Source organism: Trachurus trachurus (assembly GCF_905171665.1).
Source record: "Trachurus trachurus genome assembly, chromosome: 18".
Classification (NCBI taxonomy): Eukaryota; Metazoa; Chordata; class Actinopteri; order Carangiformes; family Carangidae; genus Trachurus; species Trachurus trachurus.
The window spans coordinates 10644341-10708498 of record NC_139909.1 but is presented as its reverse complement, the minus strand read 5'-3'; the positions used below and the strand labels follow the sequence as shown (position 1 = coordinate 10708498).

The following is a 64158-nucleotide window of genomic DNA, read 5'->3' as shown; positions in this document are numbered from 1 at the left end:
CACAACACGCAGTCAACACATACACTGGAGGTATCACGGCGCGCACACACACCCTCTTTACGCACAAACACACAGCAGTGACATGGAGGTAAACAATAAAAAAAAAAAAAAGAGGGGGTAAGCGCAGAATCAGTGCACATCACTTACCAACCGGCTCACATCATGAATTCAGCAGATAACAAAGCAACACAATCCATCCACTCATCATTAAAAAGTGACTTTCACCTCCTCCTCCTCCTCCTCCTCCTCCTCCTCCTCCCTACAGGACCAGCCCAGCAGACAGCAGGGCCTGCCGGCTGCTCCCTGTAGGACGGAGCCGCTACCCACGGATCATTCACATAAACAGGCCCCGTACCCGCTGATGTTTGCCAATGGAGGTCCGGGACCGGCTCGGGTCTGCGTGTAATTCCTCCCCTCTTTCTTTCTCTCTTTCTGTCTTTCTCTGTCTCTGTCTCTCCCCCCGTCGCCCCCCGATGTGGATGTGAGCGTGTCAGTCCCCGTAAGGCCTAGGAAGCGCAAAGACGGAGCTCAGGAGAGTGGAAGAAGAAGATGATGAAGGAGAGGAGGATGATGGAGGAGAGGAAGAGGGAGCGCAGGACATCTGGAGCAGGAGCATCGCCTCTCCTCCGTTCACGTTTCACCGGAGACTGAGACACGTTCATTCCTCCCGACTTTAAGAGCAGACAGCGCGATGTCACGCCTCTCTCTCTCTCTCTCTCTCTCTCTCTCTCTCTCTCTCTCTCTCTCTCTCTCTCTCTCTCTCTCTCTCTCTCTCTCTCTCTCTCCCCCACACCTCCCCTCCCAGATTCAAATCTTCACTATGTTTATTGTCTGGTGAACCACAGTGAATCCAGTATGATACAATCCGATAAGAATAGAAAAATATAATTCATTAATTCAAATGACAAATTAAAATAGGAAAAATAGGGTGACACCACAGGAAGAGTGCCATATAAAAGACAAGGGGGAAAAAAGCCTTTAGTTCGTATGTGCAGCAGGTTATTATGACCCATAGCTGAGCTTTGTTGACAGGCGCCATCTAGTGGTCGTAAGTAATTATGACAGGACTAAAGGGAGAACACAGAAATGACAGTGGTATCTGACTCCCATATGAAACCCACAGGCCCAACATTAATTAGTGGGTGTTAAGGGGTTAAATTAAGTGACATCACTCTATTGGTATGTTTTCACTTTGACATGAAAGACTTTTATTTTGAAAGTGTGTTGCAAAAAGCAAAATTACATTGACCATGAATAAAATGAAGAAACATCCACCTGTGATGAGCACTGCAACACAAACAAGCTCCATAACTCTCTACTATTCTCTTCTTTATGACTGATAACAAGACACAAATATACACATTGTAACATTATGGTAAATAACATTATCCACCGCTCCATGCATTGATTTCTCACCGGCTTCGTTGAAAACACATGCACATGGTCAGGAGGAGGGTTAGCAAAGCAGTGGAAAAGCGACTGCACTGACATAGTCAGGGGTGCACATAACTTTTTAGTGAGCTACTCAGATGAATACCATACCAATAGTTTTTCGTACTCACACCATATGGAGTGTGACCCCCCGTAAAGTAAGCAACCACATAACGACGGTAGCCTGTGATTTTTAGAATTGATTTTAAGATTTTACTGCTTGTTTTTAAGGCCTGAGGCTCCTGCTTACATCTGTGACATGCTAAAATCTTGTAAATGACCTTTAATATGAGCATAGTATTTTTTATAAATGTGTTTTTATGTTTACTTAGTAACATTCTTTAAAGCCATGCTTTTATTTTTTATACATTAAGCAGACGGATATTCAGTGCTTTTATTTTGAAAGCGTCTCGCCGAGACCTCGTACACATCCGGTGCTTCGGAGTTTACCGGCAGAAGGAAAAGTGTGTCTGCAAGGCTAAAAGAGTGTCTTCAATGCTAAAAGCAAGCAAAGTGTGTCTAACCCACATGAAACGCCCTAGCACCTGGCTAATAAGGGGCACAAGGTTTGTTTTGTTACCATTTCATGCTATATTTATGTCCGGCTCGAGTTTGGTTGCCGTTGATATTTTCATGCATAAAACGTATTGTGGTTAGCGGTAGCTACTATTAGCATCGGCCAAGCTGCCGTGTCGGTCTGTATTGAAGTGAGATGAAGCTATAAGCTAACTTGTTGGTTGTTTTATTAATGCAACGAGACGTATTTTGTCTGTTTTATATAAGGTCTGCTAAGGTTAAAAACTGTTTATTGGGTTAAAAACGAACGGTTAAAAATGCTAATTTCATGTTAAATACTGTTTTATATTGCACTCTATGGGAGGTTGTCTTTCAGTTAAAATGTGAATTTTCCCTCATGACTGTAACATCAATCGTAGCAGTTAAAATATATATTTAAATTCATGGAGTAAAACATGTGAGTCTACAATAAGTTTATTAGATAAAAAGAGAGTCAACTTACATGATTGATTGTGATAAAGGCAGTTAAAGGTAATTTCAAGTAAGAGTAAAGGTAACTGTATTTTGTTTTCTTCTTTTCATAGCTCTTACGGTGTGTTTGCATTGAATACGGTCCAAGGAATAAACCATTGTGAACCATCAGTTTGAGAGTCCGACCATCATTTAGCCGGGGATGCTACAGTAAGAGCTTCACCTCATCCGTCACATCACGCCGCTGACCAAGGACAACTGTAGAGGGACCTGATGTGATGGTCAAGGATTGTGGTACCTGCTCACAACATGGAATCATCAGTAAAGACGCCTCCAGACGACAGAGACTCCGAACAGATGAAGGATAAGGATACTGAAGAGGAGGATCTCCGTCGCTCTGGTCGCCTACGGAATCCCACGGAAAAGATGCTTGCATTTCATGAGGAGGAGGCCCACAAAAAGGAGAAAAGGTTGACTCATATTTATGAACAATGGAAGATCCAGGCACGTAAGGCTAGAGAACAGTTAAAGTTAAACATTCCTGAAAGTGACATTGCAACTCTTATAGACACACTAGAAGAAGGAAAAAACTGTGTTATAAACCTGTACATAGACATCAGAGCTCACCTCACTCCGTCTAATGAGACAAGACGTCGTATTGATGCCTGTGAGGCAGTTACAAGGGACATTGTTAAAATTGCTCTTGAAAGGATATCAGGCATAGATGGAGAATTTGATAGTGAAGCTGTAAGACAACGTCTTCATGAGCTTCTTAACAGAGACTACGCTCGCTCCATCTACGGATCCACAGCTTCACCTCCAAGTCAACACTCAAGTAAAGGTTCCAGTCAACACTCTGTCATAGCAGCAAAAAGAGCAGACGCTGCAGCAGAATTAGCAGCAAAGGAAGCAGAGTATGAAGTGTTATTGAAGGAGGAGAAACAAAAAGAAAAGATTCAACTCCTAGAGGAACAACAAAGGAAAGAACTTGAAGCTCAAAAACGTGAGTTGGAAAGATTAAAGGCAGAGAAGGACATTAAAGCTGCACGAGCTAGGTTCACAACTTATGATCAGGAAGTAATGCAGGAAGCAAGTGTTCATTCTGTAGATCAGATGAGAACGAGAGAACATCAGTTTGTGTATCCTCCTCCTTCAGCTCTCATACAGCAGCCCACTGATATCACAATGACAGCATCACCTGCAAGGACAGATGTGAGTTATCTGGCTCAGGCAGTCCAAGATAGCATAGCTCTGAACAGGCTCCCAATGCCAGAACCGTCTGTATTTACTGGTGACCCTATCCAGTTCATTGAGTGGAAGGCTTCCTTCACATCCCTCATAGACAAAAGGAACATTGCTTCAGCTGACAAATTACATTATTTGAAAAAATATGTAGGAGGTCCAGCTCGAAAGACACTTGATGGCATATTTTATAGAAATGATGATGAAGCCTACAAGGATGGATGGAACCGTCTCAACCACAGGTATGGTCAGCCGTTTGTTATACAAAAAGCATTCAGGGAAAAACTAACAAACTGGCCAAAGGTCCATCCAAGAGATGCTGAGGGACTTAGAGCATTCGCTGATTTCTTACACTCATGTCTGGAAGCCATGCCTTATGTTAAAGGTCTGAACATTTTGAACGATTGTGAAGAAAACCAGAAATTGGTCCAAAAGCTACCTGATTGGGCAGCATCACAGTGGAACCGCAAGGTCACTCAAGTCATGAGAGTTGACCAGGAGTTTCCCAGCTTCCAGGAGTTTGTCTTCTTCATTGTAACGGAGGCAGAAATTGCATGTAATCCTATTACTTCATTCCACGCTCTCCACTCATCAGAGGCTAACTCATCACGTCATCTGAAAGAAAAGAAATGTAAATCCAGTGTTTATCACACACAGACAGTTACAGAGAATGAAACACAAGGACAGTTAAGAACAGGTTTAAAGCCACCATGTGTGTTTTGTCAAGACAGTAAACATCAACTTCATCGCTGTCCTGAGTTTAAAGGGAAAGCTCTGGAGGAACGACGGAAATATGTGAAAGAAAAGAAGCTTTGCTATGGCTGCTTGAGGACGGGCCATAACGCCAAGGACTGCCGCAATAGACATTCATGCGACAAATGTAAAGCAAGACATCCTACGCTTCTCCATGATGACACCTACACCAAGGCCAAGCCCACGTCAGTCTCAAATCAAAGTAACACAGAGGAAACAGCAACCACATTGGCTCTCAGTGTGGCAACTAAGGAGCCATCTACCAACACTTCAATGATAGTGCCAGTGTGGGTTTCTTCTGTCAGCAATCCAGGTACGGAAAGACTTGTTTATGCGCTGCTTGATACCCAAAGCGATACAGTCTTCATTGACCAAGAAGTCAGCAATAGTTTACAGACTGAAACTCATCCTGTAAGACTGAAACTAACAACCATGACAGGAAAGGATGCATTAATGCATAGTCAAAGAGTGTCGGGTTTGAGAGTGAGAGGTTACTGCTCTGCTATCCACATTGATCTCCCCCCTGCTTACACCAAGGACTGTATACCAGTGAATCGAACACACATTCCTACCTGTGACACGGCACGGAACTGGAATCATCTCATCAAAATAGCAGATGAAATCCCACCACAGCTGGAATGTGAAGTCGGTCTGCTGATCGGCTACAATTGCTCAAGGGCACTGGCACCACGGCAGGTAATCCTTGGAGGAGATAGCGAACCATATGCAGTTCAGACGGATTTGGGGTGGAGTATCGTAGGCTGTTCACCTCACCACAACTCACCAAGCATCACCAACATGTGTCACAGAGTTTCAGTCAGAGAGCTTCCTCCAGTGACCCCAGCTGAGGCACTCAGGGTTCTCGAGTCTGACTTTAAAGATGCCAATAAGGACGGAAAGACTGTGTCTCAGGATGACATCCGCTTCCTGGATGTGTTAAAGGAAGGGATCAAGAGGAACATTCATGGACATTACGAGATGCCACTCCCCTTTAAAGAGAGACACTATCTCCCTGACAACAAACAACTGGCGATGGTACGGCTCAGTCACCTTAAAAGAAAGCTGGCGAAGGATGATAAGTACAAAGAACATTATGTGAAGTTTATGGATGAAATCATCATAAGAGACTTACAGAGACACGCGTATCCAGAGGAGTTAAAGTTGCTCAGTAAGGTAATTCAACTTCCCTCTCAGAGTAAACTGTTTCAGATGGATGCTTTTCTTGATCAGGATGGACTCCTCAAGGTGGGAGGAAGACTGAAAAATGCATCACTCCCTACCTCACTGAAGCATCCAGTGATCATACCAAAGACTCATCCCATCACCGAGGCAATAATTGCTCACTGTCACGAGAAAGTCCAACATCAAGGAAAAGGCTTGACTATTAATGAGATCAGATCAAATGGATTCTGGATTCCAGGAATCAACAGAGCTGTGGCAACGCATCTGCATCAATGTGTTACATGTCGAAAACTCAGAAGATTCACAGAGGAGCAGCGAATGGCAGATTTGCCGTCTGAGCGTGTGGATCCATCACCACCTTTCAACTATTGTGGAATGGACTGTTTCGGTCCGTTTTTCACCAAACAAGGACGCAAGGTACAAAAGAGATACGGACTGCTTTTCACCTGCCTTTGCTGTCGAGCTATCCACATTGAAATGTTAGACGACATGTCGACAGATGCCTTCATAAATGGACTTCGTTGTTTCATTGCAATAAGAGGAGCAGTACGTGACATAAAATGTGACCAAGGAACGAACTTCGTTGGAGCTAAAAACGAACTGAATAAAGCTCTCAAGCAATTGGATGCTGATCGTCTGACTACGTTTTTGGCTGAGAAACAGTGTGACTTCAGCATGAACGCTCCGCATGCAAGCCATGCTGGAGGCGTATGGGAGAGACAGATCCGAACGGTGAGGAATGTTCTTCGTTTAACTCTTTCACCCTCATCAGGCAGGCTGGTCGATGCCTCTCTACGGACATTCTTTTATGAGGCAGCAGCTATTGTGAACAGTCGTCCACTCACCGTTGACAACTTAAATGATCCAGATAGTCCAGAGCCGCTAACGCCCAATCACCTACTCACCATGAAACCCACTGCAGCCTTACCACCTCCTGGCAGATTCATCAGAGAGGATATGTATGCTCGTAAGAGGTGGCGCCGTGTTCAGTACCTTGCAGAGCAGTTCTGGGGCCGGTGGAGAAGAGAGTATGTGTACAACATCGCCACCAGACAACGCTGGCATACCCCAAGGAGAAACCTCAAAGTCGGTGACATTGTGATGGAAAAGACAAAAGATCAGCCTCGCAACGAGTGGAAATTGGCTAAAGTTGTAGAGACAGTGACTGATAAAGATGGACTAGTGAGGAGAGTGAAGATTCGTGTTGGAGACCAGAAGATGGGAAAGGAGGGACAGCGTTCTGGCAAGCCATCCATCGTTGAACGTCCAGTGCAGAAGCTGATCCTGCTCCTAGAGACTGTTTAATCACCCCCTTCACTCCACAACCTATCCTTTACAGTATGAAGAGTTTATGGACATTTTTGACTCAAGCACTAAAGGTTAAAGGTCACATGGTTTAGAAATCATTCATGCTTTACATCTAATAAGGGGATGAAAAACCAGTAATGATTTGGTGGGAGTGTAAATGACCTTTAATATGAGCATAGTATTTTTTATAAATGTGTTTTTATGTTTACTTAGTAACATTCTTTAAAGCCATGCTTTTATTTTTTATACATTAAGCAGACGGATATTCAGTGCTTTTATTTTGAAAGCGTCTCGCCGAGACCTCGTACACATCCGGTGCTTCGGAGTTTACCGGCAGAAGGAAAAGTGTGTCTGCAAGGCTAAAAGAGTGTCTTCAATGCTAAAAGCAAGCAAAGCGTGTCTAACCCACATGAAACGCCCTAGCACCTGGCTAATAAGGGGCACAAGGTTTGTTTTGTTACCATTTCATGCTATTTATGTCCGGCTCGAGTTTGGTTGCCGTTGATATTCTCATGCATAAAACGTATTGTGGTAAGCGGTAGCTACTATTAGCATCGGCGAGCTGCCGTGTCGGTCTGTATTGAAGTGAGATGAAGCTATAAGCTAACTTGTTGGTTGTTTTATTAATGCAACGAGACGTATTTTGTCTGTTTTATATAAGGTCTGCTAAGGTTAAAAACTGTTTATTGGGTTAAAAACGAACGGTTAAAAATGCTAATTTCATGTTAAATACTGTTTTATATTGCACTCTATGGGAGGTTGTCTTTCAGTTAAAATGTGAATTTTCCCTCATGACTGTAACATCAATCGTAGCAGTTAAAATATATATTTAAATTCATGGAGTAAAACATGTGAGTCTACAATAAGTTTATTAGATAAAAAGAGAGTCAACTTACATGATTGATTGTGATAAAGGCAGTTAAAGGTAATTTCAAGTAAGAATAAAGGTAACTGTATTTTGTTTTCTTCTTTTCATAGCTCTTACGGTGTGTTTGCATTGAATACGGTCCAAGGAATAAACCATTGTGAACCATCAGTTTGAGAGTCCGACCATCATTTAGCCGGGGATGCTACAATCTTATGAGCCTGATGTCTTCCAGCTTTTAGACCTAAAACCCTCCTGGTCACTGAAGGGGACGGGGCCTCTGCTGCCCGGGCCCCTCAGCTGTGAAATGCTCTGCCTGGAGATCTCAGGCAGGCAAACTAAGTATCCTCTTTTAAATCACTTCTTAAAACTCATTTTTATCATCTGGCCTTTAAAAAAAGAAAAAAGAAACTTTTTCTTATTATGTGACTCTTGTTTTTTATTCATGAATGAATGAATGAATGAAAAAAAAAGGTCTGTGACTAGGCTTGTTTTTTTACATTATAAAACACACGCGAGCTGCTACAGCTGTGCAGCGTCACATCCTCTGAGCTCTGGATCGGCTGAATGGCGCTCAGATTGAAGTTAGATCTTTGCATCTTTAACTCTTTTTACAAAGTGCAGCCAGACACCAGGCTGAAGAGACAGAAACAGCAGAGCTCCTCTGACTGCTCGGCTCAGCTTCAGGTGAGACGGCTGGAGAGTGCAGTTTTTATTTTTCATGTTTTTAGCGGCTGCAGGTGACACGTGTTGGTACGCATCATTCCCTCATTTTTGTAGCACATGCGTATCTGCGTAACATTTATGTGCTGCACCCCTGGACATAGTTCCCTTTAACATGATCAGGTCTGATCAATTCTCATCAATACTGAGTCAACAGACTGTGAGTCAGTAGGACTCAGTAGCGTCCTCTTGTCTTCGTCCATCGTCCATCAGCTCCTTCACCTTCATCTTCTCTCTGGTCCAAAGTCGGATTCTTTCAATAATCACAAATTGATCAACAGACCAATCAGACTGATTGATCAGCCATCAGAGGAGTTGGATCAGTGGAGCTGCTTCTGTTCTTCATGTCGACTGTTTCAGCTCTGACCTGAGTTCTCTCTGTAGACGAGACAGAAGACAGTGAGACAGAGACAAACAACCAGAGACAAACAAACAACCAGAGACAAACAAACAACTCTGACCTTTGACCTCGAGTTTCACTACTGTCCTTCTCATTGAGTCTCCGTCCTTGTTGTAGACTGTGCAGTAATAGTATCTATCATCTCTCCTTGTGAGGTGTTTCAGGGTCAGACTGAGGTCTCCAGTCCTCAGCAGGTCTTCATTCATCTCTGTTCGTCCTCTGTAAACCTGGTCCTGTCCTTTAAGACCGTTCTCATACACATGGACCTTCCTGTCGTCTTCATCCGTCCACTCCACTCTGACGTCTTCAGACAGACCAGCTGTGGTCTTGAAGGGCAGCTGGACAGACTCCGCCCCCTCCTCCACCTCCACCTGTTGGACTGAGAGACAACAAACCACATGATGATGTCATCAGACAGCAGCAGCAGCAGGTTTTAATCTCTCTTAAGTTATTTCCAAAATGTAATATAGTTACTTGCATTTGAAAGTAATATGTTTCTCATAGATCCATGATATTACTTTATGATTTTAGTGATAAGTTACTGATTCATTTTTTTGTTACTTCCACCAAAATAATCACTGAGGACAAGGGATCACAAAATGGACTTGTGCTATATCTGTCATAGTGAATTAATCCTCAGTCAAACTGTTGAAGACGTTTAGTCTTGACCTTTGAGCACGAGTCCCTCTGAGAAGTCTCTCGACTGCAGGATACACTGGATGCTGTTGCAGCGTTAACCTGGAGTGTTACTTTTATTTTTAACTCTCTGAAAGCGGTGCAGGCTTTCCATCACAGAGAGGCAGATTTAAGATAATCTATTATCTCTGTTTCCATGGACACAGGTGCATTTATTTTCATTGAGCTGTGCACAAAAATACAAAAGTCATGCTCATTGGAGGCAGCAGCTGGATGAGGATCTGGCATCTGGGCTGCAGGCTCCTCTGACAAGGAGCTGTACTCTGTAGTGAGCAGGAACTTGATGTCGTCTTCTAGTTTTCTTACTCATCCAGTGAAGCTTAAACTTGGGCGGAGAGACAGCAGCCAGCAATGCATCCTGGGAGTCAAGAGTTGCTGCAAACTGGCTTCTCTAATAATCTCTAGTAATTTAACCTGTTTCTGATTGTAATGCATTACTGGACGGAGTAACTGTAATAATATATATATATATATATATATATATTTTTTTTTAAATTAAGTATCGCCTTGTATTACTCCATTACTGCCCAAGTTATATATTACTATAACTACTTAATTTTGTAACGAGTTACCTCAACACTGGACATGAATTCTCTGCAGAGGAGACAAAACCAGAGACAAACAAACAACTCTGACCTTCGACCTTGAGTTTCACTTTTGTCCCTCTCAGCAAGTCTCCGTCCTTGTTGTAGACTCTGCATCTGTATCTTCCTTTGTCTCTCCTTGTGGGGTGTTTCAGGGTCAGACTGAGGTCTCCAGTCCTCAGCAGGTCTTCATTCATCTCTGTTCGTCCTCTGTAAACCAGGTCCTGTCCTTTAGGACCGTTCTCATACACATGGACCTTCCTGTTGTATCCGTACATCCACTCCACTCTGACGTCTTCAGACAGACCAGCTGTGGTCTGGAAGGGCAGCTGGACAGACTCCGCCCCCTCCTCCACATCCACCTCCACCTCCACCTCCTCCACCTTCACCTGTTGGTCTGAGAGACAACAAACCACATGATGATGTCATCAGACAGCAGCAGCAGGTTTTAATCTCTTTACTGAAGCATCACAGAGCCGTAGAGGAACCTGAAGGACAGAACCAGACCAGAGAGACAGTGGACACATGGAGGAAGTCAAACCAGGAGTTAAAAGTGTTGGAAATGATCTGAAAAAATAGATCCATGGAGTGGCAGTGTTCATTACTGCCACCCCATGGATCTATTTAGTGTAATGAACACTGCCACTGGTTGATTGTTTACTGTAACACCAAAGAAGAAGAGAATGAATGATAGGGGCCAGTAAATATTCAATTAGACTTTAGCAGTGGCAACAAGCAATCACGTTACAGTAGAAATATATAATAATATAATAACTTATTTGTCAAAAATGATGTTTCATATTCATATCTACTCAGTCAAATACAGTATAGCTCCACCCCTGATATGATTTGTGATCGATCCATGATTGTCTGGACCGTTAGTTAATGAGGGAAAATGTGTTCAATTTATCTCTTTTACTCGTCCCAGACGACTTCCCTCTGCTCTCCAAGTGGCCTCCGTGTGATGCATTGAAGGGCTGAGGGTGAATGAACGGGGGAAACTCAACCTGCTGTTGGAATACAGCAACACTGTTGGACACCATTTTACCCAGAATTCAACTCCACAATAAATAGGAAGTTAAAATAAACAGATGTATAAATGTGTTGGCAGCTGTTCTCTCATCGTGGCTGTGACATCTCAGATAAATGCATTATAAGCAACAACACAACAACAAAAACCACACAATGGAAATTAATGACAATAGATGTTGACATTAAAATTAATAAGTGAAATTTGTGCCAGCTAATGTTAAAGCTGTAGTGCCATAACTAGATGAGAAAACACAGCGCTAACTTAACCAATCTAGGGTGTTTTTCACTATTGTTTTGAATTTTGTGTGGACCTGTGACATTCCCGTGCTGCCCAAAGGAAATGTGGCCTCTGCTTTCATCAAGAGCAGCCGCTGACAGGTGGTAATTATATAGACAATTAACAATATTTCTCATTCGTGTCAGTAATCACAGTTAATGTAAATTCTACAAATTCCTTCAAATTAATTTCCTTATACTTGATTTCCTTCAAACATTTCTGAGTAACGTTGCCTCCAGTGGTTTGTCAACATCTGTTTTTGATTTCCTTTGTGTTGTTTTTGCATTTGTCTGAGACGTCTCGGTCACCGTAGTTCCTGGTCTCTGTCCTCTCAACAAAAAATGGGAGATTTTTACAATAAACACACACACACACACACACACACACACACACACACACACACACACACACACACACACACACACACACACACACACACACACACACACACACACACACACACACACACACAAAACATCCTACCTTTTTTGATCAGCCTTTCATCAAGGTTAAGGCACCAGGCGACACCAAGAGGAACAACCACTAGAACCAGGAGACCACACATAACGAGGACGTCAGCATTGGTAGAGAACTTTTCTGTGGATGAGATGAAGCAGATCTGACCTCAGACCCGTATCTACAGCTGACCTTTGACCTCTGACCTCTGACCTGTATCCTGTACAGGGTTTCTGCAGGTTTCACCAACTCAAATTTAAGAGTTTTTAAGATTATTATGAATGAAATTTAAGACCTTAGCACGACATCGAAAAAATTTACAAAAGAAATGCAGTCACAAAACTTGCAAAGTGGGGGCGGTGCGTGGCGCAGTGGTTAAAGCGGCCGCCCCATGTAGAGGCTACAGTCCTCAACGCAGGTGTCCCCGGTTCGAGTCCCGCGCCGGGCAGACCTTTCCTGCATGTCATTCCCCCTCTCTCTGCCTCCCCCTTTCCTGTCTATCTCTCTGTGCCAAAAAATATACTTTAAACCTACTTGCAAAGTGAATGTGTTACATCCATGTCTGTCTCTCTCTCCTTCCTAGGGGCGGGCTGCTGCTGCTGCAGCTGCAGGGCACACACCTGAGGCTCATCTGCTCATCAACCCACTGCTCAAAGACACCGTCTTCATCTTTACAGTTCACCACTTGGTAACTTTGTAACGCTCCTTACCTGTGATCTCTAGTATCCAGTGTTTTCTAGTCTCCCGTGTTTTTGTTCCCAGCCTTTTTCACTCCTTCGTGTTTTTTGCTCCTGTGTCTCCTGCCTCGTTTTGACCCTGTCTCCCTGTGCTCCCAGATGCCCTGCCCTGCCAGCAAGCAGCCGCTCTGGACCCGCTGCCCTTCCCCCGGACCCTCTCCTCCACCACGTCTCACCATCCTTGCCTGCCTGCCCTCCTGTGTCCTCCAGCTCCCTCACTCCCTCTAGCTCTCCAGCCCCTGTAACTCCCCAGTGGATTCAATAAAGTCCGTATTTTGGGTTTACTCAGTGTCTGCCTTCTTGGTCCACCAGCCACCTGTTGTCACAGAATGGGCTGCAATAAGTTGCGTGTCGGGCTCATTTGTTGTTGTAAAAACATCCAATACAGCACGATGAAGGAGGGACATTTTATTGAGCATTTGAGGTAGGAAAACTAAGACCTATTTAAAGTTATGTAAAACTTGAACACAATACTTCAATGAATTTAAGACTTTTTAAGGCCTAAAATTTGATTTTCAAATTTTCGACCTTTTTAGACCCTGCCTGTAAATACTGTAGATGTTGGTGTGTGGTGCTGACCTTTGACCTTCAGCTGTATGTTTCTCAGTGTTCGTTTATTTCCAAATGCTGTGATGATGCAGGTGTAGTTTCCGCTGTCAGAGAGGTGGAGGTTCCTCAGAGTGAGACTGAGGTCTCCAGTGATCAGAGCGTCAGTCTTCATGGACGTTCTGCTTCTGTAAACCTCGTTCTGGTCTCTGAAGACGTCACCCAGTCGGTTTCTCTGGTGGACGGTTGGAGGACGGAGGTCGTGGCGGCTCCACGTCATTGTGGGGTTTCTGGGTAAAGGAGAGTCCTCACAGGGGAGCAGGATATAATACCTACTGTAGAGCTCCACAGTGTCTCCATGCCAGGACACTGAGGACAGAGACAGGAACACGGATCAGTGACGTCCTCATGTCCACAGTGAAGAGAGAGACAGACACATACACACTACACACCCTCTGTGTTCTTAATCCCTTTATGAACAATGACACTGGAAATAACAACAGCAGCAGCAGACAGGAGAACCAGGAGAACCAGGAGAACCAGCAGAACCTTGACCCGGACTCGATGGCGTCCTGTAGTCGACACAAACAACAACATGAGATTGAAACATTAATAAACAATAAAACATTAAAACAACATTTTTGATCAATTCACTACAGATTCCAATTCTACTCTGACACACACACACACACACACACACACACACACACACACACACACACACACACACACACACACACACACACACACACACACACACACACACACACACACACACACACACACACACACACACAAACCACCTGTGTCGTCCATTTCATCGTCTATTTCGCTAAAGACATAAAGCCCATAAACCAGGAGAATCAGGAGAATGGGGATAAACAGCAGACCCATTAGACCAGTGAACCACTCTGGAGGAGGATCTGTAATCGATACAAACAACATGAGATTAGATGTTAGTGTTGTTGTCAGTCAACGGTGAAATGACTTCATCCATCAGAATGAATGATCCAGACCACACACACACACAAACACACAAAACATACCCAATGGGTCCTTAATCATTTTGATAAGGATGAAACTGCTAACACCAGCAGCAGGACCAGTAGGTAACAGAACCAGGAAAACCAGTAAAGACAGGAAAGCCACTTTATCCATTCCATCCAGATCATCTGTAGTCGACACAAACAACAAAATGAGATTCAAACATGAATAAACGATAAAATGTTAATACAACATTTATTGTAGAGAATGACGCTGGAAATGTAAAAGTGGAAAGTGAACTTTCTTCCATTGTATTGAAAGAAAGTTCACTGTCACTGTCCAGAGCTCTGCTTATTGGAGGATGAAACTTGTCTGTGAAATGTCTGTAAATGTGATTTGTCTGTAATCTCTGTGGGCACAATAACAACCTGACTGAATTATTCTGAGACTCTGGACGACACCAAATGTCCCACAAGTGAAAGAATGTGCTTTGGTCGCATCTTATGAAAGTGTGTGTGTGTGTGTGTGTGTGTGTGTGTGTGTGTGTGTGTGTGTGTGTGTGTGTGTGTGTGTGTGTGTCACTGGGATCCTGTAACATCATAATATTATTACTTTTATATGTTTTATATGTTATATGTTGTGTCTGTCTCTCACTCCTGTGATCTGAATCCATGTAACATTGTGTTCTAGATGTGTCATGTACCAAGACTGTCGATAACAATACAAATTGAATAAAACAAAAACATTTCTGATCAATTCACAACAGAGTTCACTTCTAATTGACCTGTGACCTCAGTCTACAGCTCTGACATCACACTAACTGGAATTAATTTTTTGCATAATGTCCAAACAACATGACACACACACACACACACACACACACACACACACACACACACACACACACACACACACACACACACACACACACACACACACACACACACACACAACCTACCATCCTCACTATTGTCTTTATATATTTTGTAAATCAGCAGAACAGCAGCGGCCAGTGAGAGCAGGAGACCAGTGACACCACCGACAATGAAGATCCAGTCTACAAGACGTTCTGTAGTCGACACAAACAACAACATGAGATTAAAACACCACTTTAAACAATAATGTGAAACATTAAAACACATTTCTGATGAGTCCATGTCCTCTGACCTTTGACCTCCAGTGTAACTTGACTCTGCCTCTCCTCTCCCCCCCTCCCTCTGAGGATGCAGCTGTAGCTGCCACTGTCTCTGGTGGTGGGTCTCCTCAGAGTGAGGCTGAGGTCTCCGGTCCTCAGAGCGTCAGTCCTCATGGACGTCCGTCCTCCGTAGTCCTGGTTCTGGTCTCTGAGTTCGTCTCCGTCCGGCTGACGCTGGTGGACGGTTGAAGGACGGAGGTCGGAGCGGCTCCACACCACTGACGGCTCGAACAGGTCAAACGGAGGAAGGTCACAGGGCAGCAGGACAGACTCCTCCCCCTCATATGTCTCCACAGCTGAGGCATGCTGGGAAACTGAGGACACAGACAGAGGTGAGACAGAAACCAGAAGATAATCAGACTCTGATGAAGATCCAGTGTTTGACCTGGAGCTGCAGTGAACCACCGACAGTCTCATCAACACAGACTCACACACCACAGACCTGAGGAACCAAACGTTTGTTTCTTATAAACGCACAAGTTGGAAAAGTGGAAAATTAATATATTGAAACAAAAATATAATGATTTCATAGTTGTAAATGTTTGATGTCAATGTAAACAATTTATAAGATATTTTTAGAAGCCGTGCAAACCTACAACAAAAACATGTCATCTATTTAAAGCAGAAGTAAGCGATACGGTCGTTTTTGCTAATGCTGCGTTCCAGGCAGGCTTTTGAAATCGTAAATTACAGCTGCAAGTCACAACTTACGACTTTGTAGCGTTCCAGGCAACCCACTCGTGTTTTTCCGACCTGTTTTACCGGTGAAAGTCACTATAACGGCCACTCGTAACTTCCGACCCGTGAACTCGTACCAGAACAAACTGGTACAACTTCACAGGTCGGAAAAACACGAGTTACGAGTTTCCTTGAACGCACCATAACAGTCCTCGTCCCTACGTCGCCACATTCACGGCGTTCCTTGGCTGCACACACAGCCCTGCATGCCGTTCTCTCTCCTCATTGGATAAAAACTGTAGGATACGATAAATGTTTTCTCCTCGGCTCAGAGCAGAGCAGAGTGACTGACAGACCCGTGTTTCAGACCAAACACTCTATGTAAGTGATTGCTGTCGGAAGATATAACTATTTAAGACTTATATTAACACAAATATATCACTTACTTCTGCTTTAAATAACAACACTCTGGGCAGTTTTTACAGGAAAATGTCAAGGGCAAAAATTGAACAGTACTGTGTGTGTGGCTGAGTTTAATGTTAAATAGTTTTGAGGAAAAATAAAGTAAACAGTCAAATTGCAGTGTTGATTCATTACTGTTGACGTGAGTAGCAGCCATCTTGAATTCTTATGTCGGGGCTGCTGAGATCCGTCCATCTTTTGGAGTTGGGGATCTGACTTCAGGGGGCGTTAAAAAAAAATTGCAACTCAGAGCTCAGAAATTCATATTTCTGAGTAAAACTGGAAGGCAACGTGACTCAGGGACTGAATTATCTCCACAATACAGCGCAACATGTGGTTCAGAAACAGCAGAGACATAACTGAGCTTTAGTTTACACCTGGATCACAGTATCAGGAAACCTTTTCTCAGATGGTTCACACAGCCAGAGTCTGTGTGTAGTTTATTACAATTGAGTTAGAGGAAGTTTTTCTCACCGTACAGCAGCGTCACAATCACCACAAACATCTTCATCTTCTCTAAAAACACACAGCCCCGTTAACGCCGCTCCTTCCTGTATATAAACAGTTATAACCAGACTGAACCAGATCTCTGCAGCGACAAAGTTTTACTTTTGATTTCAACAGGAAGTGAAGACAGACGGTCTCCATCAGCTGACAGAAAAGACTGTGGCTGCCTTGTTCCTACTTTAAAGTTTACAGTCTGCTGGCTCAAAGAAATAATGTTGTCAGGTCCCTGTCATAAAGTCTAAGCACTCTCCACCTCTAACTATAAAATCACTCACACACACAAAATAATGAATTTGTTAAACAAATGGAATAAAATCAACATTAAACTCGAATGACTAAAAAAAACCCACAAAGCTGCTGATACACGTACTTGTTGTATATTTTTGTATAAAGTTAAACACAAACCACACGATTCTGCAACAGAACTAAGAACTAAATATACTAATATAATTTTACTCAAAGCGAAAATATAGCGATTTTGATGTAAAAAAATACTTAAACTATTTTTTTTTAAACATGAATTTGGTTTCTATCGAGAGATAAATTAACAATGAACATGTAGATCAGGATTAAAGCATTTTGTGGGGTCTGGCTGTTCTGTTGTTAACTGTTACAAAATATAAATTAGTTCCTTATCTCTGAAATGTCTAAATAAGATCAAAATGAAAGAAAAACAGAGACAGAGAAAGTTTATCTAAAATGAAGGAAGATAATCAGACTTCTCCACCACAGGCCTGGGACCAGTTTCAGATTCACAGTCAAATGTTTACTAGGCTATGTTTACTTTGTGATGAACAACAGTGACTCAAGAACGATACAATCCAATGACAATAAGAAAAATGTAACTCATTGTGATAAAAATAAAAAAAGATAGTTGTATATAAACTGATACACCATGGTTGATACATCATGTAAAATGAAAGCCGTGCAGCAGGTTATTATGACCCATAGCTGAGCTTTGCTGACAGGCGCCATCTAGTGGTCGTTGTAATTATGACAGGACTAAAGTTGTGACTTGGTGAAGGAGGCTGAGGTGGAAGCAGGTCAACACAACACAGGAAGAGAGTAGTATGTGACTCCTTTATGAAAGCAGCAGTCAGAACCTGGAAATCATTTATTTTACATTATAAAGGTCATTTTACTGTAACACCCACCTGTCCAGGACCCGACAGACCCAGCATTCATTAGTGGAAGTGACATCACTTTGTAGGACTGTTTTCATCTTGACATTAAAGACTTTTATTTTGAAAATTCGTCATAAAAAAAGCAAAATTTTATTGACCATAATGCAATTTATGTAAACAATAAAAGGAGGAATCATCCACTTCTCTCTCTCTCTCTCAGCTTCACCTGTGCAGACAGGTGTGATCCATGAGCAGGAGCTGGAGACGGAGAACGGATGAAGATGTATTTTTTCTACGATATTTCACCATGTCCCTGTAGACGAGACAGAAGACAGTGAGACAAAGACAAATAACCAGAAACAAACAAACAACCAGAGACAAACAAACAACTCTGACCTTTGACCGAGAGAAACACTGCTGTCTCTCCATTAAGTCTCCGTCCTTGTTGTAGACTCTGCATCTGTATCCTCCTGTGTCTTTCACTTTGGGATGTTCCAGGGTCAGACTGAGGTCTCCAGTCCTCAGCAGGTCTTCATTCATCTCTGTTCGGCCTCTGTAATCCCAGCCCTTTGTTTTAAAACCTTTCCCAAACACATGGACATTTGTGTTGTGTCTGTCTGTCCACTCCACTCTGACGTCTTCAGACAGACCAGCTGTGGTCTTGAAGGGCAGCTGGACAGACTCCGCCCCCTTCTCCACCTCCACCTGTTGGACTGAGAGACAACAGGTGGTTGTCATCAGACAGCAGGTTTTAATGTCTTTACTGAAGCATCACAGAGCCGTAGAGGAACCTGAAGGACAGAACCAGACCAGAGGGACAGTGGACACATGGAGGAAGTCAAACCAGGAGTTGAAGGTGTTGGACATGATCAGAGTTTAGTTTTGTCTCCTCTCAGTCTTTTCTCTGTCACGTTGACATGTGGATGAAAACTGTCCACTGAAGAGAAGAAGACTTGTCCTGTGTCCGTCCTCAGAGTCTCACACTCATGTCCAACCTCAGAACAAAACACTGACACACAAACGTCCATCACATCAAAGTGTCTCAGTCTGTGAATCTGTCAACGCTGCTTTGGATCAATAAAGTTGATCCTGTCAAAGTAAAAGTCTGGGACTGTGCTGCTGATGAAATGTTAAAGCATCAGTTGGTGTTTTCACTCCGACTATTGATCAGTGTTGATCAGGAGCAGTGGTTGGTTTGATCAGAGGGACAGAGAACAGAGGACATCACAACAGAGACAGTTGGACAGGAAGTCAACAACAACATTACTCATTCCTGTCAGTTGGTCACAGTTACGTAATGCAAATTCAACAAATTCTTTCCTCTTTTTAAGAAAAGGCACCAGGTGACACCGAGAGGAACAACCAGTAGAACCAGGAAACCACACAAAACGAAGCCTTCAACATTTGTAGAGTACTTCTCTGTGGATGAGATGAACATAAACAACCTGGATCTACAGCTCTGACCTTTGACCTCTGACCTGTGTGTGTAAAAGATGTGTATGTTAGTGATCACCGATGTGTTTTCTTTGACCTTGCCTTTCCCCTGGAGCCTCCTCCTCTGAAAATGAGGGCAGAAAGGCGGTTTATAAATGAGAATGTGTTTCGGAAGTTTTCTGCTACAGTATGTTTTTATTTATTAGTGCAATATAGTGTGAAGACATACAATCAAATACGGTAGTACAGAGGTGCAACATGGTGATTATTGTAACAAACAGTACAATACAAACAACACTTCAAATAGGCAAATGGAGAGGAGACAAGAACAAAACATGACAAGAAACTAGAAAATTTCCTCTGGGAAATTTCGATAGGGCCACTGGAGCTACGGCCGGTTTTGCCATCTCTGTCAACATGGGAATCAAACCCACGACCGACTTAAGGTGAAGACAGAGCTGATCAGACAGACACATGATCATCTTTCTATAAGCACTGATATTGAGAGCTGTAATCATGTTGAGTTACCCGTGTGTGTGTGTATCTGTGACTGTAATCACATGAAGCAACCTGTGTGTTGTGTGTGTGGTTGTGTTTGACAGAGACTTGAACTAAACCTGATGAAGGTGTCTGAAGCAATGTTATAAAAGTTTAAAAAAGCAACCCATATTAAGCACAGAGCTTTGAGAGAGAAGTCAATTAATTACAAAAGGGAGCAACAGGAGTAATAAAATCTGACCTGAGAACTGTATGAAATGTGTTTGTGTAAATGTGGCACAAGAGAACAGCTTCAAGAACTGGTTCCAGAGTCTGAGTCATACTTATTTGGGCCTTATGGATGCTATATGTTCATTTTCTGGTAAACAACAGTGAATCAAGTACGATACAATCCAACAGTGACAAAAGAAAAAAAATATAATATTGATACACCATGATTGATAGATCATACAAACAAAGAGCCGTCACAATAACTGTGGTTTGTAGGCGCCATCTAGTGGTCGTAGCAACAGGAAAAGAGTGGTGACTTAGACCGCCCCAGGAGGTAACTACTAACCCACATATTTTAAGTGTCTCACATATAAAAGTGAACTGTAGTGATAGAGTTGAGTGATTTTCCTTATCAACAGAGAATCATTAATGACACTGAACTGTATATTTTATGTCCCATTGGCTCTTTAGGAGCAGAACAGCAGGTCCGCTCTGACCAATCAGAGGCGATCTGGCGATAGTAAGTCCCGCCTTCCTGTTGCCATGCCACCGCGGAGCGTGTGTGAGCCTCTTCCGGTCCGTGAGGAGAGACTCTGGGAGAAAACTTCAACAGAGACGGTAAGCAGTTGAAAAGTCACCAAAACCTGACAAGATATGGTCTAAACAATATTTCGTTGATTTCCGCTCGGAGTTTATCCAGATAGCAGTAAAATGCCATGTAGAAAAGATTTGTTAGCAACCACTATCCAGCTGCTAATAGCTTCAGCTAGTAACCGTTAGCTTCCACGTGGTGGCTACCTTTGGTGTGTGTGTGTTTCTCTGCTGTGCTGCCAGGGAGAAGTTACGTCATTCATTTATTTAAACACTGTGTTTATGTTTTATGTTTTAGATAATGTCGGGCTATATATTGGGCTCTTCAGGCTATTTGTTGAAAAAATCTTTACTTCTCATATGGTGGAAACTGAGTTAATGAGTATTAAAGCAGAAGTAAGTGATATATTTGTGTTAATATAAGTCTTAAATAGTTATATCTTCCAACAGCAATCACTTACATAGAGTGTTTGGTCTGAAACACGGGTCTGTCAGTCACTCTGCTCTCCTCTGAGCCGAGGAGAAAACATTTATCGTATCCTACAGTTTTTATCCAATGAGGAGAGAGAACGGCATGCAGGGCTGTGTGTGCAGCCAAGGAACGCCGTGAATGTGGTGACGTAGCGACGAGGACTGTTATGGTGCGTTCAAGGAAACTCGTATTTTTCCGACCGTGAAGTGGTACCAGTTCGATCTGGTACGAGTTCACCGGTCGGAAGTTACGAGTGGCCGTTATAGTGACTTTCACCGGTAAAACAGGTCGGAAAAACACGAGTGGGTTGCCTGGAACGCTACAAAGTCGTAAGTTGTGACTTGAAGCTGTAATTTACGATTTCAAAAGCCTGCCTGGAACGCAGCATTAGCGAAAACGACCGGACCACTTACTTCTGCTTTAAGTAGTCATTGTGTTGAAACATTTATTACAATTTGAACTCATGTAACATTACATGTTATATTGTTGAAACTTCCATGCAACTGAGCTGATAAGACAGAGGATAAAGCATATATTAACTATTATTTGTTCAGTTCATGTTCAGTGCAGTTCATAATAATGTTAATAGAACAGGTAGATTTGTGATGCTATTCTTCTGACACAGATATGTTTTTTTGTTCCCTTCTTGTAGTTATTTTCTTGTCCTGGTCCCTGGGATTTGAATGTTCTGTGATGCTGATGGCGAGCCTTCCCATCTGGAGCTAAAAAGAAAGACAGAATCACGAGAAGATGTCGTGGCCATCGAACACATTCCTCTCCCACTGTACTGGTTGGTGTGGTAGGCCAGACAACAAACACTCACATAAACACACACATAATCCCCATTCCCCCAATCCCCATATATACATACTTTTTATATTCAAAATACACATAAATGCCTATGCCTGCTACATACATTACCAAAGTAAGATAAGTAATACAAGTGAAACGAAAATACAAAATACAAGTGAAACGAAATAAACATAAATACGAGGCAAAGTTTCCAGTTCAATTATACTTTATTGGTTAGTCAATTTACTATTTTAAAATACAGAAAGATATAAAGTTATGCACCATTTACTAAATGTAGAGAGATGTTCACTTACTAGATAGAGTTGTTATTGTAGTAAAGTAAATTAAAATGCTTAAAAGGTGGAAACCCGAACGCAGCAACTGTCTGGTGGTGGTTCTGTGCCATGGGGTAAAAAGAAAAAGAGATGTTATTATTAATATAAAAAACAGTTATGACAGGATTCATAAAGCAGGCTGTAGCTACATGGAGGGCTAGTGTCCACTAATCCTTATTCACCACATGCTTCCCTTCACCAGCAGAGACATTCACACAAGCACAGCAAGCTAACACCTCAGCAGCACTATTCTAAAAAAGAAAAAAAAAGCATAAGACACTCTAAGGTTACAAAGACAGTTGTTTGTCTTACAATTACACACTGTTTACATAAGATAAAAAAGGTAAAACATTAATTTATGTGCTTTATTATACACAACACTCAGCACTATATGCTCTTGGAGGCAACAACAAATTTACTCTAGGTAAGGCAAAACAGCAGCAAACTATCCTGAAAGAAAAAAATAAACACAGGTTAAAAACAATAACCAACCTCCTGAGGGGGCCTCAAATTGGATCAGTTGATATACCATCTCACAGCACATAAACACACGCCACTCAAAATGTCTTAAAATGTGGTACCCACAATGACCACATCCCCCTACCCCTTAAACAACAACGGGCGATTTGCAATGACATCTCAATAGTAAACCTCCGTATAGGGGCTTCATGTTATTCCCATGATCCCATCTAACTTTAACCTGTATGAAGCACCTAAGTTATGATTCTGGAAGTGAAGGAAGCTGAAGGAAAATGAGGAGGAGCTATATGTCTGGGAGTGCAAAGAGAAGAAAAGAAAGAGGCTGAAGAAAAAAGAAAGCAAAGCAGTGGTAAGTGGAGCAGATAATGATGATTAAGTAACATGAACAGTAAATAACTGCTGTTATTGAACAAATGCTGTTAGTCTAACTAATGGGGAGACATTTGAATGGCAGCTAACGTTAGTTCAGATTAGTGGTGACCACTGTGTTAGACTAACAAATGTTAAAGTTGAGTTAATTACTTCACGTTTTTGGTTAGTTAGCTAGCAAATCGGACTGACTGACCTGATCTGATTGATTGTCTGACTGACCAACTCGGTGTGTGTGGCTCTGGTAGGGCCACTGGACTCGGTTACGGTTGTTAAGTTACAAAAAAATGCAAGGTTATCTTAACGTTTATCACTGGCTTCTTTGGCAGCAAGTAGCAACACTATTTACTCGCTAACTAGCAGGGTGAAGTAAATAAGCTGGTTTAGTATGTTACAGTATTGAAATGATGATTGAATGAGTATTCAGTATCATAATAATATGAAAGTGTAAGCGTTAACGAGCTATGGGTGCTATGAAATCAATGAATGATGAAAGCTATGCCCAAAGAGAACATTTTAAAAATCACTCTCTTATCTCTCCTCAGGATCATTGTTTAAGTTTCTGACACCAGCAAAACAGAAGGATAAAGTGCCCCCTCCAAATGCTGACGATGAAAACTGTAAGTTCAATACTTGGCATCCTGGAAACCTGCCTGACTTCCCTCCTCCTCCTCCTCCTCCTCCTCCTCCTCCTCCTCCTCCTCCTCCTCCTCCTCCTCCTCCTCCTCTGTTAAGACATGATGATGATGATGGTGGTGATAATGTAGTAACGTGATCGGATTTGGCCCTAAACAGGTTTCACATTAACAAGGGAGGAAGAGAAGGAGGAGGAGGTGGAGGAGGAGGAATCAGCATCCACTCCATATGTGGCCTATGATTTCTCCTTGTTTTCCTGTAAATAAACACCAGTGTCTGCAGGATGGGGTTGTAGCTACACAACACGCAGTCAACACACACACTGGAGGTATCACGGCGCGCACACACACCCTCTTTACGCACAAACACACAGCAGTGACATGGAGGTAAACAATAAAATAAAAGAAAAAAAGAGGGGGTAAGCGCAGAATCAGTGCACATCACTTACTAACCGGCTCACATCATGAATTCAGCGGATAACAAAGCAACACAATCCATCCACTCATCATTAAAAAGTGACTTTCACCTCCTCCTCCTCCTCCTCCTCCTCCTCCTCCTCCTCCTCCTCCTCCTCCTCCCTACAGGACCAGCCCAGCAGACAGCAGGGCCTGCCGGCTGCTCCCTGTAGGACGGAGCCGCTACCCACGGATCATTCACATAAACAGGCCCCGTACCCGCTGATGTTTGCCAATGGAGGTCCGGGACCGGCTCGGGTCTGCGTGTAATTCCTCCCCGCTCTCTCTCTTTCTGTCTTTCTCTGTCTCTGTCTCTCCCCCCGTCGCCCCCCGATGTGGATGTGAGCGTGTCAGTCCCCGTAAGGCCTAGGAAGCGCAAAGACGGAGCTCAGGAGAGTGGAAGAAGAAGATGATGAAGGAGAGGATGATGGAGGAGAGGAAGAGGGAGTGCAGGACATCTGGAGCAGGAGCATCGCCTCTCCTCCGTTCACGTTTCACCGGAGACTGAGACACGTTCATTCCTCCCGACTTTAAGAGCAGACAGCGCGATGTCACGCCTCTCTCTCTCTCTCTCTCTCTCTCTCTCTCTCTCTCTCTCTCCCACACCTCCCCTCCCAGATTCAAATGTTCACTATGTTTATTGTCTGGTGAACCACAGTGAATCCAGTAGCCTATGATACAATCCGATAAGAATAGAAAAATATAATTAATTAATTCAAATGACAAATTAAAATAGGCCTAGAAAAATAGGGTGACACCACAGGAAGAGTGGCATGTAAAAGAAAAGAAGAAAAAAAAAGCCTTTAGTCCGTCTGTGCAGCAGGTTATTATGACCCATAGCTGAGCGTTGTTGACAGGCGCCATCTAGTGGTCGTAGTAATTATAACAGGAGAAAAGAGAAAACACAGAAATGACAGTGGTATCTGACTCCAATATGAAACCCACAGGTCCAGCATTAATTAGTGGGGGTTAAGGGGTTTTGAATGAAGTGTTGGCATGTTTTCAATTTGACATTAAAGGCTTTTATTTTGAAATTTTGTTGCAAAGAGCATAATTACATTGACCATGATTTGGTTTCTGGAAACAATACAAGGAGGAAACATCCACCTGTGACTGTGAGGTCAAGGTCCACCCTCTCGTCTCTGCAGCACCGCAACACAAACAAGCTCCATAACTCTCTATGACTGATAAGACACAAGTATACACAATGTAACATTATGATAAATAACATTATCCACCGCTCCATGCATTGATTTCCCACCGGCTTCGTTGAAAACAAATGCACATGGCCGGGAGGAGGGTTAGCAAAACAGTGGAAAAGCGACTGCACTGACATAGTCAGGGGTGCACATAACTATTTAGTGAGCTACTCGGATGAATACCAGGAGATAGAGTTTCGTACTCACACCATAAGTCTGTAGCCTGTAAGTTTTAGAATTGATTTTAAGATTTTACTGCTGGTTTTTAAGGCCTGAGGCTCCTGCTTACATCTGTGACATGCTAAAATCTTATGAGCCTGATGTCTTCCAGCTTTTAGACCTAAAACCCTCCTGGTCACTGAAGGGGACGGGGCCTTTGCTGCCCGGGCCCCTCAGCTGTGAAATGCTGTGCCAGGAGATCTCAGACAGGCAAACTAAGTATCCTCTTTTATATCACTTCTTAAAACTCACTTTTATCATCTGGCCTTTAAAAAAAGAAAAAAGAAACTTTTTCTTATTATGTGACTCTTGTTTTTTTATTCATGAATGAATGAATGAAAAAAAAAAGGTCTGTGACTAGGGTTGTGCTGAATGGCAACCCAATCCTGTTTTAGCGACTGAGAGAATGATATATATATTTTTTACATTATAAAACACACGTGAGCTGTTACAGCTGTGCAGCGCCACATCCACTGAGCTCTGGATCGGCCGATTGGTGCTCAGATTGCAGTTAGATCTTTGCATCTTTAACTCTTTTTATACAAAGTGCAGCCAAACACCAGGCTGAACAGACAGAAACAGCAGAGCTCCTCTGACTGCTCGGCTCAGCTGCAGGTGAGACGGCCGGAGAGTGCAGTTTTTATTTTCATTTTTTAGCGGCTGCAGGTGACACACGTGTTGGTACGCATCATTCCCTCATTTTTGTAGCATATGCGTATCTGCGTACCAGTTACGTGCACCCCTGGACATAGTTCCCCTTTAACATTATCAGGTCTGATCAATACTCATCAATACTGAGTCAACAGAATGTGAGTCAGTAGGACTCAGTAGCGTCCTCCTGTCTTCATCCATCGTCCATCAGCTCCTTCACCTTCATCTTCTCTCTGGTCCAAACTCGGATCCTTTCTATAATCACAAATTGATCAACAGACCAATCAGACTGATTGATCAGCCATCAGAGGAGTTGGATCAGTGGAGCTGCTTCTGTCCTTCATGTCGACTGTTTCAGCTCTGACCCGAGTTCTCTCTGTAGACGAGACAGAAGACAGTGAGACAGAAGCCGTTTTCCCACTAAAATTAGCGGGTCGACGCGGGTTTTTTAAACGCGGGTCGACCCGCTAACAATCGGCATTTGGCCCCTTTCCCATTGACCAAAATGAGCCGAGTCTGACCCCCCGCTGAGGGATCAGACAGAGCATAAACCAGTCGCCCCGCTCTCATCTGCGGTGCAAGAGACACACACAGTCATGCCACAGCCTCCCGCCGCGGAGTGTCCGTCCGCCGAGGCAGACTCTCTGGCTGGCCGACCTGGAGCACCAGGACCGCGGAGGACAGCGAGTCTGCTGCGGCCGGATGACGGACGTCCGCGGCACAACACAACACGTCAGTTAAACAGACTGTCGCTTCTTTTCTTTTCTTTTTTTCTATCGTTTTTGGTCAGTGTTCTCTGATCTTTTGATCCCAGTCTCGGATGAGAGCAGAGCAGAGCTTTGTTTTGGTACGTGATATGAGACGCGACCGGCGCGATGACGTAGCGTCACGTAACGTTCAGTGTCATCACGTAAATTAGCGGGTTGACGCGGGTCTGGCGTTCCCACTGCAAGCCGTTCGGAGCCGAGCCGATTAAAGGCGATTTTAACCCGCGTCGCTTGCCGAGTCGTTTGACCCGCGTCGACGCTCGGTGCGCCTTTCCCACTGCCACCAAAAGCCGATTGTTAGCGGGTTTAAACGGGTTTTTTGGCCAGTGGGAAAGGGGTAAGAGACAAACAACCAGAGACAAACAAACAGCCAGAGACAAACAAACAACTCTGACCTTTGACCTTGAGTTTCACATTTGTCCCTCTCATTGAGTCTCCGTCCTTGTTGTAGACTCTGCAGTAGTAGTATCCTCTGTCTCTCTTTGTGGGGTGTCTCAGGGTCAGACTGAGGTCTCCAGTCCTCAGCAGGTCTTCATTCATCTCTGTTCGTCCTCTGTAAACCTGGTCCTGTCCTTTAGGACCGTTCTCATACACATGGACCTTCCTGCCGTCTCCATCCGTCCACTCCACTCTGACGTCTTCAGACAAACCAGCTGTGGTCTTGAAGGGCAGCTGGACAGACTCCACCCCCTCCTCCACCTTCACCTGTCGGACTGAGAGACAACAAACCACATGATTATGTCATCAGACAGCAGGTTTTAATCTCTGACCTGAGTTACTTCCAAAATGTAATATAGTTACTTGCATTTGAAAGCAATATGTTTCTTTACAATATTACTTTATGATTTGAGTGATAAATTACTGATTACTTTTTAGTTACTTCCACCAAAATAAACAGAGGACAAGACATTACAAAATGGACTTGTGCAATAATCTGTCATGGTGAATAATCCTCAGTCAAACTGTTGAAGATGTTTAGTCTTGACCTTTGTCTAAAGCTCTACAGAACTTTTCCATGTCACTAAAGTATTTGTTAAAGTGCAACAGGAGAAGCTGCTGGAAGCGTTTATCACTGAGACAGTTTTCCTTTGGGGTGAGCACCAGTCCCTCTACACTGAAAAGTCTTTCTACTGGTGAACTGGACGGTGTTGCAGTGTGAACCTGCAGTGTCACTATTTTACGTAACTCTCTGGAAGCGGTGCAGGCTTTCCATCACAGAGGCAGATTAAAGATAATCTATTATCTCTGTTTCCATGGACACAGGTGCATTTGTTTTCATTGAGCTGTGCACAAAAGTAAAGAAAAGTAATGCACATTGGGGGCGACAGCAGCAGCTGGATGAGGATCTGACATCTGGGCTGCAGCTCCTCTGACAAGGAGCTGCAGGAACTTGATGTTGTCTTCTAGTTTTCTTACTCATCCAGTGAAGCTTCAACTTGGGCAGAGAGACAGCAGCCAGCAATGCATCCTGGGAGTCAAGAGTTGCTGCAATCTGGCTTCTCTTTTTACAGCTGTGGCGCCTGAGGTGGTAATTCAACCTGTTTCTGATTGTAACACGTTACTGGAGTAACTGTAATAACTCCATACTCCATCCAATACTCCATTACTGCCTAGAAGTTATATATTACTATAAATCATTAATTTTGTAATGTGTACCTCCAACACTGAGACAAACAAACAACTCTGACCTTTGACCTTTAGAGTCACTTTTGTCCCTCTCAGTAAGTCTCCATCCTTGTTGTAGACTCTGCAGGTGTAGTCTCCTCTGTCTCTCCTTGTGGGATGTCTCAGGGTCAGACTGAGGTCTCCAGTCCTCAGCAGGTCTTCATTCATCTCTGTTCGTCCTCTGTAAACCTGGTCCTGTCCTTTAGAACCGTTCTCATACACATGGACCTTCCTGTCGTCTCTGTCCATCCACTCCACTCTGACGTCTTCAGACAGACCAGCTGTGGTCTTGAAGGGCAGCTGGACAGACTCCGCCCCCTCCTCCACCTTCACCTCCTCCACCTTCACCTGTTGGACTGAGAGACAACAAACCACATGATGATGTCATCAGACAGCAGGTTTTAATCTCTGACCTGAGTTACTTCCAAAATGTAATATAGTTACTTGCATTTGAAAGCAAAATGTTTCTTTACAATATTACTTTATGATTTGAGTGATAAGTTACTGATTAATTTTTTGTTACTTCCACCAAAATAAACACTGAGGACAAGGCAACACAAAATGGATTTGTGCAATAATCTGTCATGGTGAATAATCCTCAGTCAAACTGTTGAAGACGTTTAGTCTTGACCTTTGTCTAAGACTCTACAGAACTTTTCCACGTCACTAAAGTATTTGTTAAAGCAGAAGTAAGCGGAATGTTTGTGTTAATATAAGTCTTAAATAGTTATATCTTCGGACAGCAATCAGAGTGTTTGGTCTGAAACACGGGTCTGGTCACTCTGCTCTGCTGTAAGCCGAGGAGAAAACTTTCCTTGTATCCTACAACCTTTATCCAATGAGGAGAGAGAACGGCATAAAGGGGCGGTCCTCTCTGTGTGTGCAGCCAAGGGATGCGCGTGAATGTGGTGACGTAGGGACGAGGGCGGGGACTGCTAACTCCATCGGCTGACAGGAAGTTAGCCAAAATGACCGGATCGCTTACTTCTGCTTTACAGTGCAACAGGAGAAGCTGCTGGAAGCGTTTGTCACTGAGACAGTTTCTCTTTGGGGTGGGAAGAGTCCCTCTACACTGAAAAGTCTTTCTACTGGTGAACTGGATGGTGTTGTAGCGTTAACCTGCAATGTTACTATGGAGGGTGGGAGGGAGGGGCTTTATTTGTAATTGTTTTTTCTATGTCTTTATTTATTTTATTTTTTCTTCTTTCTGTTTTTCTTTTTTTCTGTGTGTAAAGCACTTTGTGTTACATGTCTGTGTAGGAAAAGTGCTCTATAAATAAAGTTTGATTTGATTTGATTTGATATTTTAACTCTCTGAAAGTGGTGCAGACTTTCCATCACAGGGGCAGATTTAAGATAATCTATTATCTCGGTTTCCATGGACACGGGTGTATGTAGATTCATTGAGCTGTGCACCAAAGTACAAAAGTCATGCTCATTGGGGGCATCAGCAGCAGCTGGATGAGGATCTGACATCTGGGCTGCAGCTCCTCTGACAAGGAGCTGCAGGAACTTGATGTCGTCTTCTAGTTTTCTTACTCATCCAGTGAAGCTTAAACTTGGGCAGAGAGACAGCAGCCAGCAATGCATCCTGGGAGTCAAGAGTTGGTGCAAACTGGCTTCTCTATTTACAGCTGTGGAGCCTGAGGTGGTGATTCAACCTGTTTCTGATTGTAACATGTTACCAGAGTAACTGTAATAATATTAATTTTTTTTTTTTATTAAGTAACGCCTTGTATCATTCCATTACTGCCTAAAAGTTATATATTACTATAACTCATAAATTTTGTAACGAGTTACCTCCAACACTGGACATGAATTCTCTGCAGAGGAGACAAAACCAGAGACAAACAAACAACTCTGACCTTTGACCTTTAGAGTCACTACTGTCCCTCTCAGTAAGTCTCCGTCCTTGTTGTAGACTCTGCAGGTGTAGTCTCCTCCATCTCTCCTTGTGGGGTGTCTCAGGGTCAGACTGAGGTCTCCAGTCCTCAGCAGGTCTTCATTCATCTCTGTTCGTCCTCTGTAAACCTGGTCCTGTCCTTTAGAACCGTTCTCATACACATGGACCTTCCTGTTGCCTTCATCCGTCCACTCCACTCTGACGTCTTCAGACAGACCAGCTGTGGTCTTGAAGGGCAGTTGGACAGACTCCACCCCCTCCTCCACCTTCACCTGTTGGACTGAGAGACAACAAACCACATCATGATGTCATCAGACAGCAGCAGCAGGTTTTAATCTCTTTACTGAAGCATCACAGAGCCGTAGAGGAACCTGAAGGACAGAACCAGACCAGAGGGACAGTGGACACATGGAGGAAGTCAAACCAGGAGTTGAAGGTGTTGGACATGATCTGATCAGAAAAATAGATCCATGGGGTGGCAGTAATGAACACTGTCACTGGTTGTTTGTTTAACACCAAAGAAGAAGAGAAGGAATGATAGGGGCCAGTAAATATTCAGTAAGACTTTAACAGTGGCAACATCTCAGAGCTGTAGAAATATATAATAATATAATAACTTATTTGTCAAAAAAACTTTATCTGATTCATATCTACTCAGTTGTGGGCCTGTGTTTAAAGACCCACTCCCGTGAAAATCGTGTTTTTTGAGCTTTTCACATGTTCCTGTGGCATTTTTCTTGTGTTAGAGCTCATATCAACAGAAAAGGAAGTGCAAAATTGCATTTCTGAGTTTTTCTGCCTTCAAACTGCTGTGAACCAATGGCAGACTCAAACTGGCAGTTTCAGGGAGACTGGAGCTGACGTGTCACAGCTCCAGGGGAGGGCACTAGTGCTACAAGCTCCCGCCCCGCTCTGCATCTGGCTCAGAGGTGAAAGGCTTAGGAGCTCGGTGTAGCTGTCAAGGTATGACAGGTATAGCTCACCTGGTAGAGCAGCTTGTGTGTGAGCAAGGCCTACAGTCCAGTCTGGGATCAAATCCCAGTGTGGAGTTTTACGCTAAACGCGCTGAATCTGTAATTGTACAATGTCCAGCTGTCAGCGAGCGGGGGGTGGGGTGCGAGGAGGTGGCTGGGCGGGTGCAAAGCAGCGCAGTCTCCACCAAAAAGGGTCAAGTCCCACTCCCGCGACCCTTTTCGGCCATTTTAAAAGCAGCTTATTAGCCATGCACATTAGCAATGCACCTCTGGAGGGTGGGCGGAGACTGCGCTGCTCTGCACCCGCCCAGCCACCTCCTCACACCCCACCTCCCCGCTCGCTGACAGCTGGACATTGTACAATTACAGATTCAGCGCGTTTAGCGTAAAACTCCACACTGGGATTCGATCCCAGACTGGAAGATAGACCTTGCTCACGGTGAAAGCTGCTCTACCAGGTGAGCTATACCTGTTATACCTTGACAGCTACACTGAGCTGCCAAGGCGTTCACCTCTGAGCCAGATGCAGAGCGGGGCGGGAGCTTGTAGCACTAGTGCCCTCCCCTGGAGCTGTGACACCCTCAACTCCAGTCTCCCTGAAACTGCCAGTTTGCGTCTGCCATTGGTTCACAGCAGTTTGAAGGCAGAAAAACTCAGAAATGCAATTTTGCACTTCCTTTTCTGCTGATATGTGCTCTAACACAAGAAAAATGCCACAGGAACATGTGAAAAGCTCAAAAAACACGATTTTCACGGGAGTGGGTCTAAGTATAGTATACCCCTGTAGCCACAGCTGCCCTGGGGCGTCGCTGCCATTGTGTAGCAAACGGCCCCTCTGACCACCAAACATTCAAAAACATTCATACACATTATAAGAGCATGTATTATTGAATTTTCACCATTGATCAGTTGTTCTGGCACTATGACCGGTCCATCCCTGACTGCTACACATCTGATTTGTGATCGATCCATGATTGTCTGGGCCGTTAATGAATGAGGGAAAATGTGTTGAATTTATCTCTTTCACTCCTCCCCAGACGACTTCCCTCCGCTCTCCAAGTGGCCTCCATGTGATGCATGAAGGGCTGAGGGTGAGTGAACGAGAGAAACAGGAAGTTAAAAGAAACAGATGTATAAATAGGCTTGTTCGAGATAAGCCAGGCCTGCACAGAATCGATCACCGGTGACCAGCGCACAATGCATGCCGGTTAGATTCGTGTCCGACTTGATCCCGACTTGCTCTGACATCATGCAGGCGCCTGCAACGATAACCTCACGAGATCAAGGCGGCCTGGGGTGGCGTTTAGTTCACTTGGTAGAGCAGCCGCCCCATGTTGAGGCTACAGTCCTGCAGGCGGCCTTAGTTCGAATCCCGCATCAGGCAGCCCTTTCCTGCATGTCATTCCCTCGCTCTCTGCCTCACATTTCCTGTCTGTCTAAACTGTGCCATCCATTAAAAAAGGTTATACCATGGTCTGGGTGAATCCTCGATTCTGATTGGCTGCGGGGTGTCCATTAAAAAGTGATAATGGACACCCATAAAGATGTTCCGGTCAAATTGCCTGATTACGTTCTAAATATTACTGCGCTGGCTCAAACGCTCGTTAGTAACCACGGCAACGGACACTCGGACCATAACAACTTTTTTTTCAGCGCATCGCGGCACTGGAGTCTGTAAACACACAAGCGGTAAGAAGCACTGGCCGTCTGAAAAACTTTGTGTCACGTAACATTGAAGCCGTCACCTCACCTCCCTTCACTGATCAACCATCAGGCTGTGGCAGAGTCACTGACTGTAACGTTACGCTGCGGTCACAGCGGATCCCTCTTTTTTTTCTTTTATCGCCGACGAGAGTTATTAAATAGTCCGCTCGGCTCAGCCGCTTATTGTGAAAGAAAGACGTATGATTTGAACGGTAAAAACAACATTAAATCATGAGTGAATGATTTAACATGTATTTTTCTCGTAAGTGACCATGGTATAAGCGGGATAATGCCCTTCGAGGTGTCCGATTATCAGAAATTAATGGACTTCGCGGAAGCAACCGTCCGACGCGAAGCGGAGGACGGTTCACGCCTCCGCGTCGTCCATTAATTTCTGATAATGGACACCTCGTCGGGCATTATCCCTTACTTAACCGACTGCAAGCCTCAGGGCATGATGGGAAACGCCTGGCTGTTGCCTGATCAAAGAGCTGATTGGCTCTTAGTTGGGACTACAAACACTACGTGCTGTCGAAAATCCTAATTTCATTCATTTCATTTCATTTCATCATTTAATGCTAGATTAAATGAATGTTGTGTAATGAAGGTTTAATCTGTTAGCAAACTTTTGTGTGGTTGATAATAATAATAAAGGTTACTTATATAACACTTGAGCAATCAGTGCTTTACAAGCCACACAAAAAGAACAAAGGGTAGAGAACACACTTTCTTCAGCCACAGCTATCCAGCGTGTTCTGCAAACTACAGGTAGCCTACAGATGGATCGATGTTCAGGATGTTCTGTGACTTCCTAGTCTTTGACGGCGGCTGGAAACTGTCCGACTTGACTGCAGCTTTCCGTCACCGCCCCCTGCTGCTGCTGCCTGGTCTCGCCCACCTTCCAGGCGAGGCGCAGTTCATCCTGAACGAGCCTAACGTGTTGGCAGCTGTTCTCTGGCTGTGACATCTCAGATAAATGCATTAATGGAAAACATGAATACAAAAGCAACAACACAACAACAAAAACTGCACAATGGAAATGAATGACAACGGATGTTGACATTCATTTCCATTAATACGAATGACGATGAAAGTGAAATTTGCGCCAGCTAATGTTAAAGCTGTAGTGCCAGGTGAGTATACAAAGCACTGACTAATCAGCTCGACAAATCTCTAAGGGTGTTTTTCACGGTCGCATGACGTCTGTCCGACTACCCATTTCTCCGACCATACATTTCTTTATTTTTGCGTCCATTAGTCCGACCTCCCATTTCTCCCACTTAAGTAACCCTAACCCTTAACCTTACCCTAAACCTAACAGAATGGGTAGTCGGAGAAATGAGCCCTCGGACTTTTGGGCAGTCGGACTGATGTATGCTCCCCGTTTTTCACTATTGTTTTGAATTTTGTGTGGACCTGTGACATTCCCGTGCTGCCCACAGGAAATTTGGCCTCTGCTTTCATCAAGAGCAGCCGCTGACAGGTGGTAATTATATAGACAAATAACAAACAAAGTTAATGTAAATTCTGCAAATTCCTTAAAATTAATTTCGTTACACTAAAATTTCTTCAAACATTTCTGAGTAACGTTGCCTCCAGTGGTTTGTCAACATCCGTTTTCATTGATTTCCTTTGGACGTCTCGGTCGCCAGACAGCGGTTCCTGGTCTCTGTCCTCTCAACCAAGAAGATTTTTAAAATAAAGTTGTGTAGCGTGGTGTTCTCTAAGACTGATGGTCGACACACACACACACACACACACACACACACACACACACACACACACACACACACACACACACACACACACACACACACACACACACACACACACAAAAAAACATCCTACCTTTTTTAGTGATCAGTCTTTTATGAAACTTCAGGCACCAGGCGACACCAAGAGGAACAACCACTAGAACCAGGAGACCACACATAACGAGGACGTCAGCATTGGTAGAGAACTTTTCTGTGGATGAGATGAAGCAGATCTGACCTCAGACCGGTATCTACAGCTCTGACATTTTACCTTTGACCTCTGACCTGTATCCTGTACAGGGTTTCTGCAGGTTTCACCAACTCAAATTTAAGAGTTTTTAAGACGATTATGAATGAAATTTAAGACCTAAGCACAACATAGCAATACATAGAAAAAATGTACAAAAGAAATGCAGTCACAAAATTACAAAGTAAGCAAAGTAAATGGGCTGCAATAAGTTGTGTGTCGGGCTCATTTGTTGTTGTAAATACATCCAATAAAGCACGATGAAGGAGGGACATTTTATTGAGCATTTGAGGTAGCATTACATGGGTGTAGGAAAATTAAGACCTATTTAAAATTATTTAAGACTTATACTTGAATGAATTTAAGACTTTTTAAGGCCTAAAGTTTTAATTTTCAAATTTCAAATTTTAAGACCCAGCAGAAACCCTGCCTGTAAATACTGTAGGTGTTGGTGTGTGGTGCTGACCTTTGACCTTCAGCTGTATGTCTCTCAGAGTTCGTTTATTTCCAAACGCTGTGATGATGCAGGTGTAGTTTCCGCTGTCAGAGAGGTGGAGGTTCCTCAGAGTGAGACTGAGGTCTCCAGTGGTCAGAGCCTCAGTCTTCATGGACGTTCTGCTGCAGTAAACCTGGTTCTGGTCTCTGAGGTCGTCACCCAGCTCGTGTCTCTGGTGGACGGTTGGAGGACGGAGGTCGTTGCGTCTCCACGTCACTGTGGGGTTTCTGGGTAAAGGAGAATCCTCACAGGGCAGCAGGACATAATACCTACTGTAGACCTCCACAGTGTCTCCATGCCAGGACACTGAGGACAGAGACAGGAACATGGATCAGTGACGTCCTCACGTTCACAGTGAAGAGAGAGACTGACACACACACACACACACACACACACTACACACCCTCTGTGTTCTTAATCCCTTTATAAATAATGACAGAGGAAAGAACAACAGCAGCAGCAGACAGGAGAACCAGGAGAACCAACAGAACCTTGACCCGGACTTGATGGCGACCTGTCGTCGACACAAACAACAACATGAGACTGAAAGTAAACAATAAAACAATAAAACAACATTTTTGATCAATTCACTACAGATTCCAATCCCCCCCCCACACACACACACACACACACACACAACCTACCATCCTTAGCATAGTCTTTATACATTTTGTAAACAAACCTCCGGTGTCGTCCATTTCATCGTCTGTATCGCTATAGACAACACACCCATAACACAGGAGAATCAGGAGAATGGGGATAAACAGCAGACCCATTAGACCAGTGAACCACTCTGGAGGAGGATCTGTAATTGATACAAACAACATGAGATTAGATGTTAGTGTTGTTGTCAGTCAACGGTGAAATGACTTCATCCATCAGCATGAATGATCCAGACCACACACACACAAACACACAAAACATACCCAGTGGGTCCTTAATCATTTTGATCAGGATGAAACTGCTAACACCAGCAGCAGGACCAGTAGCTAACAAAACCAGGAGAACCAGGAAAGACAGGATAACCACAGCTCCCATTCCATCCAGAGTATCTGTAGTCGACACAAACAAAAAAAAATTGATTTGAACATGAATAAACGATAAAATGTTAATACAACATTTCTGCATGTAGATTGTACAGAATGACGCTGGAAATGTAAAAGTGGAAAGTGAACTTTCTTCCATTGCATTGAAAAAAAGTTCACTGTCACTGTCCAGAGCTCTGCTTATTGGGGGATGAAACGACTGTGAAATGTCTGTAAATGTGATTTGTCTGTAATCCCTGTGGCACAATAACAGGCTGGAAAATTATTGTAAGACACTGGAAGACACCAAATGTCCCACAAGTGAAATAATGTGCTGTGGTCGCATCTTATGAATGTGTATGTGTATGTGTGTGTCTGGGGCGGGGGAAGGTTCTGAGGTCACATAAAGGTGGACAATCTCCCCAATTAAGACATTTCACATGCTGCCTTCACCTCACTGGGATCCTGTGACATCATAATATTATGTGATATCATCATTACTCTTATGTTTACTTTTGTCTCTGTCTCTCACTTAATTTATGTTTCCTGCTGTGATCTGAATCCATGTAACATCTATTCATGTTATATGTACAGTATCATGTGAGAAAAGAACACACACACACACACACACACACACACAACCTACCATCCTTTACAGTCCATTTATAGCTTTTATAAATCAGTAGAACAGTAACAGCCAGTGAGAGCAGGAGACCAGTGACACCACCAACAATGAAGTTCCAGTCTACAAGACGTTCTGTCGTCGACACAAACAACAACATGAGATTAAAACATCACTATAAACATTAATGTGAAACATTAAAACACATTTCTGATGAGTCCATGTCCTCTGACCTTTGACCTTCAGTGTAACTTGACTCTGCCTCTCCTCTTGCCCCCTCCCTCTGAGGATGCAGCTGTAGCTGCCACTGTCTCTGGTGGTGGGTCTCCTCAGAATGAGGCTGAGGTCTCCGGTCCTCAGAGCGTCAGTCCTCATGGACGTCCGTCCTCTGTAGTCCTGGTTCTGGTCTCTGAGTTCGTCTCTGTCCGGCTGACGCTGGTGGACGGTTGAAGGACTGAGGTCGGAGCGGCTCCACACCACCGAAGCCTCGTTCAGGTCAAACATACTAAAGTCACAGGGCAGCAGGACAGACCCCACCCCCTCATGTGTCTCCACAGCTGAGGCATGCTGGGAAACTGAGGACACAGACAGAGGTGAGACAGAAACCAGAAGATAATCAGACTCTGATGAAGATCCAGTGTTTGAGCTGGAGCTGCAGTGAACCACCGACAGTCTCATCAACACAGACTCACACACCACAGAACTGAGGAACCAAACGTTTGTTTCTCATGAATGCAGAAGCTGTAAAAGTGGAAGATTAATATAACGAAACAAAAATAGAATGATTTCATAGTTGTAAATGTTTGATTTCAATGCAAATGCATGTTTTCCATATGTTTGTTTATTTACTGTTTTTTTTTTTAAACACTCTTGTTCCAATGGCATCCCCTATTTGACTTCACAACGTTGTGACCTGTGGGTAATTTCCATGCGGAACGTCAGAATTGATGTTGACTTATGGTAGGGGGCACAAAGGGCTCATGTACTGACTCACTGACTTGATGATTTGACTATGGAACAGCACTCACACACACTCACAGTCTTCACGTGAGTCCGTAAGAGGCTGGATTGGAAGGTGGATTTAGTTTAGTGTGTTTATTTCGGTCTTGTAAAAACAAGTACAATAGACAAATATAAAAGTATAGATACAAAACAAAACAAAACAAAACAAAAACAAGAACACAACAAGCAATACCATGCACTTTGACCGAAAAGGTGTAGGCCGAGGCATCAGCTTATTTTGCCTACCCTTCTTAAATTAACATTTTCCATTCACTCAGTTGATCACAGTATCCGGTAACCTTTTCTCAAACATGGTTCACACAGCGAGAGTCTGCTTGTAGTTCATTTAATGCAGTTAGATTATGTTTTTACTCACCGTACAGCAACATCACAAACACCACAAACATCTTCATTTTCTCTAAAAAGCAGTCTCTAGTTAAAGCTGCTTCTTCCTGGAGCTACGGTCAAAACCGGATTAAACTGGAGCCCTGCTATCAAAATTAAGGTGAGACCAAGATCAAAGTCCAGTGGAGCTGTACGTGACATGTTGCTGTATTTTTACTCCCCTGTCATAAAACAATGTCCAAAGTTGTCTCTGCTGAAGGAGATCAGACAGGAGGCAGTGAAGCTCTGCCCCTCCCCAGGTCGACATCTACACGAAGCTCACCTTCAGAAGATCGACTCCACCACAGGCCTGGACCAGTTTCAGTTTCAAATGTTCACTTTGTTATTTTCTGGCAAACAACAGTGAATGAAGTACAATACAATCCAACGGTGACAAAAGAAAAATAATGTATTGATACACCTGATTGATTGATCATAAAAACAAAGACCCGTCACAATAGATGTGGTTTGCTGATAGGTGCCATCTAGTGGTCGTAGTAGTTATGACAGGAGCAACAGGAAAAGAGTGGTGACTTCAGACTGCCCCAGGAGGTAACTACTACTTTTAACCCACATATAAAACGACAGAGTGAACTGTATTATTGATACAGTTCAAATGAGTGTTTTTGGTTTGGTTTTTCCTTATCAACAGAGAATCATAATGACACTGATGGCTCTTTAGGAGCAGAACAGTAGATCTGCTCTGACCAATCAGAGGCGATCTGGCGATAGTAAGTCCCGCCTTCCTGTTGCCATGCCACCGCGGAGCGTGTGTGAGCGTCTTCCGGTCCGTGAGGAGAGACCTCGGGAGAAAACTTCAACAGAGACGGTAAGCAGTTGAAAAGTCACCAAAACCTGACAAGATATGGTCTCTAAACAATATTTCGTTGAATTCTGCAAGGAGTTTATCCAGATAGCAGTAAAATGCCGTGTAGAAAAGGTTTGTTAGCAACTGCTATCCTGCTGCTAATAGTTTCAGCTAGTAAACTGATAGCTTCCACATGGTCTTTGGTGTGTGTGTGTGTGTTTCTCTGCTGTGCTGCCAGGGAGAAGTTAATTCATTTAAACACTTGCTGTGTTTATGTTTTATGTTTTAGATAATGTTGGGCTATATATTGGGCCCTCATGTTAAAAAAATCTTTACTTTTCTTTTCTTTTCTCTTCTTATTTTCTTTACTTTTCTTTCTGGTTGAAACTGAGTTAATGAGTATTAAGTAGTCATTTGTGGAAACATTTATTACAATTTGAACTCATGTAGATGTTATATTGTTGAAATTTCCATGCAACTGAGCTGATAAGACAGAGGATAAAGCATATTAAAGGGACAACGAGGAGTTTTGGAAAAGCAAAGCGTTTTCACACTACATTTATGAGCCTCCGCGCGCACCGTAAAATTATTTTGACCGGCGCAAGACAGACTCATGTTTTCATTCATCAAGAATTAAAGTCAGAGGTTCAAAGAGGTTCACATACCGTCGTAGTTCCGACCATAAACGGCGATTCAGCTGCGTTATTCTCATGACTCGTTGCGAAACCGAAAGTAAAAAACGCTGGTCGGCTCGACCAGCATCTCCGCCACCACTAATAATAACAAAATAACGATAGAGACAGAACGATGTATTTATCGAAAATGGGCCCATTAACAAGTGTGGGTAGCGGAGATTCATCCACATTAACGTGAGACTTTTTTATAACCGAATAGAAACTCCTCGTTGTCCCTTTAACTATTATTTGTTCAGTTCATGTTCAATGCAGTTCATAGTAATGTTAATAGAACAGAGTAGAGTTGAGATATTGATGCTATTGTTCTGACACAGGTATGTTTTTTTTGTTCCCGTTCTTGTCCTGGCTCCTGGGATTTGAATGTTCAGTGATGCTGATGGCGAGCCTTCCCACCTGGAGCTAAAAATAAAGACAGAATTACAAGAAGATGTCGTGGCCATCGGATACATTCCTCTCCCACTGTACTGGTTGGTGTGGTAGGCCAGACAACAAACACTCACATAAACACACACATAATCCCCATTCCCCCAATCCCCATATATACATACTTTTTATATTCAAAATACACATAAATGCCTATGCCTGCTACATACATTACCAAAGTAAGATAAGTAATACAAGTGAAACGAAAATACAAAATACAAGTGAAACGAAATAAACACAAATACGAGGCAAAGTTTCCAGTTCAATTATACTTTATTGGTTAGTCAATTTACTATTTTAAAATACAGAAAGATATACAATTATGCACCATTTACTAAATGTAGAGAGATGTTCACTTCCTAGATAGAGATGTTATTGTAGTAAAGTAAATTAAAATGCTTAAAAGGTGGAAACCCAAACGCAGCAACTGTCTGGTGGTGGTTCTGTGCCATGGGGTAAAAAGAAAAAGAGATGGTATTATTAATATACAAAACAGTTATGACAAGATTCATAAAGCAGGCTGTAGCTACAAGGAGGGCTAGTGTCCACTAATCCTTATTCACCACATGCTTCCCTTCACCAGTAGAGACCTTCACACAAGCACAGCAAGACACCTCAGCAGCACTATTCTAAAAAAGAAAAAAAAAGCATAAGGCACTCTAATGTTACAAAGACAGTTGTTTGTCTTACAAGTACACACTGTTTACATAAGATAAAAAAGGTAAAACATTAATTTATGTGCTTTATTATACACAACACTCAGCACTATATATGCTCTTGGAGGCAACAACAAATTTACTCTAAAAGGCAAAACAGCAGCAAACTATCCTGAAAGAAAAAAATAAACACAGGTTAGAAACAATAACCAACCTCCTGAGGGGGCCTCAAATTGGATCAATTTATATACCATCTCACAGCACATAAACACACGCCACTCAAAATGTCTTAAAATGTGGTACCCACAATGACCACATCCCCCTACCCCGTAAACAACAACGGGCGATTTGCAATGACATCTCAGTAGTAAACCTTCCAGTTATCATTCTGGAAGTTTCAAATGAAGCTGAAGGACAATGAGGAGGAGCAACCGTCTGGGAGCGCAAAGACAAGAGAGGAAAGAGGCTGAAGAAAAAAGAAAGAAAAGCAGTGGTAAGTGGAGCAGATAATGATGATTAAGTATAACATGAACAGTAAATAACTACTTTTATTGAATAAATGCTGTTAGTCTAACTAATGGGGAGACATTTGAATGGCGGCTAACATTAGTTAGATTAGTGGTGACCACTGCGTTAGACTAACAAATGTTAAGTTAATTACTTCACGTTTTTGGTTAGTTAGCTAGCGAGTCGGACTGACTGACCTGATCTGATTGATTGTCTGACTGACCAACTCGGTGTGTGTGGCTCTGGTAGGGCCACTGGACTCGGTTACGGTTGTTAAGTTACAAAAAAATGCAAGGTTATCTTAACGTTTATCACTGGCTTCTTTGGCAGCAGGTAGCAACACTATTTACTCGCTAACTAGCAGGGTGAAGTAAATAAGCTGGTTTAGTATGTTACAGTATTGAAATTAGTATTCAGTATCATAATAATATGAAAGTGTAAGAGTTCACGAGCTATGGGTGCTATGAAATCAATGAATGATGAAAGCTATGCCCAAAGAGAACATTTTAAAAATCACTCTCTTATCTCTCCTCAGGATCATTGTTTAAGTTTCTGACACCAGCAAAGTAGAAGGATAAAGTGCCCCCTCCAAATGCTGACGATGAAAACTGTAAGTTCAATATTCCGCGTCATCATCAGCACATATTCATTATTGTAGAGGTGGGAAACATCAGTCATCTAGTTTTACAGATGTTGGCTCCACACATCTGCGACCGCCAGTGATCACGATGATCAACAACACACATCGCCACTATCACCATGCACGCACCAAAGGTTTCTATGAACATTTGGGAGCCGTTGTAGACCATCATGTCATTTCCCAACAAGCTACAGATATAACTCATTACTCAGCAAACAACAGTACAGTACAGTGCGGATCATAAACAACACAACACCACAACACGGACTCCTCATAGGCTACTCCTCCTGGAATCATCTAGAAGCTTTTGGAGACGTGAACATGAGGATCTTAATGCGCCAGAAACGCTTCACATCTGTGTCCGGGATGATTCAAACATGGCCTCTTATTATTCCTGCTCTGTCTGTGCGGATTGCAGCGGATTGCGTTTTCCACGCTGCCATGCTGTGTGGATGGACACGTATTCTCTCCTCCTCCTCCTCCTCTGTTAAGACATGATGATGATGATGATGGTGGTGATGATCGGATTTGGCCGTAAACAGGTTTCACATTAAATAACAAGGGAGGAAGAGAAGGAGGAGGTGGTGAAGGAGGAATCAGCATCCACTCCATATGTGGCCTATGATTTCTTCCTGTTTTCCTGTAAATAAACACCAGTGTCTGCAGGATGGGGTTGTAGCTACACAACACGCAGTCAACACACACACACATACACTGCATGTACGGGAAGGTATCACGGCGCGCACACACCCTCTTTACGCACAAACACACAGCAGTGACATGGAGGTAAACAATAAAAAAAAAGAGGGGGTAAGCGCAGAATCAGTGCACATCACTTACCAATCGGCTCACATCATGAATTCAGCGGATAACAAAGCAACACAATCCATCCACTCATCATTAAAAAGTGACTTTCACCTCCTCCTCCTCCTCCTCCTCCTCCTCCTCCTCCTCCTCCTCCTCCCTACAGGACCAGCCCAGCAGACAGCAGGGCCTGCCGGCTGCTCCCTGTAGGACGGAGCCGCTACCCACGGATCATTCACATAAACAGGCCCCGTACCCGCTGATGTTTGCCAATGGAGGTCCGGGACCGGCTCGGGTCTGCGTGTAATTCCTCCCCGCTCTCTCTCTCCCTCTTTCTCTTTCTGTCTTTCTCTGTCTCTGTCTCTCCCCCCGTCGCCCCCCGATGTGGATGTGAGCGTGTCAGTCCCCGTAAGGCCTAGGAAGCGCAAAGACGGAGCTCAGGACAGTGGAAGAAGAAGATGATGAAGGAGAGGATGATGGAGGAGAGGAAGAGAGAGCGCAGGACATCTGGAGCAGGAGCATCGCCTCTCCTCCGTTCACGTTTCACCGGAGACTGAGACACGTTCATTCCTCCCGACTTTAAGAGCAGACAGCGCGATGTCACGCCTCTCTCTCTCTCTCTCTCTCTCTCTCTCTCTCTCTCTCTCTCTCTCTCTCTCTCTCTCCCACACCTCCCTCCCAGATTCAAATCTTCACTATGTTTATTGTCTGGTGAACCACAGTGAATCCAGTATGATACAATCCGATAAGAATAGAAAAATATAATTCATTAATTCAAATGACAAATTAAAATAGGAAAAATAGGGTGACACCACAGGAAGAGTGCCATATAAAAGACAAGGGAAAAAAAAGCCTTTAGTCCGTATGTGCAGCAGGTTATTATGACCCATAGCTGAGCTTTGTTGACAGGCGCCATCTAGTGGTCGTAAGTAATTATGACAGGACTAAAGGGAGAACACAGAAATGACAGTGGTATCTGACTCCCATATGAAACCCACAGGCCCAACATTAATTAGTGGGTGTTAAGGGGTTAAATTAAGTGACATCACTCTATTGGTATGTTTTCACTTTGACATGAAAGACTTTTATTTTGAAAATGTGTTGCAAAAAGCAAAATTACATTGACCATGAATAAAATGAAGAAACATCCACCTGTGATGAGCACTGCAACACAAACAAGCTCCATAACTCTCTACTACTCTCTTCTTTATGACTGATAACAAGACACAAATATACACATTGTAACATTATGGTAAATAACATTATCCACCGCTCCATGCATTGATTTCTCACCAGCTTCGTTGAAAACACATGCACATGGCCGGGAGGAGGGTTAGCAAAACAGTGGAAAAGCGACTGCACTGACATAGTCAGGGGTGCACATAACTTTTTAGTGAGCTACTCAGATGAATACCATACCAATAGTTTTTCGTACTCACACCATATGGAGTGTGACCCCCCGTAAAGTAAGCAACCACATAACGACGGTAGCCTGTGATTTTTAGAATTGATTTTAAGATTTTACTGCTGGTTTTTAAGGCCTGAGGCTCCTGCTTACATCTGTGACATGCTAAAATCTTATGAGCCTGATGTCTTCCAGCTTTTAGACCTAAAACCCTCCTGGTCACTGAAGGGGACGGGGCCTTTGCTGCCCGGGCCCCTCAGCTGTGAAATGCTCTGCCTGGAGATCTCAGGCAGGCAAACTAAGTATCCTCTTTTAAATCACTTCTTAAAACTCACTTTTATCATCTGGCCTTTAAAAAAAGAAAAAATAAACTTTTTCTTATTATGTGACTCTTGTTTTTTTATTCATGAATGAATGAATGAAAAAAAAGGTCTGTGACTAGGCTTGTGCTGAATGGCAACCCAATCCTGTTTTGGCGACTGAGAGAATGATATATATATTTTTTACATTATAAAACACACGCGAGCTGCTACAGCTGTGCAGCGCCTCATCCACTGAGCTCTGGATCGGCTGAATGACGCTCAGATTGCAGTTAGATCTTTGCATCTTTAACTCTTTTTATACAAAGTGCAGCCAAACACCAGGCTGAACAGACAGAAACAGCAGAGCTCCTCTGACTGCTCGGCTCAGCTGCAGGTGAGACGGCTGGAGACTGGAGAGTGCAGTCTTTATTTTTCATTTTTTAGCGGCTGCAGGTGACACACGTGTTGGTACACATCTTTTCATCATTTTTGTGGCACATGCGTATCTGCGTACCAGTTATGTGCTGCACCCCTGGACATAGTTCCCTTTAACATTATCAGGTCTGATCAATAATCAATACTGAGTCAACAGACTGTGAGCAGTAGGACTCAGTAGCGTCCTCTTGTCTTCATCCATCGTCCATCAGCTCCTTCACCTTCATCTTCTCTTTTGTCCAAAGTCGGATTCTTTCAATAATCACAAATTGATCAACCGACCAATCAGACTGATTGATCAGCCATCAGAGGAGTTGGATCAATGGAGCTGCTTCTGTCCTTCATGTCGACTGTTGTTTCAGCTCTGACCTGAGTTCTCCCTGTAGATGAGACAGAAGACAGTGAGACAAAAAATGGGTTTACATGGACAGTTTTAAACGGTTTCAAATAGGTTTGCGAGACCAAACCGATAATATAAACACCTCAAACCGTCTCAAAACCTTTTCTAAAGTGTTCTGTCTGTCATGTATACCTGATGTATACCTGGAAATGGGTTGGTTTCTGGCTGCATTAGTTCTGTGCATGTTCAAGACTTGACATACTCTGACCTTTGACCTTGAGAGTCACTGCTGTCCCTCTCAGGAAGTCTCCGTCCTTGTTGTAGACTCTGCAGATGTATCTTCCTCTGTCTCTCACTGTGGGGTGTTTCAGGGTCAGACTGAGGTCTCCAGTCCTCAGCAGGTCTTCATTCATCTCTGTTCGTCCTCTGTAAACCTGGTGCTGTTCTTTAGGACCGTTCTCATACACATGGACCTTCCTGTAGTTTCTGTCCGTCCACTCCACTCTGACGTCTTCAGACAGACCAGCTGTGGTCTTGAAGGGCAGCTGGACAGACTCCGCCCCCTCCTCCTCCTCCACCTCCTCCTCCACCAGTTGGACTGCGAGACAACAAACCACATGATGATGTCATCAGACAGCAGCAGCAGGTTTCAATCTCTGACCTGAGTTACTTCTAAAATGTGATATATTGCATGTATTAGGCTACTAGTTACTTGCACTTGAAAGTAATATGTTCCTTTGCAATATTACTTTATGAGTAGAGTAATAAGTTACTGATTCATTTTTAGTAACTTTCTCCAAAATGGACTTGTGCAATAATCTGTCATGGTGAATAATCCTCAATCAAACTGTTGAAGACGTTTAGTCTTGACCTTTGTCTAAGACTCTACAGAACTTTTCCACGTCACTAAAGTATTTCTTAAAGTGCAACAGGAGAAGCTGCTGGAAGCGTTTATCACTGAGACAGTTTTCCTCTGGGGCAGGGCCCGATTAATACTTTTCTGTGCCCTAGGCAACAACCAGTGTGTGTGTGTGTGTGTGTGTAATTAAGTCAGACAACTCACGATTAAAAATGTTTCAATGTACAGTTTCATTATACATTTGAGTTTGGCGTCAAGGCTCCGACTTCATCACTCCCTGAGAATAGGATTTTATTAAAGTATATGGGGGTGATGAGAGACTTTCTTAACCTGGAGCCTACAGGTGGATGCTGGGCTGGTGGTAGGCTAGAAAATAGGGTAGAGCCGTGAGATGCTGCTGTGTCATAGACGAACAAAGTGGACGATTGGTATGTCACCCACCTTAAATAGACCGCCGAATTGAGAGGGTGTGTATGATGTCATGAGTGACACAGCGCAACTGGAGTTGGCTGCCTGAGCCAGCTTGCAGGCTTCGCTCCATTTGTGCTACAATTTGAAATTCTTGGATATCACCACCATTGCAATCAGCAGGCAATTACTGTGTATGGAAGAAGAGTAAACTTATGTTGCTGCACTGAATTCTTATATTCTCTTTTAATAAAGGGGCCTTGCAACTGACCTCCTTTAACTCTTTGACTGCCAGCCATTCTCACAGCAGCTACCTCCAGCTTGCCAGGCATTTTCCAGCTTTTTGACTGATTTTCGTAGACCCACCATATATTATGTACTCTTACTACATACACATTCAACCCATCAAATGAAAGATGAGGGTCTCTACTTTCCAGCAAAAAAACCTGTTTGTTTCTATCTTGTTCCAGTCTTGTGAAATTGGCGGTTGAATATAGGTTAGTTTAGCCCCAAATGCCATTTTGGCACCAAAATCTTGAGAAAAAGAGGTTTTTGTGTCGGCTGTCATTTTCAGGTGGACCGGTACAATTGGCTCCATTATATTTTGCCTCAACATCTGTACAGTTGTTCTCTTGTAAACAACAACAAAATCAACACTGACAAATGACTTTTGATGACAAAAGACAAAACATTTAGCTACTGACACACATGACTCCAGCCCTTTTTCTTTCTTTTCTTTGAGTTACAACTTTTTCTTTACTTTTTTTGTGTGTGCGAGCGTGCGTACGGTGTTCGGCTCAGTTTGGTTTTTGTAGCCGAAACACAGCACTTTAGATCAGATCCAGCTTCCTCTGGTCAGCAGGCAGCGGTCTCACTCTCTCTGTCTCACACACACATCTACACACACACACACACACACACACACACACACACACACACACACACACACACACACACACACACACACACACACACACACACACATACACACACACACACAGCCTACAGCTCTGGCTGACGTGCCGCCTGAACTCACAACCACAGACAGTCTCTGTACGCTCACAACAGACACTCCCACCACCTTTAGCTCACGTCACGCACGTCGGCGCCGTCCGCTCCTCAGACACACTAGATTGTAGGATTTTCAAGCTGCTATCGGAGTGATTTCTCACAAAATCTGGCAACTTTCCAAATGCGTGACGACTAACGGCGAGCGATCAACGGCGTGAGTGTCACGGAGCGGCCCGCTGCAGTCAGACACCCGCATAGCTCCGTGAGGGGGGGATAAATACACTATATTTTTTATATCTCTCAATCCAAATGCGTTTTTCTGCACTTTATTTTGATGATACAAGTCTGATTTTCACAGAGGAGTAGGGCAAGACATTCAGCATGGCGCTAAGACGAGTTATCTCGTCTTTGGCAATCTACACTTGGATTCCCAAAGACGAGATAACTTGTCTTTGGCAGTGAAAGAGTTAATGACTATGTGAACTTGTACACAACATTACACAGTTTACCACTGTTAACCAGGTATTGCATGATGAATATGATACATATGCATGATATCAGGTAGGCTATTGCATAATGAAAGGCTGAAAATCACAGCACATGTCTGTTCTGTCCAGAAATGTGTGTTTCTCTTCTATAACACACATTCTACATCTCGGAGGCGACGTCTTTCCACATACAGTGGGTACTAGTTTCATTTGGACGATTTCACGCGAGATTCACGCGTGAGTCACGGGAGAGTCACGCGGATTTTTTGTGGAAGAGTAATTGTGTTTTCACCAGAAGCTGCAATGTGCCCAAACAACCGCCAGGTGGTATCTGTGAGCAGCAGGACGCCTCCATAAAGCCCTCGTTATACTTGCTGTAAACTACACGTACGTGAGCGCATCATGGCTGCCACGCGTATCCTGCGTCCGTCGGCTGCAACCGAACGCACATATCGACGCGAGGTGACGCGACGCAGGATACGCGTGGCAGCTCGCGTACGCGTAGTTTACAGCAAGTATAACGAGGGCTTAAGACAGCAGCACGGAACAGTGAACATGAATGGGGAATGCAATATAATAATAATACAGTATAGTTTTTCAATGAGAAAAATGTGACGACGGCAGCTACAGTATACGTTTCACACTCTTTTTTCGGTCCTCAGTCTCGTCAGCTCCAAACACACCCGTCTGTGTTTTTAAAATGAGCCAACTACTGTACAGTAGTGCCACAGATTTCTCATTCCCCACCTTGTTTGATTGAGAGTGTAGCTGGATGATTTCTCTTGAATGAACGGGCAAGAGCCTATGTCACTTTCGGGCTGGGCGATAAAACATAGGATATTCTGAAATAACTTTTCCTCGATAGAAATAGGCTACAAGACGACAAAGATGATTTGGTTTCATTCATCCATGTTTTGACAGTGTGTGTGTGTGTGTGCGTGTGTGTGTGCCGAGCGGACCCGTTTAGAGAGACACGCGTCTGTATGGGACAGGCTTTTATTTAAAGCAGAAGTAAGTGATATATTTGTGTTATTATAAGTCTTAAATAGTTATATCTTCCGACAGCAATCACTTACATAGAGTGTTTGGACTGAAACACGGGTCTCTCAGTCCCTCTGCTCTGCTCTGAGCCGAAGAGAAAACATTTATCGTATCCTACAGTTTTTATCCAATGAGGAGAGAGAACGGCATGCAGGGCTGTGTGTGCAGCCAAGGAACGCCGTGAATGTGGTGACGTAGCGACAAGGACTGTTATGGTGCGTTCAAGGAAACTCGTATTTTTCCGACCGTGAAGTGGTACCAGTTCGATCTGGTACGAGTTCACCGGTCGGAAGTTACGAGTGGCCGTTATAGTGACTTTCACCGGTAAAACAGGTCGGAAAAACACGAGTGGGTTGCCTGAAACGCTACAAAGTCGTAAGTTGTGACTTGAAGCTGTAATTTACGATTTCAAAATCCTGCCTGGAACGCAGCATTAGCGAAAACGACCGGACCACTCACTTCTGCTTTAATTTAGAACAAACCTCATGCTCAGCAAAAATGGAAAATATATAGTCTAATATAATAAAATGGTTCTGTTGTTTGGCCACTGTTTAAAATAGGTCTGATCGATCCAGAGCAGCATTCATTTACAAGTTTAATCAGCACCAGTTAAACCTTCTTCTAAACAAACGTAAACACTCAACAACTGGGTCAGGTCGGACCACGGGCTTCTTTTTTTCTCTTCTTCCTCACAGGAGAAATGAGGTGTGCGCTGCGCTGCGCTCACCTCGCTTCTCTCTGACGCGTCGGTGCTCTGTTTGTGATTTGTCTGCTGCCTTGAATCCGCACAATTCACAATAAGACAAGCCAGGGTTGAGTTACCGAGTTAATAACCAGCGTCGTGGTACCGCTGATCCGGAGTGACAGTGTTGTGAAAATCGCTATGAACTGGTGCTCTGGTTTTTAGGTGCTCTGCAATCTCATAGTTTCAAAGAAAATGGATTGATTGATTTTTACTTAACGAAATGAAACGGTAACACTTTACAATAAGGTACACAAAATTAGAGTAGTTAATGAGTAACTAATGAAGAACTAATGAGTAGTTAGTGAGGAACTAAGCTACACAAAATTACAGTAGTTACTGAGGAACTAAGCTACACAAAATTACAGTAGTTACTGAGGAACTACTGATTAATTAACTATTAGTTAATGGTCAGTTCTTCAGGAACCCCTGATCAAATTTCAGAGGAGTAGTTAATGAGGAACTAATGAGGAACTATTAATGATCAGTTCTTCATTAACTCATGATATAATTTCATAGAAAGTTAATCACAACTTGATGATTAGTGAACTAGTTACTTCATCAGTACAGAATCATTACTCAGTAACATGTCCAGTAGTTAACCTTTATGACCTAAAGTGACACATAATGAGTGGTTTTTCATTTCTTCATCTTCATCTTTACATTAGTAGTTCCTTAAAAAATCACAGACAGCAGGATTCTTAAGAAGATTTTATTCATTAATTTCAGACCACATACACATCAATATGACCATCCATTTTGCCTTTGAAATAAATATGATAGTTTGTCACATGTTTGGTAGGCTAAATGAATGTATCATGGGGCTGTGTAGTACTGTATACTGATCACACCGTGGTTCACAGTAAAGTTGTTTGAGGTGCACAAAATTTAGAGTAGTTATTTACTATGAAACAAATTTGGAATGAATGAGGAACTCACTATTAGTTAATGGCAAGTTCTTCAGTAACTCCTAATCAAATTACTGAGGAACTAACTATTACTTAATCATTAGTTACCCTTTTTGTGCACCTTATAGTAAAGTGAGACATCAAAATGAGTAGGTAATAAGTACTGAATCATTAGTTACCCTTTTTGTGTACCTTATAGTAAAGTGAGACATCAAAATGAGTAGGTAATAAGTACTGAATCATTACTGAATCATTAGTTACTCTTTTTGTGTAAGGTACACAAACATTACAGTAGTTACTGATGAACTAGTGAGGAACCAAAATAATCATTTGCCTCCATGTGCACCAAAATGACATAAAATGTAAAACAACAACAAAAACCTTTGTAACTTACTTGCTTAAAAAAAAAAAGTCATTTGTCTTTTATTTTGGAAACAAGATCTTCAATTCCGGTGGCTCACCTGTGCAGCTTTACTGTGAGGAGCAGTGAATTCATTTGACGACGATGAGAGAAGTAATGGACAGAGCAAGGAAGAGCAGAAGCTCCCATCTCAACTATATCAGAGACGTTCTATATCTCGAGGATGAGGATGTGACCGTACAGTATAAGTACATTTTAATGGTATCTCTCTCTTTTTTTTTAATGCAAATTCGGAAAGATTGCTCCTCAAATTTACTGTAAGATAACTTTGTCCAAAGTGAATTTAGCCCTCTAAAACCGACCGTAGTTTGGTTAACCGAACGTTACATTGATGCTACGCTTGCACATGTTTTACAAAACATTAAATAACTTATGAACCGTTTATGATAGAGACGAGCTGTGAACAGCATCTGAATCGGGGGGTTATCCGCTTTCCGAGGGTCCTTGAATGGTGCCTCTACGACAACACGTGACACTGGAAGAGAAGCTAAACCGAGCATAGCATTGATGTTGAGGTTGCACATTTTTGTCAAAATATTTAATAACTTATGAACCGTATATGATAGAGACGAGTTGTGAACAGCATCTGAATCACTGGATTTTTTGAATGGTGCCTCTATGACAACAAGGGACGATATGCGTCATGTAACCACATGGTAAGGGAACAGAGCTAAACCGAGCTAGCATCAATGCAACACTTGAGCATACTTTCATAGAGGCACCATTCAAGGACCCTCGGAAAGCAAAGAATCCCGCGATTCAGATGCAGTTAACAGGTTATTTAATGTTTTGTACAACGTGTGCAAGTGTAGCATCAATGCTACATTCTGTTAACCGACCATAGCATCGATGCTATGCTAGGTCACTTTGGAGAAAGTTAGCATAGTAAAATTTGAGGAGTCATCTTACACATCTTCCAAAAAAAAAAAAAAAGACAGATACCATTAAAATATCAATGTACGGTCACACCCTCATCCTCGAGATATCGTCGAAATGGGATTTTCCTTCTTTTGCTTTTCCCTGCATGGTCCATTGCTTCTCTTGTGGCATGGTCAATTGCTTCTCTTGTGCCAAGTGAATTCACTGCTCCTCACAGTAAAGGTGCACAGGAAATGATGATCTCGTTTCCAAAATAAAAGACAAATGACACTTTGTAAATGACCTTTAATATGATAAGAACATTACTTCATTTGTTGTTTTTATGTTTATTTATTTAGTTTCTGAACATTAGTCAAGGTCAGGGCTTTATTTCTTATATATTAAGCCGACGTTATATTCAGTGCTTTTATTTTGAAAGCGTCTCGCCGAGACCTCATAAACTTCCGGTGCTACGGATTTTACCGGCAGTGTGTCTGCAAGGCCAGAGTGTCTTCAATGCTAAAAGTGTGCCTAACTTACATGAAACGCCCTAGCACCTGGCTAATAAGGGGCACAAGGTTTGTTTTTGTTACCTTTTCATGTTATATTTATGTCCGGCTCGAGTTTGGTCACCGTTGATAGTCTCATGTATGGAACATGTTGTGGTTAGCGGTAGCTATTAGCATTGGCCAGCTCGGCTTAGTTAGCTTAGCTTAGCTCCATCTCACTTCAATACATTGAAGTGAGATGGAGCTAAGCTAACTCGTTGATTGTTTTATTAATGCAACAGGACTGTTTTGTCTGTTTGATGTGAGGTCTGGTAAGGTTAAAAACAGTTTATTGGATTAAAAACAAACGGTTAAAAATATTTATTTCATGGTAATACAGCACTCCATTTGGATATTGTCTTTTGATTAAATAGATAAAAAGGGAGTCAACTTACATGATTGTTTATGTGATAAAAGCAGTTAAAAATAATTTCATTTATGTAAAAGGAAAGGTAACTATTTTATTTTCTTCTTCTCATAGCTCTTACGGTGTGTCTGCAACTGAATACGGTCCATGGAATGAAGGAATGTGAACCATCAGTTTCATCATTTGTGACCATCATTTAGCTGGGGACGCTACACACGTGTTATTTTTTATTAGGCTATTATTAAAACAAGGAAGCTACAAAGGTTTTTCTTTTCTTTTCTTTCTCTTTTTATTATTATTATTTTTTTTTTTACATTCTATCATATTTTCTTGTATGTGGACATAAAAAAAATGTTATTTTGGTATACCTGTGCAGGTAAAATCTAATTTTGGTGCCCGTGAAGACAAAAGTTATTTTGGTGCACATAGAGGCAAATGATTATTTTGGTTCTTCATTTGTTCATCAGTAACTACTGTAATGTTTGTGTACCTTACACAAAAATAGTAACTAATGACTAGGTAATGATTCAGTACTTATTACCTACTCATTTTGATGTCTCACTTTACTATAAGGTACACAAAAAGGGTAACTAATGATTCAGTACTTATTACCTACTCATTTTGATGTCTCACTTTACTATAAGGTACACAAAAAGGGTAACTAATGATTCAGTACTTATTACCTACTCATTTTGATGTCTCACTTTACTATAAGGTACACAAAAAGGTTAACTAATGACTAAGTAATGATTCAGTACTCATTACCTACTCATTTTGATGTCTCACTTTACCTTAAGGTACACAAAAAGGGTAACTAATGATTAAGTAATAGTTAGTTCCTCAGTAATTTGATTAGGAGTTACTGAAGAACTCACCATTAACTAATAGTGAGTTCCTCATTCATTCCAAATTTGTTTCATAGTAAATAACTACTCTAAATTTTGTGCACCTCAAACAACTTTACTGTGAACCACGGTGTGATCAGTATACAGTACTACACAGCCCCATGATACATTCATTTAGCCTACCAAACATGTGACAAACTATCATATTTATTTCGAAGGCAAAATGGATGGTCATATTGATGTGTATGTGGTCTGAAATTAATGAATAAAATCTTCTCAAGAATCCTGCTGTCTGTAATTTTTTTAAGGAACTACTAATGTAAAGATGAAGATGAAGAAATGAAAAACCACTCATGTGTCACTTTAGGTCATAAAGGTTAACTACTGGACATGTTACTGAGTAATGATTCTGTACTGATGAAGTAACTAGTTCACTAATCATCAAGTTGTGATTAACTTTCTATGAAATTTGATCATGAGTTAATGAAGAACTGATCATTAATAGTTCCTCATTAGTTCCTCATTAACTACTCCTCTGAAATTTGATCAGGGGTTCCTGAAGAATTTAATTAATTAATTAATTAATCAGTAGTTCCTCAGTAACTACTGTAATTTTGTGTAGCTTAGTTCCTCAGTAACTACTGTAATTTTGTGTAGCTCAATTCCTCACTAACTACTCATTAGTTCCTCATTAGTTCTTCATTAGTTACTCATTAACTACTCTAATTTTGTGTACCTTATTGTAAAGTGTTACCCAATATTATATTAATATAATGTTGTAACTTTAGAAAATATAAACATGGCTTACAAACATGGACCAAAACGGCTCAGATACGCACTACACATCTTATGAACGTGATGTAAAGTAATAACTTTATTTTTATTTTTTATATATTTTTTAAATGCAACCTCTAAAACTAGTATGAAAAATATTTTACTATGTTCCACCTTCTCGGCTCTATTGAAAGTAATGTGCTTAATAGACATATTAGCAATGACCAATAGGTGTGCTTGTAATAATTGCTGTGACGCAGCTGGACACGATGTAACACATTAGCGACACATTAACATCCTCTTTATCTCTGACCAATGGGTGTGTTTGTGGATACTTCACTCAAGTACATTGTCAGACAGAAGTCCTGCCCCCCACAGTACTTCACACAGCTTTTGCTTTGAACAGAAAAACTGGTTCCTACAGTAGCTCTCCTCACACTTTTCAGTTCCTAGTCTAAGTGAAGAAATTTCGTCGTTTCATGTAATAAATTTCACATGTAAGGGGAGCTGAACATATAGCCTCCATTCAGAACTCCAAGACACATGTGCCAGACGCACAGAGGCATGCGTAAAACACAGATTGAGACCACTTCATGATGTTTAGTTTTTTTTTGTGTTCATTTTCGTTTCTTTTGGATTTTTGTGCGTATTACTGAGCCGTTTTGGTCCATGTTTGTAAGCCCCTTTTCCCCTGGATTATATTTTCTAAAGTTGCAACAATAGCCTATAGTAATATAATAGGCCTATATATTGTTTTTGTTTCATTTCGTTAAGTAAAAATTAGGGCCAGGACTTTAACGCATTAATTACGATTAACTACACAAAAATTAACGCGTTAAAAAAATTAACGCATTTTAATCGCACTTATTATTATTTTTTTTTTCTTTTCTCACGTGTGTCTACGTGCGGTGCGCCCGCACACGAGAGAGGCGGCAGTTTGAGAGGCTGACTGGCAGAGATGAGAGCTGGTGAAACGCTAGCATGGTTATTTAAAACACCATCTCTGATCTCTGCCTGCACATAGATACACAGACACGGGCGCACGCTAAATGCGCTATATAGCGCTAATTGCTCAGCTGCAGCGCTATGATCTATGACCTGTCACTGTCACAGGTGCATCTCATCTCATTATGATAGGACTTCACCCTCAGAGCTCTGTCTTCAGACTGTCCTGACCTGTCCCTGAACATCACACAGGGACAACATGGAGCTGCCTGTGTGATTGGTTACTGACTTTTATTAATGTTTACATCATGTTCAACAAATCAGTTTATGCTACTGTGATTTGAGTAGCCTAGTTAAATACTACAGTAATCATCATAGTGTATTGGAAGGAAAGACCATTTAATCTGTATGTATCAAATAGCCATTAATGAATTAATCGATAATTTGCATCCCTAGTCTGTTGGTCTTGGTTAAGTACCACCTTGAATGCTTAAGCTTATGTATTCAGTCATTCAATGGTATACTAAAATCCATGTGGAAAAAAAATGCTTCTCACTTTTCTCAGGTCAAATATTTATATGCGATTAAAATGCGATTAATTGCGATTAATTAATTACAAAGCCTCTGATTAATTCGATTAATTTTTTTAATCGAGTCCCAGCCCTAGTAAAAATCAATCAATCAATCCGTTTTCTTTGAAACTATGAGATAGAGCACCTAAAAACCAGAGCACCAGTTCACTGTAGCGATTTTCATACACACACCCAGTCTCGCTTTCAATAAAACACACTCGCATTCTATTACAATCAGTGTTTACATGATGTTTTTTAATTCGGAATTAATTATTCTGAATTAAATAGTTCGGAATTAAAATATTCTCCTTCGAGTTTACATGGAAATAATAATTCCGAATTGGCGTTTACATGGAAAACACATTAAATAGCCTTTATTTAATTCTGCTTAACGTCTGGGGGTCGGGAAGCGTTCTGATTGGACAGGGGGTACACGTGTTTACGTATTTACGTCTACAGGAAGAAAACAAACTCCATTCTCAGTGTGTGAAGTTAAAAGAGCTGCAGCCGCGAGCCGCTCCGCTGCTCCTAAACTTAACAGCTTAGAAGCAGAAAGTTTCTCCTCTTAACTGCCAGGATGGCCTTCCCTGGGTGTGTGAGCCCGGCCGCCCCCGCCGCCACTGCTCCGGCGGGGAAGGCGAAGCTCACTGATAGCCTTCCCCGCCCGGCCACCCCCAGCGGCGCCGGGCTCACACACCCTCACTGCCAGGATCGCCTTCCGCGGGTGTGTGAGCCCGGCGCCGCCGCTGCTCCGGCGGGGATCCTGGCAGTGAGCTTCGCCTTCCTCGCCGGAGCAGCAGCAGTGGCGGCGGCAGCGGCGGCCGGGCACCGGGGTCTGTGGAGCGGGTTCATGAAGCCTGGTTGTCCCGACCAGCAATCGCTCTGGTCCCGACATGACTCACTCACAACACTGCGGCTGTAACGTAATGTTGTGTGTTGTAGCCTATACTTTTCACGGTTATCACCGCGACACACAGAGCAAAAACAATATATAACACAAATTTTAAAAAATGACAGTTGTTGTTGCTCTAGTTTTTTGTTTGGATAAGCTTCATATTTAAAAGCGCAATGTAGGCTACAGCTGTCAGAAATTAAAAGCAGCCTCCTTTTGTTGAAGCAACACTGTTGCTTCAGGCTGTGATCAGCTTTTTTGTAGGCTATCGCTGCCTACTTTCTATTAAAACAACCTGCTGCTCTTGGCTGAAATCAGCCCGTTGTGGCTCCATTCTAGATTAAAGTAGCATCAACAAAGTCACTGTTAACAAACAAACAATTCTTCTTCCATTCCTGCAGCCTTTTGTCTCAATGTTAACGATGGCAAAATGTCCAGATATGTTATTACTTTATGAAAATAAGAGTTAAAAAGAAGTGGGCTACGCATTTCTGATTTGATTTGGCTTTTCGTGTATTTGGTTAAACACATATAGGCTAAGTAACAGGAGAGAGACAGTGAGAGCGAGAGAGAGAGAGAGAGAGGTCCGCTGGGTGAGCTAGATTAACTTTTAACGGGAGAAAGAGCGGCGCACGGCGCCGTCAAAGCTCGTCTCAGCCATAGGTCTCAGCAGATGTGTGCTTTCAAGGCAATTTAGACACAAACGAGTCATTCAGGAATAATTTCCAACTCTATGTATGTTAGTGTTATTTTTTCCTAAGTAGTGGCCCATCCAAAATGACTGTGGCCCGTCCAAAATTGAAATCCTGGCGCCGCGCCTGCTGTAACCACTGTGATACAATAAAAAACAACAACATTGATCTGATTGACCGGCGTAGCGGTCCCTCTCTCCATCCACTCTCTAGCTCTCTCGACCACAGCTGCAAATGAAGTAGCCTATGGCATATGAACAGCGCCACTCTCCATTGCAGCTACGTTGTGGTCAAACGTGGAATTATCCCAAAATCTTTTGAGCTGCATCTCAGTACGATGCTTCCACCTAGTGGCTACAATGTGACCTACAATTTCACGCAACGCGTGAATCACGCTTTCCGTGAGGGAAACGTCCAAATGAAACTAGTACCCACTGTAATGTGTGTTGTCACTGTGTCTGTGCTGATTGAAAGGTAAAGAAAGTGTTAGGAGCATACAGCATACAGCTCTGTATACAGAGCTAGAGCTGAGTTTAAGTCTGAACTCTCTGATAGCCTATATATACATATATATATTAGGGCCGGGACTCGATTAGAAAAATTAATCTAAATAATTAGAGGCTTTGTAATTAATTAATCGCAATTAATCGCATTTTAATCGCATATAAATGACCTGAGAACAGTGAGGAGCATTTTTTTTTCACATGGATTTTAGTATACCATTCAATGACTGAATACATAAGCTTAAGCAACAAAACATTGTTTTTTTTCAAGGTGGTACTTAACCAAGACCAACAGACTAGGGATGCAAATTATCGATTAATTCATTAATCGATATTGGATACATACAGATTAAATGGTCTTTCCTGCCAATACACTATGATGATTACTGTAGTATTTAACTAGGCTACTTAAATCACAGTAGCATAACTGATTTGTTGAACTCAGCCTGATGTAAAACTCAGTAATCACACAGGCAGCTCCAAGTTGTCCCTGTGTGATGTTCAGGGACAGGTCAGGACAGTCTGAGGACAGAGCTCTGAGGTTGAAGTCTGCACCGTGGACAGTGACAGGTCTGTAGCTACGTCTTGACCACATGTCAGCTGTTCAGCTGCAGCAGAGGACACTCCGCTGTTCTCAGCTTCCCCGCGACAAGCGCTTTTTAATTTAAAAAAAAATTAAACTCTGGTAGCGACCGGCTTAAATACGGCAGGATACTGTAAACCAGCGCGGGTCCGGTTTGTTTATCAAAGCTTGGTCACCGTGCTGAGGCACCTGGTCGGTTTGTGCTGCGTTCAGGCTGCATTAAAACTCCTCAGGCAGCTCAGTGTCAGCGGCTTTTTGACTCGTTACTCACTGGTTTCTGTGTGTTAGCGATGGTACAGGCTGAGGCCAGTATACAACAGGTTACAGTGTTGTTGTCTCTTTTCACCTCCTCTCTCCCTTGCAGTGATCAGTGTCGGCGGCTTGTTAGATGGGGATTGTGCTCCAGTGTAATCAGTACGGCTGAAACTCATCCAGTGAGAAACGTTCCGCGGTGCAAAATAAGTGCGATTAAAATGCGTTAATTTTTTTAACGGCCCTAATATATATATACACATATATATATATATATTTTTTTTTTAAATAATCCTCTTCATCAGATGAGTCAAAACTTTCAGCGTCTGAAGCACCGTCATCACTGATACTCTCTCTCTCCTAACGATTCTGCGGGTTTGAAGCTTCACCGTTGTTTTGATTGACAGGTTTGGTCTCCTCTGCCGTCTCTCCATGCCAGCTGCTGTAGGTAAACCACGGAAAATTGTGATACGAAGGACCTTAGTGATCCCAGAGTGCCAATTGGTTGACAGAAGTTGACTGACAGGCGATTCAACCAATCATGTATGCTCAAGTTGATGGACAGTGGATTCTAGGGTTGTGCCGATTGGCGATCCAATCGTCTATCGGCGATTGGAAGGACGATCGGCGATGTTTTGTTTTCTTGCCGATTTTACACACACACATACTCCCTACTTTTTTTATTGATCCAATGCGCAATCTGTTTGTTTTGTTTTAATGAAGCCGCTTCTCTGGCTGCTTCCAACACAGATACTCTGTCAAATGACAGTGTTTCACCAATCAAATGCAGCCACTGGCGACGTCCAATCAGACGGAGCCAGGTAGTCATATGACCGCACACAAAATCTCTGTGGTAAACAGGGTGGCCACTCCGCCTCAAATTTGAGGAAACTTTAGCTGGTGTTGTGGCTGTGACTAGGTTGCTGACGCCAGCCCTGTTTCTGTATGTCACAGCCCGAGGAGGTGTTCACTGATATGCCACAAATAAATTACGTCCGCCATGAATAGCTTTTTCGGCTTTCGGCAACGCAATAGCGTTCCGTTCATTGATCATAGCGCTCTTTCTCCGTTATTAGCCCTCACACACAGAGAGAGAGAGAAGCGCACATGCATGACAGCATGACAGCAGGGCACGGTAAAAGCGAAACTCATACGCCGCTTATCTTTTTATCAATATAAACAACAATAACATGTGGTCCAAATCGCTGCGTTATTAGACTATGGTTTAATAATCATTCTGACACAGCAGCACTCCTTCCTGCATGTTCTACGCTGGTTCCAAATGTGCGTACACCTGGTCAGAGCTGGCGTGAGATTTGTGCGTACCGTACGCTCACGCTCAGATTGATAAACTTTTTTTGGTGTATGCAAGTTTGATAAATGAGGGCCACTGAGAGGTGACGATGCGTGCGCCGTGCTCTGTTATTGGCTCTCTAAGTCTGGCTGTGAATAACGTAGGTCATCGAGGGCGGGTGTATTTGTAAGAGGAGAGCCTTCCCTCGGTCACAGGAGCAGTTGAACCGCGTTTCTACGGCGTAAATTGACCGAAATATAAACAAAAACATATTGAGACCGTCGCGTAAACGTGCTGACGTGCGCACCGACCTCAGAGTGTTTAAATGACTTGAATTGAACCCCGGTATGTTCTGATCGTGTGGCCCCACCTAACGGCTGTGGCCCTAAACAACCGCATGGGGTGTTTATGCCAGCAGCCGGCCCTGCCGACTGGTGCCCTGCGCGGCTTGTTGCTACTACTAATGCTACGGTTAGACTTGTCAGAACAAAATGAGCAGCTGGATGAAATTCAGCTTCCACAGGCTTCCTCTCCGCAGCCTGGACGCACTAAAGCTCCGGCTAGTTGAGATAAAAATGGACCCGGATGCCGAAGCAGAATCATTATTATCAGAACGAGCCGGGCAACGGTCGGAGATGACATCATCCAGGTCAGAGGTCACTACGGGCTCGGAGGGGAACAGCACTAGTGTATCATAACAAAATATTGGTGAAATGAACGAGTTTCGCGGCGGATAATGTGTTATTTAGAGGCTGCATTGCGTGCCCCGTGTTTTTGCATTCTATGGATATACACGGCTCTCGGCTGGATCTAATTTCATCAGAACAACTTGTAATGACACCAAAGTTATCTGGGTGAGTAAATGATCGTATTTGATGCTAGAAGTAAGGTCTAGATTGTAAAAAAACGGTAATTACCCTTTAATAGCCTTTAACAACACTTGGCAACCTTTTATAGACCACATTGAATCACTCCATATTAACTCATTGAGTGCCACGCTCCTTTCCAAAGTTTTAGTCAAGTGTACCGGCAATTTAGACTATTTTTGACTTTTTATGTAGAGCCATAGTGTATTCTATATTATTGCCACCAACACATACTGTAGCTCATTGGAAAGGTGAAACTTTATGCTTCAAATGGCCACAAACCGTTTGTTTCTACGTGCCTCCGTTCCTGAGAAAAGTCAAGCTAAACATGGCTGGGTTTCACCAAAATCCCTCCTTTTTTTTCTAGAAAAGGAGATAGAGCGTCTTTTATGAAAGGTGCGCTGTTTGTGTCTGTCGCTCTTCTCACACTCGCATTTCTGGATCAGAGGGCTCGTATAAGATAAATATATACAACAATTGTTGTTCTATTCACAAAACCACCATCGGGGGCGGGGGGGGCGCCACTAAACAACAATAACACAGACGCACCGTGCCGTGTCACAGCCTCTCGCCGCGGAACGTGAGGGTCAGTCGGCCACCGCGGCTCGGGAAGACCGGTCCCGCCGGTGGTCGCGGTCCTTCTGTGGTACGGGTCGGTGACGGCGGTCTGCTTTGGCCCAGAGACCATCAGATTTTACCGCAGGGGGGACTTTGGGGAGGACACGGTGTTGCTCCAGATGAAGACCGGGCGGGACTGTCGGCTGAGAGCTTCCTGTTTCTGCTCCGAGCTGCTGCAGCCTCGCAGATGAGAGCGGAGCAGCTGCAGAGCAGCTGCGCTGCATCTGCGCTGCATCTGCATGCAGAACTCCGTTTGCAAAAGCCGAGTTATGATAAAAACTTCCAGATCATGAGCTGTCATGTGACTTTGATCGTCATCTATTTCAGTTCTCCTCGTCGTAGAGTCCCCAAATTTACATATAATGTGTATTAAAGTGTCTATTTTCATAATTTAAAAAAAAAAGCAAAAAACGAAAAATCTCGTTTTTGGCACTCAACGCATGGGAACGAAAAACGAGAAATTACGTGGTTGGCACTCAATGAGTTAATGAAGGATCTGAAGAATTTGATTGACTAATTGAGCAGAACCCCCCCCCCCCCCCTATGAAGCGTGTGTGTGTGTGTGTGTGTGTGTGTGTGTGTGTGTGTGTGTGTATGCGAGTACATACGTATGCAACATCCAGGTTTTGGGACTTGTGTTTATCTAACTTTGACATACCACCCCCCCCCCCCCTTTTTTTTCTGTTTATTTTTTCTCTCATTATTTTCCCCTGGTGTTGTTTTTGCTTTGTTTTTTGTTTGTTTTGAAGGTAACCATGACAATTGGTTCTTCTGCAGTCAGGTTGCGCACGCATCCGCAGTGTTGGTAAACAAATAATAATACTAAGCTCTATATATTACTATAACATGTTAATTTCGTAACGAGTTTCCCCCAACACTGGACATGAATTCTCTGCAGAGACAAAACCAGAGACAGAGACAAACAACTCTGACCTTTGACCTCGAGATTCACTTCTGTCCCTCTCATTAAGTCTCCGTCCTTGTTGTAGACTCTGCAGTAGTATCTTCCTCTGTTTTTCCATGTGGGGTGTTTCAGGGTCAGACTGAGGTCTCCAGTCCTCAGCAGGTCTTCATTCATCTCTGTTCGTCCTCTGTAAACCTGGTCCTGTCCTTTAGGACCGTTCTCATACACATGGACCTTCCTGTTGAATCTGTCCGTCCACTCCACTCTGACGTCTTCAGACAGACCAGCTGTGGTCTTGAAGGGCAGCTGGACAGACTCCGCCCCCTTCTCCACCTCCACCTTCACCTGTTGGACTGAGAGACAACAAACCACATGATGTCATCAGACAGCAGCGGGTTTCAATCTCTGACCTGAGTTACTTCCAAAATGTAATACATTACACATATTACAAGTTACTTGCAATATATTTCTTTGCAATATTACTTTATGAGTAGAGTAATAAATTATCATCTCTCTCATCTATCATCGCATCTCTCCTATCTAGGAACATAGGGCAATTTATTAGCCATGCTAATCCCTGACAAGCACCCAGAGATCAGACCATAGATATACTGACTAGATGCCGCCTTCTGCTTCTCAGCGTACGTCAATAGCGCCGCCATCTTGGTCTGGGGTTCTGACCATAGACATAATATACGT

At 42.9% G+C, this 64158-nt stretch overlaps 2 protein-coding genes across 3 annotated transcripts; both read right to left on the bottom strand.

Annotated features, from left to right (window-relative positions):
* Positions 1-8510: 8510 nt before the first annotated feature.
* Positions 8511-14386, bottom strand: LOC311001798 (uncharacterized protein). 2 transcript variants are annotated; one of them, XM_083992957.1, is made up of 6 exons: positions 14266-14386; positions 14023-14142; positions 13672-13791; positions 13253-13588; positions 11964-12077; positions 8511-8869 (listed from the first exon to the last, which is right to left on the bottom strand). In XM_083992957.1, the coding sequence occupies exons 1-6, from the start codon at positions 14375-14377 to the stop codon at positions 8778-8780; spliced, it is 894 nt and encodes a 297-aa protein (XP_083849083.1). In that variant the 5' UTR covers positions 14378-14386; the 3' UTR covers positions 8511-8777. The 2 variants fall into 2 exon arrangements, with proteins under 2 accessions (XP_083849083.1, XP_083849082.1); XM_083992956.1 differs by having other exon boundaries at positions 14020-14142; positions 14266-14385.
* A 395-nt stretch (positions 14387-14781) lies between these two features.
* Positions 14782-17096, bottom strand: LOC311001871 (butyrophilin-like protein 2; the record flags this gene model as incomplete). The annotated part of the gene is made up of 4 exons (XM_083993050.1): positions 17013-17096; positions 15371-15712; positions 15162-15272; positions 14782-14792 (listed from the first exon to the last, which is right to left on the bottom strand). The coding sequence occupies exons 1-4, from the start codon at positions 17047-17049 to the stop codon at positions 14782-14784; spliced, it is 501 nt and encodes a 166-aa protein (XP_083849176.1). The 5' UTR covers positions 17050-17096.
* Positions 17097-64158: the final 47062 nt, after the last annotated feature.

What these genes read in the sequence shown, in the direction of transcription:
- LOC311001798 (XM_083992956.1), bottom strand. Translation starts at nt 14,377, where the DNA reads ATGGATAAAGTGGCTTTCCTGTCTTTACTGGTTTTCCTGGTTCTGTTA. An exon ending in CATACAGCTGAAGGTCAAAG is followed by an intron (nt 12,078 to 13,252) that starts GTCAGCACCACA and finishes TCTCATCCACAG; the next exon opens with AAAAGTTCTCTACCAATGCT. An exon ending in TGAAAGGCTGATCAAAAAAG is followed by an intron (nt 8,870 to 11,963) that starts GTAGGATGTTTT and finishes TCTCGTCTACAG; the next exon opens with AGAGAACTCAGGTCAGAGCT.